This window comes from Etheostoma spectabile, unplaced genomic scaffold, assembly GCF_008692095.1.
Source record: "Etheostoma spectabile isolate EspeVRDwgs_2016 unplaced genomic scaffold, UIUC_Espe_1.0 scaffold00002084, whole genome shotgun sequence".
Lineage (NCBI taxonomy): Eukaryota > Metazoa > Chordata > Actinopteri > Perciformes > Percidae > Etheostoma > Etheostoma spectabile.
The window spans coordinates 37566-109654 of record NW_022602849.1 but is presented as its reverse complement, the minus strand read 5'-3'; the positions used below and the strand labels follow the sequence as shown (position 1 = coordinate 109654).

The 72089-nt window shown below is 41.3% G+C and overlaps 1 protein-coding gene and 8 non-coding genes across 9 annotated transcripts; 2 read left to right on the top strand and 7 right to left on the bottom strand.

Annotated features, from left to right (window-relative positions):
• Nucleotides 1–8335: 8335 nt before the first annotated feature.
• Nucleotides 8336–8407, bottom strand: trnaa-cgc (transfer RNA alanine (anticodon CGC)). The gene has a single exon. It is a non-coding gene; the product is annotated as a tRNA-Ala (tRNA).
• Nucleotides 8408–11411: 3004 nt separating this feature from the next.
• trnak-cuu (transfer RNA lysine (anticodon CUU)) lies at nucleotides 11412–11484 on the bottom strand. Its single transcript has one exon. It is a non-coding gene; the product is annotated as a tRNA-Lys (tRNA).
• A 4924-nt stretch (nucleotides 11485–16408) lies between these two features.
• On the bottom strand, nucleotides 16409–16481 carry trnav-uac (transfer RNA valine (anticodon UAC)). Its single transcript has one exon. It is a non-coding gene; the product is annotated as a tRNA-Val (tRNA).
• Nucleotides 16482–17625: 1144 nt separating this feature from the next.
• On the bottom strand, nucleotides 17626–17698 carry trnav-aac (transfer RNA valine (anticodon AAC)). The gene has a single exon. It is a non-coding gene; the product is annotated as a tRNA-Val (tRNA).
• A 4587-nt stretch (nucleotides 17699–22285) lies between these two features.
• trnay-gua (transfer RNA tyrosine (anticodon GUA)) lies at nucleotides 22286–22373 on the bottom strand. Its single transcript is given in 2 exon segments — nucleotides 22286–22321; nucleotides 22337–22373. It is a non-coding gene; the product is annotated as a tRNA-Tyr (tRNA).
• Nucleotides 22374–51667: 29294 nt separating this feature from the next.
• trnay-gua (transfer RNA tyrosine (anticodon GUA)) lies at nucleotides 51668–51755 on the bottom strand. Its single transcript is given in 2 exon segments — nucleotides 51668–51703; nucleotides 51719–51755. It is a non-coding gene; the product is annotated as a tRNA-Tyr (tRNA).
• Nucleotides 51756–54872: 3117 nt separating this feature from the next.
• Nucleotides 54873–54954, top strand: trnas-uga (transfer RNA serine (anticodon UGA)). The gene has a single exon. It is a non-coding gene; the product is annotated as a tRNA-Ser (tRNA).
• A 1780-nt stretch (nucleotides 54955–56734) lies between these two features.
• LOC116675626 (U5 spliceosomal RNA) lies at nucleotides 56735–56850 on the top strand. Its single transcript, XR_004328498.1, has one exon. It is a non-coding gene; the product is annotated as a U5 spliceosomal RNA (small nuclear RNA).
• Nucleotides 56851–57313: 463 nt separating this feature from the next.
• On the bottom strand, nucleotides 57314–60425 carry LOC116675624 (uncharacterized). Its single transcript, XM_032507287.1, has 2 exons — nucleotides 59235–60425; nucleotides 57314–57326 (listed from the first exon to the last, which is right to left on the bottom strand). Exons 1-2 carry the CDS (start codon nucleotides 60204–60206, stop codon nucleotides 57321–57323), a joined length of 978 nt encoding a protein of 325 aa, XP_032363178.1. The 5' UTR covers nucleotides 60207–60425; the 3' UTR covers nucleotides 57314–57320.
• Between the last annotated feature and the right edge of the window lie 11664 nt (nucleotides 60426–72089).

Genomic DNA, 72089 nt, shown 5'->3' with positions numbered 1-72089 from the left:
TCATGTTGTGTTTTGCACATGCATTTTCAATTCAATTCAATTCAATTTTATTTATAGTATCAATTCATAACAAGAGTTATCTCGAGACATCTGTACAGATAGAGTAGTCTAGACCACACTCCCAGAATTTACAAGGACCCAACAGTTCTAGTAGTTTCCCCCAGAGCAAGCAACAGTGCGACAGTGGCGAGGAAAAACTTCCTTTAGGCAGAAACCTCGGACAGCCCCAGGCCTCTTGGTAGCGGTGTCTGACGGGTTGGGGTTAGAATAAAGAGTGGACATAACAAAAATAGAAAAAAAAAAAGAAAAACTAGTAATTTGTAGCAGTTCTTTGTAGTAGTTCATGGCATAGAAGGACACTGTGCGGCATTACAAGGCACAGCAGACGTAGCTGGGCACCGCAGAGCATAGCAGATGAACCTGGCATCGCAGAACGTACTAACCGTACCCAAAAGCTAATTCTTACAGTTCTATGGGTTAAGGTCACAGTAATATGACAGATTATGTAAAGAAAACGCATATCACAGAGTTCCCATAGTGTAGTAGTTTATACGTCTGCTTTCACACACAGAGGTCTGGGTTTCAAGCCCCAGTGGAACCAACGTATGGTTTGAAGTGAAAAATGTCCGCTTACCACCTTTTACCTGCTTTAAAAAGGTGCTCTAAAGACGTTTTGTCTCTTCTCTGAAAGACGTCTTAAGTTCTGATTTAACAACAGTGAAACCACTATTTACCTTTGTGGAGTGGTTGAATGGTGTTTACTGTGAGAATGGTTGATGGCTGTTCCAACTTGGCGTTGGGCACTCCAAGAACCATAATGACTGTCAGAACTGAAGCTTGGTTGAAGCTGCTCCAAAGACTTTCGTCTCCTATCTGAAAGACGTCTTCATGTCTTTTGCATTGGTTTGACTTTTCAGAACCTGAGCTAAATCCATTATTTATACAGTATGGTTCAGATCACATTTATACACCAGTCATGTTAAGGATAGCCATGTCACAGAGTCACATATGATTTATACCATAGCAGTGCAATCATTTTGCCAGGTTTGATTTCTAGCCACCACAGTTGCATTTACAGGTTTGAAGCCATATACAACATTAACACATAAACGGCAGGAAGGATAAATCCACCAAATTAGGTCAAAATAATCAGCACAAGGCCTTGTTTTACCGACCATGAGGCAGCGCAATATGATCACAACACAATGATACAATACTCCATTGGTGCATTACGGTAACGTACCTGACTCATTTTCCGTTTCCTGTGCCTTTGTGTTGTTTGCGTGTTGGTAGCTCTGCTGCTCACGACATACCAGTTCAGGTTGTTAGATTTGCTATTACAGCGGCTAACTGCAGGCTGCCAACTCTCACGCATTGGCCGTGACACACGCATTTGACTGGTTTCACACGCGCACACGCCACACACCCCCAATTTCTCACGCTGAAGTGTCAGCCCAGTTGGTCAATTTTATGAAAGATGAGTTTATCTATGTTTTTACCTGTTGGCCCTTGTGATAGACTATTTGTGCTTTCAGAGACTGTGAGGGGGTTCAAGAGCGCTCCCTGTCTGTGAATTTTCAAATTGTCGCAAATGAGAACATTTTTTTCACGAGCCATCCCAGGTGCATTTCACCGGCTTCAGGTATGAGCCTGAGGATCACAGACCCGACCGGCGCTTCAGGTATGACTCTGATTATCACAGACCATCCGTCGCTTCGTGACCACTCTCTCTGTAACAATAAGGTGAGCAGCGCGGCTGGTAGCGTAGCACCTTCAGTTCATGTAGTGGACTCGCTCTGCTGTGGGCATGACGCGTTGCATCCATGCGTAGACCTCCGATAAAGAGCACGTACGGACACCTCTAAACTCGTCAGACCCAGAGACCCAAATGGGCCTCTGAGTCTGTCAGACGGTCTGAATGAGATCCACCATATCAGCGGAGCAATGACATGCACAGCAGACTATATTACACCATAATAGCCTACTACACTATATTACAACTCTCCACATCTCGGACAACAGAGATGGGAGGAGTTATAATTTGAATGTGCACAAAGTTGTAAATATGAGCAGAAATCTGGTGAAACACATCTGAGCTATACTATATACTATAATATCTATATATCTATATCTATATATATATATATATAAATACGATACTGCAACGTTGGGCCACTATTGTGCATCTCTAACCTCTGTGCATCTCTAAATGTAACTGTAATAATTAATTTGATGTTTTTTTAAAATGAACAAATAGTCTTTATTCACAAAAAAGTAAAAAACAGTAAGTGGGGCCAGAGGATGACAGCCAAACATTACTGAACATTGGCACAAAGGTTAAAGGATTAGAATTTATGTAACTCAGTGGTTCTCATTCTTTAGAATTTCAGTGGTCTTAGTTGATCCCTCAACATTAATTTAACTTTGGGTCCCTGGTCCCTACACCTGGGACCCCTGGACCTGTTCACCACAGACCCAATCTTCTCAGCTGTTGCTGACATATGCTACTGTCTCTTCATGTGGTTCATTATGTTTGGCACATTGTCTGGGTCAGTTCTTATATCATAAGAAGTTAATAATGTAAATGCTGAATGCCCTAAAACCTGTTGATACTACAACAATGCAAAGGTTCTTAACCTACAGTTTTGCACATATCATGTAAGACTTGATTTCTCCATTTTTTCTGCAAAAAACTCTCAAGAAAGTGCCATTTAATGGTTTATTTTTCAAATTTTTTTTCCCTGGGGGGGCTACCCCCAGACCCCCTAGGGAGAGCTTTATCCCCCCACATATAACAAATCCCAATTTAAACCCTAAAGGATAAGACCCAAAGAAATTGCTTTGTACGTGGCAAAATATGGGTTGGCCCCCCAAATCTCACTCCAAGGTTTGGGAAAAGTTGGCAGCCCTGTAACTGTCCGCTAAACACTTATTCTTATAGCAGTTCTGCCTAAGCACTCACATATCTTCTCATTTTTTTTAGCGACTTTTGTTAAATAACAGCTGTTTTAACGCTTGGTAGCTAACACTACCATACTTTAGCTTAGCTGCTAACGACTTTAGCCTAGCAGTTAGTTATGTCGGCCCCCTCTCCGACTTTCTCCTGCTCGATGTGTGAGATGTTTAGTTACTCCTCTGCATTCTTTAGCGGTGATGGCGTGTGTAACAAGTGTAGTTTATTTTTGGACGTGGAGGCGAGGCTTAGTAAGTTAGAAGTCCGGATCCGCACCATGACAGATCAGTCGTCAGTTACTGTAGCTAACCCCCCCCCCGGTAGTCGGCACGGGCCGGCCTGAGTTAGCCTCTGGTAGCCGTTCCTCGCGAACTCCGGAGCAGCCAGGACATAGTGCGTGGGTTACTGTGCGAGGACGAGGAAGAGACAGTCGTAAGCTTTCCAAGACGTCGGACCGCCACCAGCCTGTTAGCGTTTCTAACAGGTTTTCCCCACTCAGCAACCCCCCCGCTGAGAAACCAACTCTGGTTATCGGCAGCTCCATTCTGAGAAACGTGAAGTTAGCGAAGCCGCGGCCGTAGTTAAGTGCATCCCGGGGGCTAGAGCGGGCGACGTTGAGTCTTATCTGAAACTGCTGGCTAAGGATAAACGTAAATACAGCAAGATTGTTATTCACGTTGGCGTTAATGACTCCCGTTACGGCAATCGGAGGTTACTAAGATTAATGTTGAATCGGTGTGTACATACGCAAAGTCAATGTCGGACACCGTAGTTTTCTCTGGACCCCTGCCAAATCTCACCAGCGATGACATGTATAGCCGCATGTCGTCATTTCGCCGCTGGCTATCGAGGTGGTGTCCAGATAATGATGTGGGCTTTGTGGATCACTGGCAGTCTTTCTGGGAGACTGGTCTGATTCGGAGAGACGGCATTCATCCCACTTGGGCTGGAGCAGCTCTCATTTCTAGAAACATTGACAAGTTTATTGGTGGACCTAATCCTTGACAATCCATAGTTGGGACCAGGAGGCAGAGTCCCAGTCTAACACACTTCTCTGCTCCTTTATTCCAGGTGTTACCTAGTAAAAATCCCATAGTGACGGTGTCTGCCCCCCGACCATTAAAATTATTTAAATCAAAGGTAAACAGAAGAGGAGCAGTGCATGAAAACCTCATAAAAATTAAAACCACAAGTGCAATAGTTCAAAAGAATAGGAGAATTAAATGTGGACTCTTAAACATCAGATCTCTCTCTTCTAAAGGTGTACTAGTAAATGAATTGATATCAGATTCTAATATTGATTTATTTTGTCTTACTGAAACCTGGCTGGGTAATGGAGAATATGTTAGTCTAAATGAGTCCACCCCCCCCAGTCATATTAATACTCACATTCCTCGAGGCACAGGCCGAGGAGGTGGAGTTGCAGCTATCTTTGATTCTAGTCTACTAATTAGCTCTAAACCTAAACTAAATTATAACTCATTTGAAAGTCTTGTTCTTAGTCTTTCACACCCAAGTTGGAAATCAATGCAACCAGTTCTATTTGTTATAGTGTACCGAGCACCTGGTCCATACTCTGAATTTTTATCCGAATTTGCAGAGTTTCTATCGAACTTAGTGCTAAAAACGGACAAAGTTATTATTGTAGGGGATTTTAATATTCATGTGGACGATGAGAATGATAGCCTTAGCACTGCGTTTATCTCTCTATTAGATTCTATTGGCTTCTCTCAAAGTGTACATAAACCGACTCACCGTTTTAACCACACCCTCGATCTTGTTCTGGTGTATGGTGTTGAAATTGAACATTTAATAGTGTTCCCACAGAATCCCTTCCTATCTGACCACTGTTTGATAACTTTTGAGTTTATACTGCTGAACTACACGCCGTTAGGCAAAACCTCCTATACAAGATGTCTATCTGATAGTGCTGTAGCTAAATTTAAGGATGCGATTCCGTTAGCATTTAATTCATTACCAAGTCCCAAAGTAACGGAGGACTCCTATGCTATTAGTCCCTCCCAAATCGATCATTTTGTTGATAGTGCAGCAGGCTCGCTACGAATGACTCTAGACTCTGTTGCCCCTCTAAAAAAGAAGATAATAAAACAAAGAAGGTTAGCTCCATGGTATAACACTGAAACTCGCAAATTAAAGCAAATATTGCGGAAACTTGAGAAGATCTGGCGCTCCACCAAACTGGAAAATTCTCGTTTAACCTGGCAAGATAGTCTTAAAATGTATAGGAAGGCCCTCCGTAATGCCAGAGCAGCGTACTACTCGTCATTGATAGAGGAAAATAGGAACAACCCCAGGTTTCTTTTCAGTACTGTAGCCAGGCTAACAGAAGGTCACACCTCTACTGAGCCAAGTATTCCCATAGCTCTTAGTAGTAACGACTTTATGAGGTTCTTCAATGATAAAATTATAACTATTAGAAGCAAAATTCACCAAGACCTGCCTTTAACTGGCTTATCTCTAAACTCAGGAACCTTAGAAACAGCTGTAAAACCAGATACATGTTTTGACTGCTTTGCTTCACTTGATCTTTATCAATTTAATTCAATTATTTCTTCATCTAAGCCATCAACCTGCCTCTTAGATCCCATCCCGACTAGGCTACTTAAAGAAGTTTTACCATTAGTCAACACTTCGCTACTGAATATAACCAATTTGTCTTTATTAACAGGCTATGTACCACAGTACTTTAAAGTAGCTGTAATTAAACCTTTTCTGAAAAAGCCAAACCTTGATCCAGATGTTTTAGCCAACTATAGACCTATATCCAACCTTCCATTTCTCTCTAAGATTCTTGAGAAAGCAGTCGCCAAACAGCTGTGCGACTTTCTGCATAGCAACAGCTTATTTGAGGATTTTCAGTCAGGATTTAGAGTTCATCATAGCACAGAGACAGCACTTGTGAAAATTACTAATGACCTCCTAATTGCTTCAGACAAAGGACTTATCTCTGTACTTGTGTTATTAGATCTTAGCGCTGCATTTGATACCATTGACCATTATATCTTATTACAGAGATTGGAACATTTAATTGGCATTAAAGGGACTGCTCTAAGCTGGTTTAAGTCTTATTTATCAGATCGATCTCAGTTTGTTCATGTTAACGATGAATCCTCTGTGCACGCCAAGGTTAGTCATGGAGTCCCACAAGGATCTGTGCTCGGTCCAATCCTGTTCACTTTATATATGCTTCCTTTAGGCAGTATTATTAGGAAACACTCCATAAACTTTCATTGTTATGCAGATGATACTCAATTATATCTATCAATCAAGCCGGATGAAACTAATCAGTTAGCTAAACTTCAAACGTGCCTTCAGGATATTAAAACCTGGATGACCTGTAATTTTCTAATGTTAAACTCAGATAAAACTGAAGTTATTGCTCTCGGACCCAAGCACCTCCGTGACGCACTATCCAAAGATATAGTTACTCTGGATGGCATCACCCTGGCCTCCAGCACCACTGTGAAGAATCTTGGAGTCATCTTTGATCAGGACATGTCCTTTAATTCCCACTTAAAGCAAATTTCAAGGATCGCCTTTTTTCACCTACGTAATATTGCAAAAATCAGGAATATCCTGTCTAAAAATGATGCAGAAAAATTAGTCCATGCATTTGTTACTTCTAGGTTGGATTACTGCAATTCTTTACTATCAGGCTGCTCGAAAAAATCCATAAAGACTCTACAGCTGATCCAGAATGCTGCGGCACGTGTTCTGACGGGAACCAGGAAAAGAGATCACGTTTCTCCTGTTTTAGCTTCTCTGCATTGGCTTCCTGTAAAATTTAGAATAGAATTTAAAATCCTTCTTCTCACCTACAAAGCTCTTTATGGTCAGGCTCCATCTTATCTTAAAGAGCTTATAGTACCTTACAACCCTAGGAGAGCACTACGCTCCCAGAATGCAGGGTTACTGGTGGTTCCTAGAGTCTCTAAAAGTAGAACGGGAGCCAGAGCGTTCAGCTATCAGGCTCCTCTCCTGTGGAACCAGGTTCCAGTTTGGGTCCGGGAGGCAGACACCGTCTCCACATTTAAGAGTAGGCTTAAGACTTTCCTTTTTGATAAAGCTTATAGTTAGGGCATAGAATCGAATATTGTTAGGGAGTAGTAGTTAGTCACATAGTTTTCAGATTTATCTATCATATAATATAACTAAAGGGAGACTTGGCATACAGCCCGATCCGGTTGGGGAGAGTTTCTAGCCCGACCGGGCTGGAGCTCTCTTTACCTTGTCTCTCTTGGTTTTGTTGTAATAATAGTTTTAGACAGCTTGGGACTTATTTTGATACACTAGTTAGGGCATAGAATCGAATATTGTTAGGGAGTAGTAGTTAGTCACATAGTTTTCAGATTTATCTATCATATAATCAAGAATATAATAGAACTAAAGGGAGACTTGGCATACAGCCCGATCCGGTTGGGGAGAGTTCTGGCCCGGCCGGGCTGGAGCTCTCTTTACCTTGTCTCTCTTGGTTTTGCTGTAATAATTTTAGACAGCTGGGGACTTATTTTGATACACTGAGCTCCTCTCTCCTCTATCTTTCCATCTTTTTCATTTATGTGCATCCATGTCCCAGAAATGCTTGTTACTAACCTAGCTCTGGGGAGTCATTCCCCGGAGTCCTTATGTTCTTTTTTCCCCAGCATGTTCCCTTGGATCAGAGAGGCTCCGAAATCAGGGTAGCAGCTGTCGCCATGGTCCCGCTACACGTTCTGTGATGCCATGTTCAACTGCTACACTGCTACGTCCTGCTACGTCCTGCTACGTCCTGCTGTGCCTTGTAATGCCGCACAGCGTCCTGCTATGCCATGAACTACTACAAAGAACTGCTACAAACTACTAATTTTTTCTATTTTTGTTATTGCCACTCTTCATTCTAACCCCAACCGGCCCGTCAGACACCACCTACCAAGAGCCTGGGTCTGACCGAGGTTTCTGCCTAAAAGGAAGTTTTTCCTCGCCACTGTCGCACTGTTGCTTGCTCTGGAGGAAACTACTAGAACTGTTGGGTCCTTGTAAATTCTGGAGTGTGGTATATCTGTAAAGTGTCTTGAGATAACTCTTGTTATGAATTGATACTATAAATAAAATTGAATTGAAATTGAATTGTATAAATCATAGATAAACAGTAACATCACTCAAAGAAAGGTACTGCAATGGCTGGGAGACAAAACCAACTGCGTGGAAGGTAGCTACACTGACCACCATCACTGGGAAATGCACTGCAAATCATGCAACACATCTGGTCATTGAGACTGATTTCTGCATTAACTGCCAGAAACGCAAGGAGGTTACTACAACCCACTATATCATGCTATTCAAGCTTGTTCAAATCCTTCTCAATGAGACAGTAACACTTGTTGGAGATACCGGGAATTGAACCCGGGGCCTCATACATGCGAAGCATGCGCTCTACCACTGAGCTACATCCCTGACACTTTTCAGATTTCAAACATGTTTGTCAGTAGTCTTTTTCTCTGCTGTGGTTGTGTGTGTGTTGGTCCTCTTGTGACGCACACCCGCCGCCATCACAGTCACGGTGGTGGTTGTCGTCGTTGTGTTCGTCGCGGGCCTCTTGTGGGTTTTCTCCTTTTTGTACCTTGGCTTCAGCGGAGACATTGCGAGCGGCACCGCCGCTCACGAGAATCCGATGCAGCTTCAACTCCAGAGTCAAACGACGGGCCATGCTGCAGCTGCTCCCCCGGCTGTGCCGAGCCACGTGCAACAAGTGCACAGAACCGAAACAAGATGACGTGAAAAAAAATGACAACAACAAGAAGACAAATGTGTCTAAAGTGTATATTGTGTGTGTGTGTGTGTGTGTATGTAATAAAAATAATTAGTGGACTGATGTCAAGCCTTTAGTTTTCTTTTTTAACCTCCCTTTCCACTCGCCTTTGCCTTTCCTGTTTTTACTACAACTACAAGCCACTGGCCAGAATCCCAGGGACTCAAAGGCAGGACGATGCGAGGGTAGCAGAACTAATACGACCGATTGAGTGTACCACCAATGTCAAGGGTCCCTGTGACCTGAAGGACAATGCCACGGGTCCCTGGGAACCGAAGGACAATGTCGCGGGTCCTAGGGACCCAAAGGACAAGGCCACGGATCCACGTGACCCAAAACGACAATGTCACGCGTCCCAAGGACCCATAAGGCCATTGCCACGGGTCCCTGGAACCCGAAGGACAACGTCAAGGGTCCCCAGGGACTCAAAGGCAGGACAATGCGAGGGTAGCAGAACTAATACGACCGATTGAGTGTACCACGGGTCCCTGGGACCCAAAGGACAATGTCAAGGGTCCCTGTGACCTGAAGGACAATGCCACAGGTCCCAAGGACCCATAAGGCCAATGCCACAGGTCCCTTGAAGCCGAAGGACAACGTCAAGGGTCCCCGGGACCCAAAGGACAATGCCACGGGTCCTTGGGACCCGCAAGGCCAATGCCATGGGTCCTATGGACCCGAAGGACAACGTCAAGGGTCTCCGGGACCCGAAGGACAACGTCAAGCGTCCTATGGACATGAAGGACAATGTCAAGGGTCCTATGGACCCGAAGGACAACGTAAGGGTCCCCGGGACCCGAAGGACAATGCCATGGGTCTTTGGGACCCGCAAGGCCAATGCCACGGGTCCTATGGACCCGAAGGACAACGTCACGGGTCCTATGGACCCGAAGGACAATGTCAAGGGTCCCCGGGACCCGCAAGGCCAATGCCACGGGTCCCTGGAACCCAAAGGACAACGTCAAGAGTCCCCGGGACCCAAAGGACAATGACACAGATCCTTGGGACCCAAAGGACAACTTCATGGGTCCCCAAACGACCCATGGGACCCAAACGACAACGTCATGGGTCCCCGGGACCCGTAGGAAAACGTCAAGGGTACCTGGGACCCGAAAAGGAACGTCAAGGGTCCCCAGGACCCAAACGACAGCGTTGTGGGTCCCAGGGACCCAAAGGACCACGTCAAGGGTCCCCGGGACCCAAAGGACAATGCTCTGGCTACCTGGAACCCAAAGTACAACGCCACGGGTCCCCGGGGACCCAAAGGACAACACTATGGGTAAAACTGCATGGATCTCCAAGACCCGAAGGACAACAGAAGGGTTAAGAAGTGCCTGGCTAGCTCAGTCGGAAGAGCATGAGACTCTTAATCTCAGGGTTGTGGGTTTCGAGCGCCACGTTGGGCGGTTGTGTTTTAGAGAGTGTGAATGCCTGAGTTCTGCACCGTATCCGATGGCTGTATTGGGGTGGATCGGCAGTCAATCGCAAGATTAGCAGTTCTATCCCAGTGTAAAAATCCCTGAAATTTACCAGACTAAAATGTGCCTGCATTCTACAATTATGGCTTGTGCTGCCCCCTGTTCCTCAGATCAAACTAAAGTCTGGTGACAATCCATGTTCAAATTCTAAAACTTCAACTTATTGTTCTAGAACTGCAACTTAACATTCCAGAACTGCAGCTTAACATTCTAGAACTACAATGTAACATTTTAGAACTGCAATTAACATTTTAGGACCGCAACTCTTAAAATCCTACAACTTCAACCTATTGTTCCAGAACTGCAACTTAATATTCCAGAACTGCAGGTTTACATTCTTGAACTTTGAACTAACATTCTAGATTGACAGCTTAACATTCTAGAAATTAAACCTAACATTCTAAAACTACAACACAACACTAACATTCTAGAACTGCAACTTACCATTCTAGAACTAAAATGAAACCTTTTAGAACTGTAAGTAACATTTTGGGACCGCAACTTACAAATATTCTAAAACTTCAACCTTTTGTTCTTGAATTGTAACTTTACATTTTATAATGGCAGCTTAACATTCTAGAACTACAACATAACATTGTTGAACTGTAAGTAACATTGTAGGACCATGACTCCTAAAATTCTAAAACTACAACCTATTGTTCTACAACTGCAACTTAACATTCCAGAACTGCAGCTTAACATTCTTGAATTTAAACCTAACATTCTAGAACTGAATATTAACATTCTAGAACTCAAACCTAACATTCTAGAAATTAAACTTAACATTCTAGAACTACAACATAGCATTGTAAATCTGTAAGTAACATTTTAGGACCATAACTCTTAATATTCAAAAACTACATCTTATTGTTCTAGAACTGCAACTTAACATTCCAGAACTGCAGTTAAACATTCTAGAACTTCAACCTAACATTCTAGAACTGCAGCTTACCATTCTAGAACTACAATGTAACCTTTTAGGACTTTGAGCAACCTTTTGGGAACGCAATTTGTAAAAATTCTAAAACTTCAACCTATTGTTCTTTCTATTCTTTCAGGGATTTTTATACTGGGATGGAACTGCTAATCTTGCTATTGACAGCCAATCCACCCCAATACAGCCATCTGATACTGTGCAGAACTCAGGCATTCCCACTCTCTAAAACACCACCGCCTAACGTGGGGCTCGAACCCACGACCCTGAGATTAAGAGTCTCATGCTCTACCGACTGAGCTAGCCAGGCACTTCTGAAGTTTTGAGTTGCAGTCCAAAAATTTTACGTAAAAGTTCTGAAATGTTACAGTTCTAGAATGTTACTCTGCAGTTCTTTTTATAAATTGCGTTCCCAAAAGGTTGCTCATAGTCCTAAAAGGTTACATTGTAGTTCTACAATGGTAAGCTGCAGTTCTAGAATGTTAGGTTTAAGTTCAAGAATGTTAAGCTGCAGTTCTGGAAGGTTAAGTTGCAGTTGTAAAACAATAGGTTGTAGTTTTAGAATATTAAGAGTTATGGTCCTAAAATGTTACTTACAGTTCTACAATGTTATAGTTCTAGAACCCAACATGGGCTCAAACCCACGGCCCTAAAATTAAGAGTCTCATGCTCTACCGACTGAGCTAGCCAGGCACTTTTTAACCCCTGAGTTGTCCTTTGGGTCCTGGGGACCCGTGCAGTTTTACCCATAGGGTTGTCTTTCGGGTCCCGGGGACCCTTGACGTTGTCCTTCAGGTTCCAGGGACCCATGGCATTGGCCTTATGGGTTCTTGGGACCTGTGGCATTGTCCTTCGGGTCCCGGGGACCCTTGACGTTGTCCGTCGGGTTCCAGGGACCCGTGGCATTGGCCTTATGGGTCCTTGGGACCCGTGGCATTGTCCTTCGGGTCCCGGGGACCCTTGACGTTGTCCTTTGGGTCCTAGGGACCCGTGGCATTGTCCTTTCGGGTCACGTGGACCTGTGGCGTTGTCCTTTTGGGTCACAGGGACACGTGGCGTTGTCCTTCGGGTTCAAGTCCCTTCATGGTTAGATATTTCTGTCTACATCCAGAAACAGAATGGTAGCATCTTGGTTTGGACTCTCTAGCTCTGCTTTCCATGTCTTTTTTGCAAGGCCAAAAACATATGCAGTCCCTACAAACCATACACAACCAGGTAGCCCATCCAAAACTCTCCCAATAGTGCTTGATTTCGCGTGGTTTGTTTTTCGGAATTTTTTCTTTTTAAACAGTTAAAAAGCAGGCCGGTTAGCTAAGATTGTTTGAGTGTGGTGCTAAAAATGCTAAGCACCGGCAGACACTTTAGGAGTTCTAAAATCGCCAAACCCTAAGCCCAAGGTCACCTATATCCACCTTTTGTATGCACAAATCGGCCATTAACGCAAAACAAGTCTCAATCTCTATAGCTCTGCTTCCCATGTATTTTGTAGCAAGGCCCAAAACACAGTTGTAAGGTTGTCTGCTCAGCAAGTGCAAATATGAGTCACAGGTAACTGATGTGCCTAGCATTCAATCTATTTCCTTCAACAAAAGCTAACTGGCCACCTAATTAGTCTGCCTTTTTTACAAATGTTACCTCGCTCCTGAATTTCAGATAAACCATGGCAATTCAGATTTGGAAATATTACTTTATTTTTTGCAGCCATGTGGACTGATGGACAAGGCGTCTGACTTTGGATCAAAAGATTAAGGGTTCAAGTCCCTTCGTGGTTAGAAACTCCTGTCTACCTCCAGAAACAGAATGGTAGCATCTTGGTTTGGACTCCATAGCTCTGCTTTCCATGTCTTTTTTGCAAGGCCAAAAATATATGCAGTCCCTACAAACCATACACAACCAGGTAGCCCATCCAAAACTGGCCTAATTTTTTCAAACACTTAAAAAGCAGGCCAGTTATCTCAGATGGTTTGAGTGTGGTGCTATTAATGCTAAGCACCGGCAGACACTTTAGGGGTAATAAAATCACCAAACCCTACACTCAAGATCATCTGTTTCCACCTTTTGTTTGCACAAATAGGATATTTATGCAAGTGAAGAAGTTCTTGTATCTCAAAGGCATATGAGGTTGCATACAGATGGAGAGAAGGAGGAGGAGAGAGGTACCTAGTGCATCATGGGAAGTCCCCCGGCAGTCTAGGCCTATAGCAGCACAACTAAGGGATGGTTCAGGACTCACCCAAGCCAGCCCTACCTATAGGATTTATCAAAGAGGAAAGTCTTAAGGCTACTCTTACATGTGGAGATGGTGTCTGCCTCCTTAACCCAAACTGGAACCTGGTTCCACAGGAGAGGAACGCTCTGGCTCCCATTCTACTTTTGGAAAACTTTTCCCACATCCTCTGAATGCTTAGCTAACTAAATGACTTAAGTTGGCCAATAATTGTTGCTTTTTCATCTTCGTTGTGATTGTTGTGCGACTTCAATATCATATCATATCAATATTATGTGGATATTATGAAAGAAACTGTCAAGCAAACACTTGCAACACTTTTAAAGGTTCCATGGTGTAATGGTTAGCACTTTGGACTCTGAATACAGCGATCTGAGTGCAAATCTCGGTGGAATGTGTTTTTAAGCCACAGTATAAGTGAAAAAAATCAACCTTTCAACTTTCCACATTTAGTTTAAAGTAAGCTTACAGGTTTAATGTCCTTGGCCATTTAGACTGTAAACAGTACATTGGTGGGGGCATGTTGAGGAGTCACCTGGTTGTGAATGTAACTTGAAGAAGCTCCACATTTGACAGTATTGACTGGAAGTGATAGGCTTTGAGTTACATGGGGGATACACACTTTGCATTCAGTCACCATAAAAATTAGGTATCACTGAAATTTGAACTTGTGTTGCTGCAGTCAGAGTATACAGTGTTCATCCTGAATGGGTCAGTATAGTGCATCAGAATTGCTTGTTGAATGGTCTATTAGCTTTGGAACCCCCCTTTCCCCACAGCTTTCAATTGTTAGATATGGGTGGGGGAGTGGGCACTGTGTCCAACCCTTTCTGTGTAAAAAAAAACAACTAAAGTAGTCTCTTGGATGAGAGACAAAACTTCTGCAGAGGACCTTTTTACCAAGTCCTGTTGCCCTTCAAGGTTCAAGGAGTCTTTATTATCCCCAGGGGGCAATTTGTTGTGCAGCACCATGTAAAATAAATAACACAAAGGTTATACAAGACAACAGCCATACATCTAGAAATAAAATAAATACGTACTACACGGAAGTCCATACCTCACATTGACTTATTAAAAAAGCCTATAGCAGCAGGGACAAAAGAGGTTTTGTGTCTGTTTATCCTTGTCCAGACGGCAACAAGATGAAGCAGATGTTCAGGGGGTGACTAGGGTCTGCCAGGACTTATTGGGCCTTCTTGAGGGACCTTGTCTCATAGACAGACTTTAAGTCAGTCAGAGGGTTGTGAGAATTCTCGCCACGCACCTTAACTATACATTGCAGCCTGTTCTTGTTTTTAAGCGTTGGGGCAACGTTATTAAAAACTGACAGCTCCTCACTAAAATCATAAATATTAAAACAATTATAAAAAGTGTTGTCATTTGAGAGGGCAAGGTGTGACATGCCATTGAGGCGGATCAGACACTTCTTAGGTTGCATCCCCATCGTTGTTTTCACACCCTCCCATGCAGGACGTGAGTGGCCTGTGCTCAGCATGTTCTCAGCTTTGTCCTTATTATTAAGTTTTGTAAGCTTAAGTTCCTTTTTAGCTTGTTTTTGAAGTACTCTGTATTGAGTCATGTTACCTTGGTTGAAGCTAATATTTCGTTGATTAATTATGCTTTTGAGAGATTTGGAGACCCATGGTATATTATTTGGACATAAGGAGATGGATTTACGAGGGATGACTAAGTCCTCACAGAAGGTTATGTATGCAGAAACAGTCTCTTTGAGCTCATCAAGGTCCTTACTAGGGATGAGCGAGTACAGCATTATCTGTATCTGTATCTGTATCTGTTTACCACATGAATTATCTGTATCCGGATCCGTACTCGGACTGGGCGGGGCCTAAACCGGAAGTGGTCAGATTTAACCAGGAAGTGGGTCGGGTTCTCTTGAAATGTGCGGGGCTTTAACCGGTATGTTATTTAAGCATGCAATTGATATGAGTTGATCAAAAATTGTTATATTTATTGCTGATTTGAAAACTATTTACATGACAGCATCGAGCTTCAGATCAATGGTGTTGTCATGGTAACAAACAAACTATATACAGAACGTTTTGCAACAATGAATACAACACATGCGGTTGCAATTATGAAGTAAAATGTAATGAACAAGAGTTTTCATACTCAATATAACTTTCTTTTTTTAACTTTTTATTTTTTTATGATCAGTGTGATTTTTTTTTTTTTGGTTCTTTTTTATTTTTTTATTTCCACACCAGGTATGTGTGTGTGTGTGTGTGTGTGTGTGTGTGTGTGTGTGTGTGTGTGTGTGTGAGTGTGTGTGTGTGTGAGTAAGAGAGAGACACAGAGAGAGGGGGGGGGGGGGGGGGGGGGGGGCAGCTGACAGTAAAAAAAAAAAATCTCCGATGGCAGAGACGTACTGGAGTCGCATTTAAAACAAGCAGCATGAAAAATTGGTTCAAAATGCCATCCTAGTTCTTTGCTCAGATTGGCTGCCAGTTTCCCTGCTGCGGTGGCCCAGCCCCACTGTGGCATCCTGATCATCATCACCAGCCAGGAACTGATCCGATTCATCCTCAGATTCCTCACCAGCATGCAGTGACCTGATGATGGTGCAGGGCCATCCAGGAGGGGGATGCCCTCAGAGATGGAGGCGCTGGGTTTTGAGGGCGCCCGTGTGACCTCCTCAAAAGGACTAGGAACAGTGAGCATGTCTGATGCTAACCCCCACTCATTTGGATAGATGATTGTAGAATCTTTACCCATGTTAGAATGCCAAGCCCTGCGCTGCTCCACCAGCCGCTGGAGCATGTAGAAAGTATTGTTCCACCTTGTTTTTTCATCTGTTATGAGCGTGTGCTGGGGGAGGTTCTACTGTGTTTGGAGCTCATGTAATCTGTTGCTGGCTTTGCTTGAGCAATGAACATATGATCCTGGCTTTGGAGAGAAGGGATGATTAGTGATGAAATCATAATTAATGGTGATTAATGATGATACAATGAATAGAAAGTTGATTAGTTCTTACTTTAAAGCATAAGTCTGGTTCCACTAGGGATTGAACCCAGGACCTTCTGCGTGTAAAGCAGACATGATAACTACTACACTATGGAACCTCTGACGTACTGTCATCTTTAACATAATCGGAACAATACAGTAAAAATAATGGCTGGCGGTGAGGTTCTGAAAAGACATGGGCTTTTATTTCATTGTTTGCATTCAATTCTTTCTAAAGACTTTTTAAATGACAATTGCCAGGTGGTACCAAATACATAGTTCTTACTTTAACCTCTGTAATACTGTTATTTTTAACATAATCAGAACCATACTGTAAATAAAATGGATGGAGGTCAGGTTCTAAGAAGTGAAACTAATGCAAGAGCACTGAAGAAGTCTTTCAGGTAGACAAAAGGCTCGTTCGAGATGAGCCAGTTCTGCGCAGAATCGATCACCGGCGGTCGGCGCCCGTTGCATGCCGGTTAGATTGATCCCGACTTGATCCCGACTTGCTCTGACGTCATGCACACGTGGGCAACGGAAATCTCACGAGAGCAAGGCGGCCGCAGTTCTGAGACGCAGGCGGCGCAGTTGCTTTTCACCGACTGCAAGAGCCAGGCGGACCCAGAGCATGCTGGGAAACGCCGGCTTCTCAGCTGATTTAACACCTGATTGGTTTACAACATGATGACGTTTTATGTAAACTTTTTTATCGTTTTTGAATCGGAGGGATTTTAATTGCTATTTGTCTGATTTAAAGACTTATTCTGTCCAGAACACATGTTGAGGCTGATAGAGACGTTTAGAAGTCAGAGAGACTAAATCTGATCAGATCACGTATCATCTACAGTGTGTTGTTCATTAAAATCAGCAACAGATCGCATGTAGAGCGCTTGGCCAGCTACTCTGTCATAATTAAAACAACTGGAGACTGTGTACAAGCTGATATGTGGGTCTGATTATATTTTATTAAATCGGAATTGCACCACAGTGTTTTTGTCACTTCCTGTCCAGCCTGAAGGCGGCTGGAATCGGCTGGAAACTGTCCGACTTCACCGCAGCTTTCTGTCACCGCCCCCCGCTGCTGCCGCCTGCTCTCATCCACTTTACAGGCGAGGCGCAGTTCATCTCGAACAAGCCTAATATGTCTTTGGAACATGTTTTTTTTGATTGTCGAGTATAGTTCACTCCAATTTTTAAGACTTTTCAAGGGACGCCTGCCAGGTGATAACAGGACATAGTTCTTACTTTAAACCTTAAATTTGGTTCCACTGGGGATTGAACCCAGGACCTTCTGCGTGTTAAGCAGATGTAATAACTACTACACTACGGAACCTCTGTGATATGGCTTTTCTTTACATAACCTGCATATAAATGTGACCTGAACCATAGACTGTAGAATTAGCTGTACTGTAGCTCCGGTTCTGAAAAGTGAAAACATGCAACGGTGAACGAAGTGAAGTGAGGTTTCTTTTCAGCACTGTATCCAGGCTGACGGATGGTCACAGCTCTATTGAGCCAAGTATTCCCATAGCTCTTAGTAGTAACGACTTTATGAGATTCGTCAATGATAAAATTACAACTATTAGGAGCAAAATTCACCAAGACCTGCCTTTAACTGGCACTGACTTTTCTCTAAAGTCAGGAACCTTAGAAACATCAGTGAAACCAGATACGTGTTTAGACTGCTTTGCTTCACTTGATATTTATCAATTTAATTCAATTATTTCTTCATCTAAACCATCAACCTGCCTCTTAGATCCCATCCCGACTATGCTACTTAAAGAAGTTTGACAATTTGTCAACACTTCTCTACTAGATATAACCAATCTGTCTTTATTAACAGGCTATGTACCACAGTACTTTAAAGTAGCTGTAATTAAACCTCTTCTGAAAAAGCCAAACCTTGATCCAGATGTTTAGCCAACTATAGACCTATATCCAACCTTCCATTTCTTTTTAAGATTCTTGAGAAAGCAGTCGCCAAACAGCTTTGTGACTTTCTGCAGAGCAACAGCTTATTTGAGGATTTTCAGTCAGGATTTAGAGTTCATCATAGCACAGAGACAGCACTTGTGAAAATTACTAATGACCTCCTAATTGCATCAGACACAGGACTTATCTCTGTATTGGTGTTATTAGATCTTAGTGCTGCATTTGATACCATCGACCATCTTATCTTATTATAGAGATTGGAACATTTAATTGGCATTAAAGGAACTGCCCTAAGCTGGTTTAAGTCTTATTTATCAAATCGATCTCAATTTGTGGTCCAAGATTGTTGAGCTCAAACGGCTCACACATTATGATTGCAGCCTTCACAGGAAGAAACAATTAGTCAGAAAGAAATAGCAACATTATAATTAGCCTGCCCTGCAGGAAAGCACACCAGCTTACAAATTACCACATTGTCTAGCTAGCAACTAGGTATTTACACTGTTTTTAAAGAGCACTTTGCGGTTTTGTTTTACTTCGGTTGCTAAGCAACCCAGCGGCGGTATCATGTAGTAAATACCTTTAACTGTCTATGGCAAATACAGATGTTTCATAAAAACAGTAAAAACATGCAGGGCTATAACATAACCTTATGTCTGCACTAAATAACCAAAACAGTGGCATTAAGATGGAATTTTTTAAGTGTGTAAAGTCCTGACCATTCCTGACCGTGAATTTAACCTGGGCCCGCGCGGTGAGAGCGCTGAATCCTAACCACTTGACCATCAGGGAGTCACATGTATCAAGTTAATCTTTGGAGATGTGAGTTTCGTTTTCACTTACTGGAATGACACATATTGTTTTAGGAGAGGAATGGCGCCTGGCTAGAGCTTCAGAAGGCAGGCCATGACAGATTACACATCTGTCACATAGTCAGTTTAGTCTTAAATACCAAGTCTCTTGCTGTCCTTGACTAGTCGGCCACCCCTGCTTTGCATCGCTCCACGTAAGTAGAAAGCAATCTATTATGCACCTTTGCATTGCACTAAAATGTCAAAATTTTGACCTGAATCCAAAATGACATTATTTGACACTCACATACATTGCTTTTCAGGTAGAAAATGTTGGTTAGGGGTTTAGTTACTGCTTGAAAAAATGAAAAGAATTGTTATTGAGATGGAGGCAGATGAAGTGTTTATGACCCATCCAATGATGACAAAGGATACTCCACTGTCGGGGGTCTGCTTTAAAGGAAATGGTACTCTTTAAAAGTGTTGGGGTTCTAGTGTTAAACAATGAGGAAGAATCTGACTAATCTAAATCAACCAAAACAAGTCCAGGAACTTACTCTTTCAAATGTTACACCTGAATATGTCAAGTCCTGACCATTCCCTGACCGGGAATTGAACCAGGCCGCGGCGCTGAGATCGCCAAATCCTAGCCACTAGACCATCAGGGAGTCACATCACCAGATTTATTTTTGTAGATGTGATTTCCTTTGTGTTTAATTTAGCATCTTTCTCTCTTTTCTCTCATTTCCTCTTTTTTCCTTCTTTTTTCTTCCTTTCCTCTTTTTCCTTCTTCCTCCCTTTCCCCTTTTTCGTCTTCTTCCCCCCATGAGATTATTGCTCCCCAGCTTTGACGCAATGGATAACGTGTCTGACTACAGATCAGAAGATTATAGGTTGACTCCTGGCTAGCTCGTAGTGCTCTTTAGCAACAAATCCCTTCTTTGTCATTTCCAACTTTACCCCCCCCCCCCCGGACAAACTCTACAAAAATGTACATCTATAAACAGCCAAATGATGAGTAATTATTGTTTCAAATGTGTGTAAATTCATCTAAGCCACTAAGTGTCAGTCAACTACAGCAATAATCAAGCTCTTGTTGATGGTTTTCTGTTTTTGCTTGCTAATCATTTTTCCTTGAAAATAAATGTGTCCCTGAAGACAGAATCAGCCGTGCTAGATAAACCATCCATGAAATTTTCAATTCTTAGTCAACAATCAGGGAAAGCGGGAAAATATCAGTAGAGTTGATATTCAGAGTTCCCACTATGCTTTCACCACAACAAGGCCCTACTGCCACCAAGTGGCCATGATCGTATAGTGGTTATTACTCTGCGTTGTGGCTGCAGCAACCCCGGTTCCAATCCGGGTCACGGCAACTTTGTAAAGCTAGTTCTCTGTTATGCCTCCAAATTGTTCCATCCTCCGCTTCATTTTACATTGATAGAAACTGCAAAGCAGGGGGGGCCAACTAGTCAAGGAACAGCAAGAGACTTGGTATTTAAGACTACAAACTGACTATGTGACAGATGTGTAATCTGTCATGTCCTTCCTTCTGAAGCTCTAGCCAGGCGCCATTCCTCGCTTAAAACAATATGAGTCATTCCAGGAAGTGAAAAGGAAACTCACATCTACAAAGATAAATTTCATAGACGTGACTCCCTGATGGTCTAGTGGCTAGGATTCGGCGCTCTCACTGCTGCGGCCTTGGTTCAATTCCTGGTCAGGGAATAGTCTGGACTTGAAGGATTCAGGTGTAAGATTTGAAAGAATAAGTTCCTGGACTTGTTTTTGGTTCATTTAGATTTGTCAAATTCTTCCTCATTAGTTTAACGTTAGAACCCCAACACTTTTAAAGAGTACCATTTCCTTTAAATCAGACCCCCGACAGCGGATGTATCCTTTTGTCATCATTGATGGGTCATAAACACTTCATCTGCCTCTATCTCAATAACAATTCTTTTCGTTTTTTTCAAGCAGTAACTTGTGACGGAAAATTACATTTAACCAATGATTTTCATATCAATTGTTCATAATAAGATCTCCAATGCCTCTCAGAATATATAACTTCTGTATCTTTCCTCAGTGTCTTCTCCTTGTAGGAGACAACTGGATTTGTTATGACTTTGCATTTTCCCACCAAGGACAAAATGGCCTAAAGTCTGACAGAAACAGTTGTCTAAAGCTGTGTTTATCATAGCAGGTCCCAGGTCAAGACCATAGCCTATCCAAGAGACAAGATGTCCTTATTCAGCTAAGATACAATGACCGGTCAGGAAACTTGGACACACAAGGGGCAGATTCAGAAATACGTAAGAGCTCCAACCGTCTGCCTGAGGTCCACTAATTGTGTAACTGGTTTCCAAACAAGGGTTGGTTTTCCTCTGGGGGCATTGGATATAAAGAAGTGTATTACTGAATGTATTCAAACAGAACTGTTTGTGACTCTGTAACTCTGTTCATTGTGAAAGCTGTTCTTGTCATCAAATTGTTTTCTTGAGAAAACAATTAAACCTTTTCACCAAATACCAAACCTGTAATTCAGTTTGCAGCCTGTCTTTATTTTGTTTCAACAAGGTCTCTTCTCCAATCCAAAATTCCTCCTTCGCTGTAACAAGAAACATCCACAACAAACTTGGCGTTGTCGGCAGGATTTCAAGGAGGGATCAGATCGGGACTCCACCGGTGACTGATGACGGTGCACTCCAAGGAACTGATGGTCACCTGCCTCTAAACCTCGCCAAACATCTTTGAGAGAGAGGGTCAGAAACCACGGAGGGCTTGCTGATTCAACTCTGAAATCCAAAGACAAGGAAGCAATTTCAAACAGCGGGGGTAAGTTAAAGTTTCAATTCTGTCAGATAAATTATTTAAATTGGACATTGAGACGGTTTGTGAGACAAATATTGACTGTGTTTTAACTGAGGGATTCGGTGAAAGTTATCTTTTGTTTTGTACAAAACAGGTGAAAAGAGAAGCTAGTTTTTTTCCCAATTCTTTTGGTCACACTTGGCTCTATTTCACAACTTTTGTCTGTAATTCTCTATTCTGTCGGGGCTTAACTCTATCTCCCCCACCTCTTCTTTTTTTTCTTGTTATGTATGACAAGAAGTATTATGCTTTTGGGTCGTCTGTCCATCTCTACATCAAAATCATTTATTCTTTATGGATCCCTGAAGGGAAACTCTGGAAAAGAGCACTCCTTCGAGCTGGAGTTGAACCAGCGACCTAAGGATTTCAGCGTTATACCTCTACAGTCCTCCACTCTACCAACTGAGCTATCGAAGGGCATCCATCTAGATGAATGCACTTCCCATTGTTGTGAATGTGAAAACACAGGACCCCCTGGAGGGAATTTCTGAATCATCAGGGGCTGTAGCTCAGTGATAGAGCGCACTTTCAGTCTCAATGCCCAGATGTATTACAAGATTTGAAGTGAACTTTATATAGCACAGTGATGGTGGTATAGTGGTGAGCATAGCTGCCTTCCAAGCAGTTGACCTGGGTTCGATCCCCAGCCATCGCAGTAGCTTTCTTTGAGTTGTGTTACTTGCTTTTTTTACAAGAAGTCAGCAGAAAGGTTACTTGCCCAACCTGGTTTGATAAAATCTCTTTGAGCTGCATGATTATGGCCAAAATGATAACGACAATTACTATCAATATGGAGATCACGATTAATTATCACAACTATTTGTTGATTTTCTACTCCAAAGCGCTGAAGGTTTCATCAAACGTTGAACCTCAGGTTAACAAGGAACAATCTCAGCAAGGTGATTAATTGATGATTCTAGTTACTTCACCAAGTTCAGCCCAAATGATACAGCTGTAAGACATCACATTGGTTGTCTTCCAGTAACGTAAATGAAAAATGGCAGTGGTGGGATTGAACCCACGCCTCCAGAGAGACTGGAGCCTTAATCCAGCGCCTTAGACCAATCGACCACATTACCTGCAAGCAAATGGCATCTTTGATGGCGGCAAAGGCCACTGATTTGCAAAGTGTATAGCTGTAAATCTGCTCCTTAAAAACAATAACAGGTCCGGGACTCCTTTCCCTCTTTTCTCTTTTGGCTTCTTCATCACTCTTCTTTGCGCTCGTTCCCACTTGGACCTCCACAGGAAATAAAAGATGGCTCGTTCCAGGTCACAAATCACTTAAAAAAAGAGCTGATGAGTAATCAAAGCTAAAATCACTGCCTTTTTTAAAACACCAATGTGAATAGTCAACATGTGAGCAATCAGGAAGGTCACATAAAAGATAGCTGTTGGAACCTTGGTCCTTCTCCAACCTTCCCTCAAAATGTGAATCACAGATTTTCCAGCCCTGGGCAGGTTAAGGAGAGCAGAGTGGCGCAGCGGAAGCATGCTGAGCCCATAACCCAGAGAACGATGGATCCAAACTCTCCTCTGTTAATTGCTATGAATTCTTTCTACTTTTTTCTGAGATAGACTTAGACTTATCTTTATTAATGCTTTTGGGAAGACTCCCGCAAGGATATTTTAATATCACTGAATAAAAGAAGAAACCTGGGTAAAACATGTAATGTTAATGTTGTGTATGGCTTAAAAACCTGTAAATGAAACTGCAGTGGCTGGAAATCAAACCTGGACCCTGCACTGCTATGGTATGAATCATAGTCAAAAAGTAACACACCTGTTCCCTTTCTGCTGGAAAATACAACGTTCACTGCAAATCTTGTAAGACAGAGTTAAAATAAATGATAAGAAAGACATTGGTGGAGACTGGTTTCTTCCAGTACCTATGAGATAACACAATATTGTTTATGAAGGCACATCTGCGATTTGGTATACTGTGACGTGTCATTGGTTTGCTACCACTCTTGAAGAATGCCTCTCGTTGTCGGCAGGATTCGAATATGCATTCAAACATTTAATTCCTATTTTTAGTGAACTTCAGCACCACTGTATGCATGTATACTTGCATCCATTTTCAAAATGTAGGCCAAGTATGTACAGCAGAAAGCCCCATTTTATGGACACACAGCAGACCTACAATGAAAGTGTAATTGCACTGCTATGAAAATAGTAAGAACCTTCTTCATCACAAACCTGATGGTGCAGTACTTGATCCACATGGATCCACTTGCTGTCCCTCTGGCTGTTCCTCTCTCTGTCCATTTATGTTTTCTTCCTCCTCACTCTCTTCTTCATCCTCCTCACCCTCTTCTTCATCCTCCTCACCCTTGTGAATATCCTCTCTGTGTCAGAGCCCTCCCTTTCATCACACGCCCTCTCTCCAAACTCCCAGAACTCCTCTGGCTCTCCCTCTTCCTGCTCTTCAGTCCCTTGATTTGTTTCTCTCACTGCTGTTTTTCTCACTTTTTGTTTACTAGGGCGCTATATCGCTTCCTCGTTTCATGATAAATATTAGAAGAAGATAAAACGTAGGAGTATGCATTACATTTCCCTCCCTACTCAACACGGGCATAAAGCCTGTCAATTACTTTACACAAATGTAGCTATTTGTTATTGCAATGCAACAGCAAAGACTAATGAAGTTACGTGTTAACATCCAGAGATGCCAAAAGTACTCACTTCCCGTACTCAAGTAGAAGTAGACTTAATTGTGTTAACAAATACTCTGGTAAAAGTAGAAGTACTGATTTAACTTCTTTACTCAAATACAAGTAACAAAGTACAGGCTTGGAAATTTACTTAAAGTATGAAAGTAAAAGTAGCCTTGCTGATGTTACTAGAGAGCATAAAAGTAAAAGTAGCCTTATGAATGACAAAGCTCCCTGGACCAGACATATGTTACTAGAGAGCACACTGAGAAACTACAGTGGACATGGAGAAAAGACTCTTTATTCTTTATTCTTTATTTGCCATTGCCTACATTTTAAATGGCCGTCTGCCAATAGGCCTAAAACATATATAAACATATAGCCTATTTATATTGACAGAGACTGGGACTCCAGGTTAATAAGATTCTGACCGAGTAGAAAGATATGAATTGAGTTATTTTGTGAGAAGTCTGTGTATGTTCCCATCCAATTAGATTCAATTTGGTATTGATGACCAAAAATAATAACTAACTCCAGTGAAATTATTTGAAACTTAATGAGGACTAGATTAGGATTAAAAAGATGTAAAGCTGATTCTGGTTTCCAACCTGGTCCCAGGTGTGTCTGTTAACACACAGAAGGAGACAACTTCTCTCTGTTGATGCTTCATTACAATCAAGCATCAGTATAAAGATGGGAGGGGGGGGGGGGCAGCTCTGCTATGGCTGTGTGTGTGGTAATAAAAGAAATAAATAACAATGTAAAGGCTACCGTACATAATGATGTTGATACAAATCTCAGCTGATTATCCTTCGGGCAGCTAGTCTCTTTTTCTTTTCTCTCATTTTTTTTCCATGGGGTGTGCGCGCCCGCTCGCGGTGTGAGGCGCGTGTCCGCGCTATTCTCCGCTATTCCCAATCACTCCTGATACACGACCTTTAGTACAAAACTAAAGTAACGAGCCAATTTTGTAAAATGTAAGCAGTAGAAAATACTGATATTCGTTTTAAAATGCAAGGAGTACAAGTAAAAAGTCGCCAAAAAATAAATAGTAAAAAATCAACTTGAGTACAGTAATGAAGTGTTTGCACTTCGTTATCGAAGTATTTGTACTTTGTTACTTCCCATCTCTGATGACAGTAAAGATTAATATGTACAGGGTTTGTACAAGCGCTATATAAATACATTACATTTATATGGTTTGCATAACTGCACCTTCTGATAGACATAAGGCCACTTGGGTTATCTTTGGGCTGCTCTATGGTCTCCTGCAGAAGGATAAACCCTAGAGTTGGCTCACTCCAGATTATTTAAGCATCAAACGTCCCTGGGTGGACTTGAACCACCATCCTCTCAGCTAATAGCCGACTACGCTGACCTATTGCGCCACAGAGACTACGCCTCCCTGATGTTTTATGAGAGGGAGCTCGATCTTTAAGCCACAAGCATTTGCTTTATGGCTTTTTGAGGTTGAGCTGCACATGTATGCTTATCAGGCTATTTTCCTGTTACTCAGAAATTGGGGAAGCTGACTCATGCTGAAATGTAGAAGCTGGACGTGCATTGTATTGTTCTTAAATGTCAATTGAATTCTGACTTTGAATTCAAATATTTAGCATCCAAAAACATTCACATGAACTCGCAGATCAATTAATGAGATTTTGGGGGTCAAAGGTTCAATGTCAAGGTGACTGTGTCCTCATGTCTGTCCATCCGATTCTTGTGAATGCAATATCTCTGAACGCCTAGAGGGAAGCACTTTAAATTTGGCATACATAACCTCTTGGAGTCGCCGATAAACTGATTTTGACCTTGGAGGTCAAAGGTCAAGGTTACTGTTTCATTATGTCTCCAGAACTGTATATGTATTTCTCCTGAACTGGTGAACTTGGGTGATGTAAAGCCCCGGTGGCCTAATGGATAAGGTACTGGCCTCCTAAACCAGGGATTGTAGGTTTGAGTCCCTTCTGGGGTGTTTTCAGCAGAGTGGTGCAGCGGAAGTGGGATGGCCATAACCCAGAGGTTGATGGCTTGAAACTATCCTCTGATAATCCTATTTTGCTGGTGACACAATGGTAGACACTCTGAAAGGGTGATGCAACAAGAGATGATGACCCTCACCCTGATTTCCATGGTGAGATGAGTCATGATATAACTGCTGGAAAAGTTGTTGACAGCCCATGAAAAGTGGCAAGTCATGTTCGCCACAAAATAAATAGTAAAGTAAAATATCTAAAAAAACTACTTGAGTTCAGTAACAAAGTATTTGTACTTCGTTAATTCCCATGATCAGTATTGCAAATTAGACTTCATTTTAAGAGCATGTCCCACATTATGAGTTGAAAATATTGAAATTTTTGAGTGAATTACTCCCTAATTTTAAGATGAAAAATATTGAAATATTTTGAGTTAATTACTCCCTAATTTTAAGGTGTAAAATATTGACATTTTTGAGTGAATTACTCCCTAATTATAAGTTGAGGAATATCAATATTATAAGATAAAATTAAAATAATTTAAGGCAACTGTAAATCTAATTTTTATTTTACGTATACTTAAAAAATTTAATAACATCACTTAAATATGTTTGTGTAATCTGTTACAAAATAATTTTGGAGTTCTGTGAACTTATTAGGGTTTACAGAGCAGAATATGTGGGTGTGGGACGCCCGGGTAGCTCAGTTGGTGCATGTCATTCCCTCTCTCTCTTCCCTTACATGTCTTCAGCTGTTCTATATAAATAAAGACCCAAAATGGACAAAAAAGAATCTTAAAAAAAAAAAATGTATAGGTATGGTCCCCTACCATGCCACAGTTTCTCCAGCAAATGTTGGGAGCATTGCAACATTGATTAATGGTTAATATATTTGAAAGTTTTTCATTTAATTTTCTTTCATTATATTCAATCTAGTACTCTTCTTATTAAAGCAACCTTCTTTATAGCAACTGTGCCTCTTAGACATCTCATGGTATTCAATACATTCATCTTCAGTGTTACTGATATGAATTATAACCCCGGGCATTTTATCAAACCAAGATCCCCAAAATGTAAAAGTTGTCTCCCCTTGTAATCTTTATTACACAACTTCAGACAAACATCATTGACTGGCACAGGAACCAGTTCTCTTGGTGACTGGAGTGATGGCAGCTGTTTGGGTCTTTGTTGTTTGTGCGCTGACTGTTGGATTGATTGATTGATTGATTGATTGATATATTTATTTCGAACATGCAAGAGAAAGTGTATACAAATAAAATAATAATAAAAAGAAATAAAACAAAAAAATTGGAGAGAAACATAACAAACAAAGTATCCTTCTTTAACTCTATTACATGTGCGAAAAGGAGTAGGAAGAAGTAAAACTTATGTACTCCTACCCCTTTAATTCTTGCATTGCTTTACAATATTTATAATTATGTTGCTATATATATATATATACACATACCTACACAAATACATACACACACACACATGTACATATACACACAATTACACATACATACATATATACATACATACATAGCCACATACATATACACATACACACACACACACACACATATACATATATATACATATATATATATATATATACACATATACATACACACACATATATATACATATATACACACACACATACATACATACATACATATACACACACACACACCTACCCTCATATATATATATAAATAAATAAACAAAACAAAAAACACAAACAAAACTTTCTACAGTGCTTCTTTATACTTTCTAAAACTAATTTCTTTGTACATTTTTTTGAAAAGGAATATGTTTGGGCATTGCTTTAGGTTCTCATTTAGTTTGTTCCACAATTTAACTCCGCGCATTGATAAACATAATCTTTTCCTTGATGTTCTACATCTATTAATCTTAAAATTTCCTCTTCCCCTTAAATCGTACCCTCCCTCCCTTTCAGTGAACATCTTTTGAATATTCCCAGGCAATAGGCTATTTCTTGCTTTGAACATGAATACTGCAGTTTGATATTTAATTAAATCATGATATTTTAGCAATTTAGACATTAGAAATAATGAATTAGTATGATCCCGAAATCCGGCGTTGTGAATGATTCTTATTGCTCTTTTTTGCATAATGACTAGTGGCTGTAGTGAGTGTTGATAAGTGTTTCCCCAAACCTCTACACAGTAATTAAAATAAGGTAACAGTAGTGAGCAGTATAGGATGTGAAGTGATTTGGGTTCCAGAATGTGCTTAGCTCTTGCTAGGACTGAAATACTTCTGGACAGTTTGGTTTTGATGTGTTTTATGTGAGGCTTCCAGCAAATCTTGTCATCTATGATCACTCCTAGGAATTTATTTTCATATACTCTTTCTATGCTAACCCCCTCTATCTGTATCTCTGCCTGATGCTTTGACTTACAGTTTCCAAATACCATGAATTTAGTTTTACTCAAATTTATTGATAACCTGTTTATGTCAAACCATTGTTTAATTTTCTTGAATTCTAAAGTGATTAACTCCAAGAGTTGCTGTAAGTTGTCCCTGATCCAAATATGTTTGTATCATCTGCAAATAATACAAAATTCAATACTTGAGATACTTTACAAATATCATTGATATATAATAGAAATAACTTTGGTCCCAACACTGACCCCTGGGGGACACCACAAGCAACGCCCAGACATTCAGACAAATAATCTCCCATCTTCACAAATTGTTGTCTGTCTCTCAGATAACTACTTATCCAGTCTAGAGCTACCCCCTGATCCCGATTCGTTCCAGTTTACTGATTAATATTTCGTGATTTATTGTATCAAATGCTTTTTTTAGATCAATGAAAACCCAACTGCATATTTCTTTTTATCTGTGGAGTTTGTGATTTCTTCAATGAGTTCTGTTAGTGCTAGTGAGGTTGATCTATTCTTTCTGAATCCATATTGGCTGTCAGTGAGTAGTTTATTTTTATCAATAAATTTCTCTAATCTGTTGTTAAATAATTTTTCTAAAATTTGAAAATTGTGACAGTAGAGAGACAGGCCTGTAGTTTGTGAAGTGGTGTTTATTTCCAGTTTTGTATAGAGGAATGACTTTTGCTATTTTCATTTTTGTTGGAAATTTACCGGTTAAAAATGATAAATTGCAGATGTTCGTTAGGGGTTTGGCGATCCCCTCTATTACTTTTTGTATAATTTTATATCTATTCCATCGTGATCCATGGATGGTTTGTTTTTGCATTCTTTAACAATATCAATTATTTCTTTTTCATCTACTGCTGTCAGAAATATTGAACTGGGATTTCTTTCTATTATCTTCTTATATGTACTTCTAAAGACTGTGGAAACCGGGATTTGTTCAGCTAAGTTTGGTCCCACATTTGCAAAAAATGTATTGAAGTTATTAACCACATCCTCCATGTTATTAATATTTTTATCATTATCGATGAAGTAATGGGGATAAGTATAAGTAGACTGTCTATTATTATTTTAATAATATTATTTAAAATGTTCCACATACCTTTAATATTGTTTTTATTATTATCTAATAGTTTTGTATAGTATTCTTTTTTACAAGATCTCATAATATTAGTTAACTTATTCTTATATTTCTTATATTATTTTCTGTCTCTATGGTTCTGTGTTTTATAAATTCTCTATAAAGTGTATTTTTCTTTTTACAGGCGTTTTGTAATCCCTTGGAAATCCACGGTCTATCATTTAGTTTTTGTTTTCTGCTATATATTTTCGTTGGACAATTTTTATCATATAATAATTAAATATTCTTAGGAATTCTTCATATACTTTGTCAACATCTTTTTCCTTATCAATAAACTCCCAGTCTTGTGCTAGCAGATCAACTTTTAATGCCTCCATTGTTTCCTCTGTCCTAACCCTTTTGGAGATTGGTTTATTAACATGTCTGTTCAGAGTGTAGTTGCTGTCATAAACTGTAAAAATTGGTAGGTGGTCACTGATATCATTTATTAGTAATCCACTCACTGTATTGTTGTGTAAGATATTTGTAAATATATTGTCTATTAGTGTTGCACAGTGAGAAGTAATTCGGCTGGGTCTGGTAATTTTGGGATAGAGGCCTAACAAAGGTTGTTACATTTCTTCTGTTTGAAGCTTGTATTCAAATATGTAGTGGAGTACAGCAAATTTAAAGAGTATGGTAAATTATTAAATTACTGAAATGAACTTTAGCTGGAACAAGTTGATATGTGGCGTCAAACAGCAGAAACATTTGATTAACAGCAGTTGCACTGTCCTCAGGCTTGAGTTTGCCAGTTGGCGGCACATATGAAAGACATGATGATGAGCTGCAGAGGAGAATGATTAGAGGTAAGAACGTTCGTGACAAACCAAGTAAATGCAGCACATGAACACAACTGCTGTGTTAGCTCGTTACAGTTTCTGTAATGTTGTAAAAAAAACTCAAATGGCCTAATTACCAATGAAGTGTTTTGGGGATATCGAGTCTTAAAAGGAAGTGCTTTGCGTTTTAATAAAACAAAATTAAAAGACTTGTAAATTCTTTACAGTGTCAAAGTCAAGGGTAGTTGGAACTTAACAATTTCTACAGATCTTTCAGCACAACTGGAAACCTGACGTTGGGCTATCCGCCAGCCAACCAGACGTCCCTTAAATCATTGATTAGAGGCTGGTAAAAAATCTCCCCGTTGAGAAATGGAACCCTATGTGTCCTTAAAAATGTTTTTTTTTTGTGTCAACATGGCTCTGTATCTTTTAAGTACATACGTGGCCTACATTTTCAAATGCATGCAGGTATACATGCACACAGTGGTATGCATGCGTTTATGAACCTATGCTGAAGTTGACTAAAAAGAGGAATTAAAAAAATATCCTCTTGGAAATTGATCTTAATGCCTTAAATTAATATAAAGGAAAAATCTCGACCTTTCAGGACACCAACTTTGTTGTCCAGTGATGGTGGTATAGTGGTGAGCATAGCTGCCTTCCAAGCAGTTGACCTGGGTTTGACTCACAGCCGTCACAGTAGTTTTCGTTGTGTGGTTACTTGCTTCATTTGTCAAGAAGTAACCAGAAAGGTTGCATTCCCAACCTGATTTAATAAAACATTAATCTCTTTAATGGTACAAATAAGTAAGTATATCAATCAAGCTGCCTCCATGAGGATCCACAGACACAGGCAGCGCACTACGATTTGCACTTTGCCTGGCAACTACTTCTAACCAATTAAAATGTATGAACATTTTTGCAAACAGGTATAGCACTGCTTTTCAGGTTGTCATGGCCGAGTGGTTAAGGCAAGGGACTAGAAATCCATTTGGGGTCTCCCTGCGCAGGTTAGAATCCTGCCGACAACGTGAGGCATTAAGATTGGTAGTAAACCAAATCGCAGAGGTTTCTTCATGAACAATATTGTGTTCTCTCATAGGTGGAAGCCACCAATGTATTTCTCAGCATTTCTTTTGTCTGTGTTACAAGATTTGGAGTGAACGTTGTATTGTCCAGCAGAAAGGCAACATATGTTACTTTTCGACTATAATTTATTTTGTAACAGTGCAAGCATTTTGCCCAGGTTTGATTTCCAGCCACCACAGTTGCATTTACAGGTTTTGAAGCCATATACAACATTAAACACAGAAACGGCAGGAAGGATAAATCCACCAAATTAGGTCACAAATAATCAGCACAAGGCCTTGTTTAATTTCTTTTATTTTGTATTTAATTGTTCCACATTGCAAAACATTTGAAACAATTCAACCAATGTTATTTTACAAGTCAGATGAATAAACTAGCTGTTTGCTTTTTATTTTCTGATTTTGTATGACATCATCAGGGTCTTTACTTTCAGTCTGAACAGACCTCGACAGATTTAAAACCACATTCAGTCACAGAAAATATAAAATGTCAGACAAAACCCGGTGCTAGTACGGCACCGGTGCCTTAACACCCGGTATCTATCGGACCGAATAGTAACGGGGATTTTGGGGACTCATTTCGGTGCTACTGAAACACCAGCGCTGCCTCTTTCCACCTAGTGGTTGTTTTTGTCGTTTAGCAGCAATTTACTGGAGAAATATGTTATTACATATATTTTTAACATTTAATTTGGACCATATAGCAATAAACAAGCTGTTCTTAAATTTTGCTGACTGTCTTTTTGTGCTCATTTCTTTTTTTTAACATATACATTTAAAAAAAATATATTTAAAAGGATAGGTTCAGGCACCGATTTTGGTGCCTAAATGGTAAAGGGTTCTGAGGAAAGGCAGAAAACAGTCCAGCTGATCCACAATAACATATATGCTGCTCAGAAGATAAAGTTACTGCTGGTCAGCCTTCAATGTGGAGAGAAGATCCGAATATAACAACACAGCTATCAGGACATGAGGAGGAGGAAACAGCTTGGCTCTGAAACATGTTCACAACGAGGCAGAGTGAATGCGCTGGTGTCTATTAAGGCTACCACTCTGAGAAAAGGTTTTCCCACATTGTTCACACCAGTACGGCTTCTCTCCAGTGTGAATGCGCTGGTGTTTTTTAAGGTGACTACTATTAGAAAAGGTTTTCCCACATTGTTCACAGCTGTACGGCTTCTCTCCAGTGTGAATGCGCTGGTGAGCTCTAAGGTTACCACTCTGAGAAAAGGTTTTCCCACATTGTTCACACCAGTACGGCTTCTCTCCAGTGTGAATGCGCTGGTGTTTTTAAGGTGACTACTATTAGAAAAGGTTTCCCCACATTGTTCACACCAGTACGGCTTCTCTCCTGTGTGAATTTGTTGATGTTTTTTTAGGGAACCCTGTACTGTGAAAGCTGCCCCACATTGTTCACAGCTGTAAGGTTTCTCTCCAGTGTGAATGCGTTGATGTGTTTTTAGGGCACTCTGTTGTGTGAAAGCCGCCCCACATTGATCACAGCTGTACGGTTTCTCTCCAGTGTGAGCTCTCTGATGAATCTTTAAATATCCTGATGTGAAGGATTTGTCACAGTGCTGACAGCGGTGACGTTTGACTCCTCTTCCTCTCCGTTTCTATCAACAGACAGAAAAACCAAGAGAGTGAGTTAGTGAGGTGCCATGCTGTAGAGCTCTATCTTAAACTAGAAACAACATTTACAGCATGTCTATGGAATATTGTTTGACAGATGAATTACCTTTAATTATATGCCAACATCACTATTATGGAGTTGCAGCATGGGAAATGTAACACCCAGTGTTTGTTAGTTTGTGGTAAATAAACTACTTTTGATCAATTTATGTGTGGCCTCCATTTTGTTGCCAGCATTTAGCCAGCCGGTAACACATGGGGGATAATCCGGGATTTTTAGTGCTGGGAAAGTTGTAAATGTAACATTTTCCCACCGATTCTTTACCTTTCACTGGTATCTGTCAGTTATGGCCCATATTTAATCTATATACTGTATACATAAGTATTTAACCTCTTTAGAAACACTTTTCTCACCTAAATGTTTACCCCCCAAAAAGTGATGCACTTCCCACATCCTTCTGCCCTCTGGGATGACCCTGAGGTCATTGGAAAATTAACACTCAGGTTGTTGTTTCTAGTGGCATTGTGACACTAGGCCTTACTGACACAGAGCTAAAGAGATTAGAATAGAGAATTTCTATTTACGTCCAAGTAAATCATCTGAAAAATTAATAAAAAACACTACTGTAAGCATATTACATGGGCTATATCCAAAAATAGTACCGTAGCCACATGTCTAAACTTAGAACAGAAAAAATCCAGAAAAATATTACTCATTAAATGGATTTTATATAAATTTATTTATACAGATATGTCTGTGCGTTTTTTCCTATTTCCAAAAAAGCCAAAAAAGTGCAAAATACAAAACACAAAAACACATCCACATCACTCACACACATACCTGAAATAACTACATACATAAATGTATAGGATTAAGTAATTATAAATTGATGAAATGGTGAAATGACATAAGGCGGCCATATTTTTGCTTTGACACCGCTGGCGCCATCACAGGGTTAATATTTTCTGGTCATGTTTGGTATCAATCAACTCGTCTTCTTATTGGCTACACAGGGAGCCCGGTTTCATAACCTCTACTTCTAACTGGAAGGAAAAACCGTCAATCCTTCCCACGTGGGCCCAATGGGGACTGTGGAACTTGATAGGCTTGTCTCAGGGACAGCTCGGGTTAGACTGAAGCGATTGGCTGGGAACAAAGTGAAATCTGCAGAAGCCAGAGAGTCTGGTGGTGTACGGAGTGACTTTGTAGCGCGCCGAGGGAATAAGATACAAGTTGTCAAAACCCAGAAATTATGATCTATCTAGATTTCTCCACGTCGAAACTTGGCTAGAAACTACAAGATTGTGAGGGGACCAGCTCATTTTGGATTACAAAGCTTGGATATTCTAATACCTTGGAGAGTTGGCGATGTAGGGAAAAAAAGTTTTTGGCGATCTTTCACCGCTGTGATTAAAGACACGAGAAGACAGGTTGGAAAACACTCAACTTAGACTCAAATCTTTCTGTGTTTCCTTACTTCATAACATGATTATAACCGCTGTGAGTCACCTTATTGCTTGTGTGTGGGCTTGATGGAGTCATGAAACTTTAAACTTTCAAATGATGTGCTGCTTGTGCGTGTTTATGAAGATGTAATGCTTGCAACAACGTGGGAAACAACCAAAGGACACATTGACTGGCCAAAGGAGAAATGGAGTAACATTCTGGGGACTGATGAGAGGGAAACTGTTCTTTTTGGGTCTAGGAACCGCAGACAGTTTGTCCTCCGACCCCCCTGCACTGAAATCAAGCCCCAGTCCACTGTGAAGACAGTAAAGCATGGTGGTTATGGGATGTTTCTCATACTGTGGTGTTGGGCCTGTTTATCACATACCAGGGATCATGGATCAGTTTCAATACATCAGAATACTTGAAGAGGTCATGTTGCCTTATGCTGAAGAGGAAATGCCTTTGAAACGGGTCTTTCAACAAGACAAGGACCCAAACACACCAGGAAGGAGCAAAGTCTTGGTTCCAGATGAACCAGATGGATGTTATGGAGGGGCCAGCCCAACCCCCGGACCTCAATCCCAGAGAACACTTGTAGGTTGACATCATAAATGCTGTTTCTGAGGCCAAACCCAGTAATGCAGAGGAATTATGGGATGTAGTTCAATGGTCCTTGGCTGGAATACCTGTTCACAGGTGACTCCATGCAACACAGATATGAAGCAGTTCTCAGAAATAATGGTTATGCAACTAAATATTAGTGCAGGGATTCAAACCCTGACACATTTTTCAGTTTAAATAGTCCACATTTGAGTTTGTAAAGAAAAATGCAAATACTGCTAATATTCCTCTTTTTTTAACACAAACTTGATCCATGTTGGTCATGTTTTGATTTGGAAATGAATGGGCAGTGTTCCCAATGCATTGGTATTATGGAATTAAAAGCTATTCGAAGGATTTTGAGCATTATTCACTTCTTTAAAAACACAGCTGTTATTATGAACACAACTGTATGTAAAGGTTTTACATACAAAGATGTAATGATTGGTCGAAAGGGGGGTGGCCTCATACAGCCCCCCCCCCCCAAAAAAATTACATGCATCTCCATTGATCTGCATTTGTATATCAACAGACAGAGTGAGTGAGTTAGTAAGGCGCCATGGTGGAGCGAGCTAAGTAAAACCAGAAGCATCGTTCACAGCATGTCTGTGTCTAAGTTCCCCTGCTGCATTACCATGGTTACGCTCTCTGTGTGTTAATAAAGTTTGGATTGATATATCCAGGTTCCAGTTTGGGTTCAGGAGGCAGACACCGTCTCCACATTTAAAAGTAGGCTTAAGACTTTCCTCTTTGATAAAGTTTATAGTTAGGGCTGGCTCAGGAGAGTCCTGAACCATCCCTTAGTTACGCTGCTATAGGCCTAGACTTTTGGGGGACTTCCCATGATGCATTAAGCACCTCTCTCCTCCTTCTCTCCATCTGTATGCAACCTCATCCCATTAATGCATGTTACTAACTCTGTAACAACTCTTTCCTGGAGTCTTGTGTTTTCTCGCCCCTCTCCTCTCTCTTCCTGCAGGGGTTTCTGGCGCTGGATCTGTGGTTGGAGTCACCTGCTGCCTCCATGTTCCTGCTCTACACCCTCTGCTAAAATTCTTCATGTCTGTCTGTCTGTCTGTCTGTCTGTCTGTCTGTCTGTCTGTCTGTCTTTCTCCCAACCGGTCGAGGCAGATGCCCCCCCACCCTGAGCCATGGTTCTGCTCGAGGTTTCTGCTTCTTAAAGGAAGTGTGTCCTTGCCTCTGTCACCTAGTGCTTTCTCTTGGTGGGAATTGTTGGGTTTCTGTTAATAACATCCCAGAGTCCGGTCTAGACCGGGGGCCTGTTGCACAAAAGTAGAATAAAGATATCCAGGATAAGAAAAAGAGCAGCTTGACTTAGTGTGATCTGCTCATCGCGGCTTAATCGGTTGCACGTTTGTCGAGCCAGGACGAACAGGTGAAGCTATGTCCAGCCAGGTGGAGATAGCTGGGATAAGTGCACGTTCACAGCTTTTCTTAAATAGACCATGGTATCGATCACAGATTTACTGATGCAGAAATGAGAATACGCATGCGCCATATGTTTCACCCAATGAGCAGCAGCTTCTAATGGAAAGTAACGAGGAGGGGAAGAATATAATATGTAAAGTAACGAGGAGGGAAGAATATAATATGCAGGAAGGGAAATACGGCTCTTATCAAACAGAGAGAAAAAGCCCAACATAGCGGGCCCGACTGAATGTGTAAGGATGTAAAAATATCTCCTTAGCCTATAGTCACTCCACATTTTTCCAAAGTTGTAGGCTGTGTGCCTAAATGTGCTGGTTTTACTGTAAAGTGTCTTTGAGTAGCCTACCATGTAAAGCACTACATACAGTGAGGAAAATAAGTATTTGAACACCCTGTTATTTTGCAAGTTCTCCCACTTAGAAATCATGGAGGGGTCTGAAATTGTCATCGTAGGTGCATGTCCACTGTGAGAGACATAATAGAAAAAAAATGTATTTGCATAATACAGCTGCAAAAAGTATTTGAGCACCTGTCTATCAGCTACAATTCTGACCCTCAAAGACCGGTTAGTCTGCCTTCAAAATGTCCACCTCCACTCCATTTATTATCCTAAATTAGATGCACCTGTTTGAGGTCGTTAGCTGCATAAAGACATCTGTCCACCCCATACAATCAGTAAGAATCCAACTACTAACATGGCCAAGACCAAAGAGCTGTCCAAAGACACTAGAGACTAAATTTTCCACCTCCACAAGGCTGGAAAGGACTACGGGGACATGTCCAAGCAGCTTGGTGAAAAAAGGTCCACTGTTGGAGTAATCATTAGAAAATGAAAGAAGCTAAACATGACTGTCAGTCTCCCTCGGACTGGGGCTCCATTCAAGATCTCACCTCGTGGGTTTCAATGATCCTAAGAAATGTGAGAAATCAGCCCAGAACTACACGGGAGGAGCTGGTCAATGACCTGAAAAGAGCTGGGACCACCGTTTCCAAGGTTACTGTTGGTAATACACCAAGACGTCATGGTTTGAAATCATGCATGGCACGGAAGGTTCCCCTGCTTAAACCAGCACATGTCAAGGCCCGTCTTAAGTCTGCCAACGACCATTTGGATGATCCAGAGGAGTCAAGAGAGAAGGTCGTGTGGTCAGATGAGACCAAAATAGAACTTTTTGGTCATAATTCCACTAACTGTGTTTGGAGGAAGAAGAATGATAAGTACCATCCCAAGAACACCATCCCTACTGTGAAGCATGGGGGGGGGTAGCATCATGCTTTGGGGGTGTTTTTCTGGGACAGGGCGACTGCACTGTATTAAGGAGAGGATGACCGGGGCCATGTATTGCGAGATTTTGGGAAACAACCTCCTTCCCTCAGTTAGAACATTGAAGATGGGTCGAGGCTGGGTCTTCCAACATGACAATGACCCGAAGCACACAGCCAGGAGAACCAAGGGGGGGCTCTGGAAGAAGCAGATCAAGGTTCTGGCGCGGCCCAGCCGCTCTCCAGACCTAAACCCAAAAGAGAATCTTTGGAGGGAGCTCAAACTCTGTGTTTCTCAGCGACAGCCCAGAAACCTGACTGATCTAGAGAAGATCTGTGTGGAAGAGTGGGCCAAAATCCCTTCTGCAGTGTGTTCAAACCTGGTGAAAAACTACAGGAAACGTTTGACCTCTGTAATTGCAAACAAAGGATACTGTACCAAATATTAACATTGATTTTCTCAGGTGTTCAAATACTTATTTGCAGCTGTATCATACAAATAAATAGTTAAAAAATCATACATTATGATTTCTGGATTTTTATTTTTGATTATGTCTCTCACAGTGGACATGCACCTACGATGACAATTTCAGACCCTCCATGATTTCTAAGTGGGAGAACTTGCAAAATAGCAGGGCGTTCAACTACTTGTTTTCCTCACTGTAAATACAATGTATTATTATTTAGCCTTTGCCTTAAAAGTCAGCAGAGAGAATTATGTTCCTGGGGAAATGGACCCTAAGGACTCTGCATCATTTCTGTCTTTCCCCTTGTTTTTGCGCGTTCACGCAGGACCTAGTGGTGTCCCAATACGTTTTGTGATAGAGGGCTACGGGGTGCATGGCCCTAGAAACCATAGACAGTGAAAGACAAAATCTAGGGAGAACGCGAGCATACTTGAAACCGAGGGGTAGGATATACATGGTGCAACAGGCAACAATGGCTGCCGCATCGACCAGAGAGACGCATAAATGTAAGTATTTTCGGCTTAAATCATTGATTTAAATTGATTTAAAAATTACGACAGTCTTGTTTTATGGTATAGTCCTTTACATATATACTTGCAACCATGATCCTAACTGAAACTTTTTTTAAATCGCTAGCTTGCAATGCTAACGTTAATCGATAACGCTAATCGCTAACGTTGATTAGCACAACAGTCCCACATTTCTCTGCCTTGAATGGACTGTATACATTGCATAGACTGTATATATATATATATATTATATATATATATATATATATATATATATATATTTTTTTTTTTTTATTAACAGTCTATGATACATTGCTACGTGCTTTACATATACCGTCCTGTATCACACAGGAGGACACAGCAGCTGATCCACTTTGGGGCTGAAAACGAGCAGAAGTTTCCTAAATCATGTGTTCATGTTGTACCCATTCATTATTGCATTGGTACTGTATTATTGTAATCATGATATTCTGGCCATGGGTTCCATCTCTGGCCAAGGTACAGCAGCTCCGTCTCCCACGCTGTTACTCTACCAACTGAAGTTAATTGCATTCAATAACTTCTTCTGTGTTCTTCGCCGTGGCGACCGCGACAGTTACCCGCGGAAACACTGGTACAAATACAGGTTTGGCCCTCATGCTTAACAATATACAGCTGTGTTAATAACAAAACTGTGGACAAATGTCAGAAGCGTGGACCGGCGCTGTTTGATCGTGGGAAGCCAAAATCGGCATCGCGATTAAAATTTGATTAATTGTGCAGCACTACCTCTTTCCTTCACTCACCTCCTCCTCCCTGACACCTTTCCTCTTGCCCTCCTTCTTCTTCTCCTCCGTCTCCTTGTGTTTCTGCATGTACTCGGCAATAAGGTCCAGGTCCAGGTTGTCTTGTGGCTCCCATGTGTTCTCCTCACTGGAAAGGTGTGCAGACAGAAGAACATCTCCTCACACTTTGTTTTTAGACAATTCATTCTCACCCTAATTATCATTCCTTTTATTCCTTTTTTCTATTGCCATCTTGTAAGGTTATTTGTGGGTCTGCAACATAGTGTCAAAATACCAAACCTTCAACTTTGAGGGCATGATACCATGCTGACATTTATTTGCAATATGTAAATATATATTATATATCTCAGGACCAAGAACACCAAGCATTAATATTCTAGACTCATACTTACTCTGAGAACCCCTTCCATTTCAGTAGAAACTCTACTCTTCCCTTCACCACTCTGCGGTCAAAACCTTCTCCACCACATATTCCTCTTCTTCCTCCTTCACTGCTGCTGCAGGCTCCTCCACCTCCTCCTCCTTCACTGCTGCAGGTTCCTCCTCCTCTTCCTCCTTCACTGCTGCAGGCTGCTCCTCCTCCTCTTCCTCCTTCACTGCTGTAAGCTCCTCCTCTTCCTCCTCCTTTCCTGCTTCGGTCGCCAGCTTGACGTCTGCCCCAAGGGGGTTGTTTCAAATCGAGTAACCGGGGTAACAAATGAATTTTCTTGATTGGGGTTCACTACTTAACTCTCATTAGAGAAACCCTGGAAAGCAGAATCATGGAGTCAGTGAGTGAGAGAACGAACCGCCGTCCTCCTCTCTAAATCTCTGTCTGTTTATTACAAATTCTCCCAAACACAAAAGCATAAAACAGTCCTCAACAACAACATTCCCCTCGTGGAAACACGTTTTACTTCAATTTAAGGACCGTAACACCATTTTCTTTACTCCCCAAAATCTTCCACACTCAAATTCCCAGAAATAGTCTTGTCCTTACCAAAATAAATATCACCTTTACTGTACCGTTTCAATGATAATATATATCTCTTCTTTCTACCTCCAAAACTCCTCCATTATACTAATGTCATCATGGAAATCATAAACCCTTTTTGGCTGGAAATAAATATTCAAACAACTTCAGAGTCAAAACATGAACCATCATACACCTGGGGATAATAGTTCAACTTATAATACATTCCTTTTCTAGTACTCTGTAGAACTTTTAGGAGGAACTCCCTTTAAGAGTTAATCAACATTTTAACATCAACAATCCTGTCAGGATACATTAAAAACCACGAAATAACTCATTACCAGGGAATGGAAGCAACAGCACCCAGAATCACACACACAACCCTACGTTAGTAGCAATAATTAGCCTGTGCCTATGTTAATGTTAACTAGCATGTTAGTTAGCAGTAATTAGCCTGTGTCTATGTTAATGTTAACTAGCATGTTAGTTAGCAGTAATTAACCTGTGCTTATGTTAATGTTAACTAGCATGTTAGTTAGCAGTAATTAGACTGTGTCTATGTTAATGTTAACTAGCATGTTAGTTAGCAGTAATTAGACTGTGTCTATGTTAATGTTAACTAGCATGTTAGTTAGCAGTAATTAGACTGTGTCTATGTTAATGTTAACTAGCATGTTAGTTAGCAGTAATTAGCCTGTGCCTATGTTATCACCTAACATATACCTACCTCTCCGTCTCTGCTGATTGGGAATGATTGAGATTTGTCTTGCACAGCTACCAGAAGACTTACAGCTTTCAGACAGGTTGCTCACGTCACATCTACGTCTTCAAGCTCAGTTGGAGGCTGCGCAGTAACGCTCAGCATCACCGGGAAAGAGCTTCTAATAGACTTCACTGGTCTCCGTCCAGAGCAACGGGACCTGTTGGTCCACTTCTTTAACTGTCTATGATCCCACCCCGATACACACCTGTTAGCTAGCCGCTAGCTCTATTGTTTACGAAACCCGTTTCCCGCGGTTACAAACGCGGCTCTGTAGCTCGCATTTACACATCATAAACTCCATAACTAACCCACCACAGCTTCAGTACACCAGACACACGTCAGAGGGAAACCGTCGTTTGTCATTTTTACCGAGTACCAACCTGGAAAGCAGAATTACGGCATCAGTGAGTGAGAAAACAAACCGCCCTCCTCGTTTCCAAAGAGGAGGAAAGTGTCCGTCACCTGGGTACCGTGGTGTACCGATACCTGCACATTGGTTCCGCTTTCTTTGTTTCCCCGATACGTTAATATTGCTTACCAATAAAATTTGAAATTCATACGCTACGCTGGTTATTATGTTATCCCTTAAGGGTGTATCACACATTCAAGCTGAAATAAATGTGGCGATATGCAGCTCTATACACGCTAAAAGTAGTGATTATTTACATGGAGTCTGGTGGAGATATGCTGCTCTATACACGCTAAAAGTAGTGATTATTTACATGGAGTCTGGTGGAGATATGCTGCTCTATACACACTAAAAGTAGTGATTATTTACATAGAGTCTGGTGGAGATATGCTGCTCTGTACACACTAAAAGTAGTGATTATTTACATGAAGTCTGGTGGAGATATGCTGCTCTATACACGCTGAAAGTAGTGATTACTTACATGGAGTCTGGTGGAGATATGCTGCTCTATACACACTAAAAGTAGTGATTATTTACATAGAGTCTGGTGGAGATATGCTGCTCTGTACACACTAAAGTAGTGATTACTTACATGGAGTCTGGTGGAGATATGCTGCTCTATACACGCTGAAAGTAGTGATTACTTACATGGAGTCTGGTGGGTTTGATGATGGTGATTTCGGGGGTGATTCATGTTAAACTAAAAGGATCTTACTCTTTAACTAAAGGTCTATCTCTGTAGGGATCCATACCATAATATTATTAGAATAATAATCTGAGTCTGTCAGAGACAACAACTGAACCTTTAGTGAACTTTACCTTTTAATTAGGAGTTGAAACACAGACACATCCTTGGGTTCAACATGGGGGGGGGGGGGACACACACTTCATTTTCTGCAACAATTTGTGTCTTTTCTGCAGTAATTTATGGTGCAAATGTCTTTATGTATGTAAAGGAAATATAATAGCCTAGTTATTTTGAGTAGGCTGCACTGATGTACATAGTTTTTTATCATGGGGGGATGTATCAGTCCCAGTAAAGAGAGACAACTGATGAATGAAATCATGATATGATCAAATGAACAAATGGTGAAACATATAGATTTTATTAAAAGCATTTAGAAACATTAGACTATATGATGATTATTTATAGAAACATTTGTTTACCACATTTTAAATATTTTACAATATGATTGAAAGTATAAAGGACATAATAGTGACCAATAAGAGTTGATTATTTTTTAGATGTGACATATCATGAAGTGTTTTAGTCAAACAGTTCAAATGTTGATAACCAGAGATGAAATCAGATGAATGTTGTTGTGTTTGAGTCTCAGATCTGCTTCACAGTGCAGTGTGTGTGTGATGGTGAACAGACTGAACTTTGATTTCAGCAGCTGGTCTTCAGTCAGTGTTTCTGTCCACAGGAGAGACTCTCAGTCCTGCAGAGGACACAGAGACACTGAGGAACCAGGCCAGAACCCAAACCCAGGATAGAGAGGCTGAGTGAATGTGGTGTTGAAGGTGTGGAGGTGGATCAGTGAGTCAGAGGAGACTGTGTAGAAGGACAGAGAGCCAGCAGGAACGTCCACATACACTGCTACTCTGTTAGAGACAGAGCAGGAAGTGAGGTCTGTTTTTCTGTTATTGTGCCAGACAGAGTAACCACCATCAGACCAGTTCAGAGTCCAGGAATGATCATTAAATCCAAACACACAGTCTTCACTGCCTCCTTTCCTTCTGATTCCTCTGTAACTCACTGATATCTCAACCCTTCCTTTCCTCTCAACCTCCCAGTAACAGCGACCAGTCAGACCATCTCTACACAGCAGCTGAGCCCAGCGGTCAAATCTGTCTGGATGATCAGGATATGACTGATCCTCCTTCACATTTGTTACCTTCCTGTTGTTGTCAGACAGTTTGAGGTCTCTGTGTACTGAGTTTCATCAGATGATGGACCTCTACTATCTGTCCACTAGATGGAGCTAACTGACCATCTAATGAGCTAAAGATCAGCAACTTGTACAGCAGCAGGTATCTCTCCAAGTGGCCTCCGTGTCACATATTACTTTGATACTTTAAGTACATTTAGCATTTACATTTTTTTTTTACACTGCTTGTTTTTGTGTAACATTTACCTTTACATGCTCCTCTCCCTCCCTCTTGGGTGAGGATAATATCTCCAAATTAAAACAATAAAATCATCTTTCTCCTGACTGCAGCTCGCAAAATCAACACAGCAAAAGAAGCGGCGTTAGAAATTAATTTAATATCTACTCAAATTTGTCGACGGGTCTCTGGAGCACTTGCAGCGTCCCACCTGTGTGACCTCATGTTGCAGTGGATTGTGGGATACGCTTCCTGCTGGAAGCTGCACTTTATATTCTAGCTTAAAGAAATAAAGGGATGCATGGGATTACCCATAGACTGTATTTATATATTGATAATATTATTAACATTAATGGTTTATGGGATTATCCCCACATGGCTCGGGCTGATGTGGCTCGGGAAAGGGAAGTTTGGGGTCCCCTACTGGAGCTGCTGCCCCCGCGACCCGATACCGGATAAAGCGGATGAAGATGGATGGATGGATGGATGGGATTATCCCCTTTCTGGTCATTATATCCAAACAAACAGTCATCACTGTATCCTTTCCTTCTGATTCCTCTGTAACTCACTGATATATTAACCTCTCCTCTCCTCTCGACCTCCCAGTAACAGCGACCAGTCAGACCATCTCTACACAGCAGCTGAGGCCAGTAGTTAAATCTGTCTGGATGATCAGGATATGACTGATACTCCTCCACACGTCTCACCTTCCTGTTGTTGTCAGACAGTTTGAGTTCTCTGTGTACTGTGTTTGTGTCCAGTTCCAGTTCACAGACATCTGATGGAGAGAACAAGACACAATACAGCTGCAGGTTATCATCTGATCATTTATTAACAACTATACTGACAATAACTTGATATTCAGCTGTGAGTGATGTTTAACAATCCAGTTCTACCAACATGAAGAGTTCCTGAACAGGAGAGTCAACTTGTCAACAATGTCCAGCTTCTTGTCCTCGTGTTGACCCGATGAGGACAGCTGATGATCCAAATCTAGAAACATCAACTGAATAAAGTCTCACTAATAAAACTGTCCCATCTTCTTCTACTGCAGCACAAAGCAGCTCTGAACCATCTGCTTTCTAAAACTGCTATTAGCTGATGTTCAGTTATAGAAAAACCAGTTTATGGATGAAAAATGAGGATTTATGGTATATTTGTGTCTGTGTTGTATATCTGATACCAGGTCTCCCATCAGGGAGGAACTGGAAGATAAATATACCTCAACTCACTTTATTCACCTTTTAAACATATCTTTGGGACATTAATTATGCTGTGTTGTGTTCATGGACTGTACGTTTTTCCAAGGCTTATTCCTTAAAAACATCCAGAGAAGAAAACTACCAAACTCATTCCTCTTTCTCACAGGCCTCTGGCTCAACAATGACCTTTCCTGAGGTCTTAATTTTTAAATAAAAAGGCAGCTTTATCAAAGATTTTTCTAAGGGTGCCCACAGGGCTTCCTCGATCTCCTACACTGCGTCCCCCTCCTCCAGCGAGAGCTGCAGGTAGCCCGGCTTACCAAACTCAGGGGCTCCCAGAGCGCTGACCACAGCCGTGGAGACCGTGTCCTGGACGGAGGAAATCAACATTTCTTAGCACGGATTTCAAGTTCATGTAATCACAATGTTTGAAATAAAACATCCATCCTCTGGAGGAGTCCATCAAAGTTAATAAACAATTGTGTTGCCTAAAAATCTAAACTGCACTGGTGATTGACAATAGTTTTCTGTTTTTGTTATTTTCTTCTTGAGTGCAATGCCTCAGAATTTTAATATTCTTAAATTTACTGAACTCATGCACTGTAATCTTTCAGAGAGGAGATATCCAACACTCCTCCCTTTATTGAAATATTCTCCTTTATTACAGTTTTTCTCAATTGTTTACACACAAATTTTGGTACTTGAGACACAATGACCACAACATGTAACTCAGTCACCAACCCCCTAAACCAATTCTGCCAAACTACAAGCACAATTCCTGCTCTACACTCAGACTGCAGTTCTAAAACACACTTTTTTCAAAACACTACACACAATTCACTGCCTTTGGCACAATTTTCATGAAGAAAATCTCTTGTCTTCACAAGGAACACACTGCCTTTCAAATATGCACACTGACCCATCACAAGGGCAAACACCCGTCACACAGCTTTACAGTTAGCAATCAGAGCTTTAGCATCAAACGGCAAAAGGTGAGCGCTTCTGTTTTGGAGGAATGGATGCCAACATTGGAAACAGAGTCAGAGCCAGAGTAGTGAGAGTAGTAGGAGGAGGTAGATGAGGAAGAGGAAGAGAAAGGCCAAGGACTGTAATCTCTGCAAAGAGTACAGCCAAAATGTGAGCAGGTACATTGTAGCATCCATCGTCCCGAATTTCCGAAATGAGAATAGGTAAGAAATCTACTCTTACTAGAATATTGCAGTACTGCACAGTATTCCTATTTTGTATTCCTTCACAGTATTTACAGTATTTTACTATTTGTTTGGCAGAACAACACAAGGTGGTCGGGACCGTCTTCTGTCTCTTTGACAGGAAACTGAACTCATGAATATGGTCTTAGAAAATAATGCCATACACAACACTACGGTAAATACAAAGAAAAACAATGACATATTTCAAAATTTTGATAGGTTAAGCTCATCAACACTGGACCGTGTCTTGTGCAGAAATCATCTCAGGATGAAGCCGGTCTACAGGGTGCCATTAGAACGCAGTTCAGAAAGAGTCAAAGAATTGCAATATTACTAACAAACAAATTATATTTGGGACAACGGAAGTTTCCACCGGGCTGCTCTGGTTCATCACTGGTTCACTGCCCCCCCCACCAGGCTTTTAGTTGTTTATCTCCCTCCATATTCTCCATTCCTCAATCCTATTGAGGATTTTTTTCTGCCTGGAGATAGAAAGTGTTTGACCGAAATCCACAAATGCGTTTACCTCTTCTCCAAGCTATGGAGGACGCGTGTGGACATATAGCAGCTGATGCTCTTCATGGCTGGAATCGCCATGGCGATATTTCCCCCACTGCTTGGCCCGGGAAAACACTGCTTGTGATGTGGATGAGGTGCTGAGGCCAGACCGCATCAGAAGAGAGGATGGAGCATAGTAGTTTTTTTTTGTTTTTTTACTGTAACTGTGTACAGTAAATTCTTCTGGTGTTTTGTATGTGTAACTTTGTGTTGGTTGGGAATGGGATGTACACTGTGTACATGGTTTTTGTGGGACAAATACAATATATTTGTTGTTTGTGTATTTGTGTTTTCTGAGTATAAAATCAAATATTTTATAACACACTTATGTATGTACTGTCTTTAGTGTAACACTTAACAAAAAAACAGCCTAATTCATTATAATGAATGGAGAAGAAGTGTTTTCCAGTCATCGTAGTGTTTTACATTAAGCACATCAGTGTTCAACTGGTTCTTATGAATGTCTGTTCATATGATGGTTTGTGTGTGTCATTTGAAAACAAAATACCATTTTGAGAAGAAATAACGTTGTTTTGAATGTATAGTTTAATTTTGCAGGAGAATTGAGGGGTTTTGCCCATTGTGTGTGTGTTTTTTGATTTGTGTTTAGTGTTCTGAGAATATGAGGCATTCTTTCAGAAAATGTGTGTAAACAATTGAGAAAAACTGTAAGATTGAAGACCAAATTGTTAGTTTTTACGAAATTTTCCCAACCATCGAAAGTGTTTTCATAGCCTGGTTGGCACAGTAGGCAGTGCGTCAGTCTCATAATCTGAAGGTCGTGAGTTCAACCCTCACACGGGGCAGGAGTTTTAAAAACAAACCAACCCAACTGATGCTGAAAATACAGTGACTTTCAGGTGGTTGAATACTGGCACATGCACATGAATGGAAGTTGTGATTCTGTGGTTATTTCTGAGATTGAGACAACGAAAGGCATTCTTTAAGGGTGCTAGCAAACCAATGACTCATCACAGTATAAAAAAACACAGATGTGCCTTCATTAACAATATTGTGTTATCTCATAGGTACAGGAAGCCACACGTCTCCATGAATGTATCTCTTAACATTTATTTTCAGTCTGAGTTACAAGATTTGCAGTGAACGTTGTATTGTCCAGCAGAAAGGCAACAGGTGTGTTACTTTTTGACTATGATTTATACCATAGCAGTGCAATCATTTTGCCCAGGTTTGATTTCCAGCCACCACAGTTGCATTTACAGGTTTAGAAGCCATATACAACATTAACATTACATGTTTTACCCAGGTTTCTTCTTTTATTCAGTGATATTTCAATTTCCTTGCGGGAGTCATCCCAAAAGGATTAATAAAGATAAGTCTATGTCTATCTCGAAAAAAGTAAAAAAAATCTGAAAATCTTCAGGGGATGTAGCTCAGTGGTAGAGCTCATGCTTTACATGTATGAGGACCTGGCATCTCCAGCAGGTATTATGGTAGAGTCTTTAAAAGAGCTGCAACAGATATTACCTCCTGTGGTAATCTGACTGGTAAGGTTATAGAACGTAGTGGTAGACTAAGACCTCTTGTTACACAAACTAAGCGGTCAGCTCTGTCTTTTATACCTCAGACTATCAGACAGCAAAACAAGCACTTTAAATGTACATTTTTTACAGTTTCTATTTTACCGTATTTATGTACTTGCACTGTAGTATATTTGTTGTATTATACTCTGGTTTTTATGGGTGTTACGGCGGGTATGAGCACTGTAGTTTCCATTTTTATGGACGAAATAAACTTAACATGTCATTAAGTTTACTCTACAGCAGGTGGAGACATTTCACGTCAGACACTTGCAGCAACAGACACTTTGTTAGACATCAACAGACTGGAAATAGACCTAAGTTGGCCAGTGATTGTTGCTTTTTCATCTTTGTTGTTATTTTTGTGTGCCTTTAATGTCACACATGTGGATATTATGAAATAAACTGCATAAAAAACCTTTTAGGAAGTGTAAAGGCTCCGTGGTGTAATGGTTAGCACTCTGGACTCTGATCCAGCAATCTGAGTTCAAATCTCAGTAGAACCTGGTTTTTAAGCCACAGCACCGGTGAAAAAGATCAACTTTTCACATCTAGTTAAAGTAAGCTAACAGGGTTATTGTCCTTGGTAATTTAGACTGTAAACAATACGTTGGTGGGGTCATGTTGAGGAGTCACCTGGTCGTTAATGTAATCGGAAGGAGCTCCAAATTTGACAGTATTGACTGGAAGTGATAGGCTTTGAGTTACATGGGGGATACACACTTTGCATTCAGTCTCGTAATCACTATAAAAATTAGGTATCACTGAAATTTGAACTTGAGTTGCTGCAGTCAGAGTAAACAGTGCTCATCCTGAATGGGCCAGTATAGTGCATCAGAACTGCTTGTTGAATGGTCTATTAGCTTTGGAACCCCCCTTCCCCACAGCTTTCAATTGTCAGATATGGGTGGGGGAGTGGGCACTGTGTCCAACCTTTTCTGTGTAAAAAAAAACACTAAAGAAGTCTCTTGGATTAAAGACAAAACCTCTGCGGAGAACCTTTTACCAAATCCAGGTGCCCTTGGCATAGTTCTGATCTTTTGGGGTTTAGCATGGATCAGGAACCAACACATCTGGACTCAATGTGGGCATTGTACGACAATATTTGTCACATTTAGACCATGAAGACAGTTATCAGTTTATTTCCCATCTGGCAGGTGTAATTGTGGACACAGTTGGACATTTTGAAGATAATTGCACAATATTGACCCAATTGTCAGTCTATTTCCCATCTGACAATCAGAAAGGGTGATGCAACAAGAAATTACCAGTCCAAACCATCGTGGTAAGCCTCACTGGGTGTCCAAACTAAAATGATAAGAGGCAACTTGGTAGACTCCTTACTGATGTTTAAATCTGTACTCACAATGCCCTATTTTTAAACAACAGCCAATCACAAGTGTTACATGTGAATAATCATTGTGTGATTAATCAGGAAGCTCACATAAAAGATAGTTGCAAGGTCTACTAAATGTTTAACTTTACAACCTGTAAACTGTTTGAACCTTGGTCCTTCCTTCAAAATGTGAATTGAAGATATTCCAGTCCCAGGATATGTTAAGCAGAGCAGAGTGGCGCAGCGGAAGCGTGCTGGGCCCATAACCCAGAGGTCGATGGATCAAAACCATCCTCTGCTAATTGCTATCTAGTCTACCACTACATTCTATAATCCTACCAGTCAGATTACAACAGGTAATCAACCATATCTGTTGCAGCTCTTTTAAAGACTCTACCATAATACCTGCTGGAGATGCCAGGTCCTCATACATGTAAAGCATGAGCTCTACCACTGAGCTACATCTCCTGAAGATTTTCAGATTTGTATATATTTTTAGAGATAGACATAGACTTATCTTTATTAATCCTTTTGGGATGACTCCCGCAAGGAAATTGAAATATCACTGAAAAGAAGAAACCTGGGTAAAACATGTAATGTTAATGTTGTATATGGCTTCAAAACCTGTAAATGCAACTGCGATGGCTGGAAATCAAACCTGGGAAAAATGATTGCACTGCTATGGTATAAATCATAGTCGAAAAGTAACACATCTGTTGCCTTTCTGCTGGACAATACAACGTTCAGTGCAAACGTGGTAACACAGACTGAAGCAATTCTGGGACATGGATGCACACAAATGGAAAGATAAAGGAGAGAGGAGCTCAGTGTGTCAAAGGAAGTCCCCCGGCAGTCTAAAACTATCACAGTGTAATTAAGAAAGACCGGGTAAAGAGAGGAGCCTGGTTGGGCTAGAACTCTCCCCTGCTGGATTGAGCTGTACTGCACCGCCTTCCTCTAGTTTTATATTGTATTATGTTTACTCTTAAATGTGATGACGGTGTCTGCGTAAACTTAAGTACACAAGGTCAGACCAGACGTGAGAATTTTTGCAGCCTACGCTCACGTTCAAATTGATAAATGCTGAACTTTGGGTGGGAATCGGCGTACGCCCGTCCTACACCTGTTTTAGCACATTTCATAAATGAGGGCCCATGTCAACACAATAAAGATTTCTTGAAGAAAGGTTTGTCTTTTATAGTTCTAGTTTTTTTCCAATTCTTCTGGTCACACTTACTCTCTCTGATTGCACTATTTCACATCTTTTGTCTGTAGTTCTCTATTCTGTCAGGGCTTAACTCTATGTCCCCCACCTCTTTTTTATTCTTGTTATGTCTTGGCAAGAAGCAATATGCTTTTGGGTCATCCGTCCATCTCTACATCCGAATCAGAAATTCTTTATTGATCCGCAACATAAATCTGGAAAAAAATGCTCCTTCGAGCCGGATTTGAACCAGCGACCTAAGGATTTCAATTTTATGCCTCTACAGTCCTCCGCTCTACCAACTGAGCTATCGAAGGGAGATAACGAATACCTAAGCATTTCTTGATTTTTCTCTACAGAAAACAATTAAACTTTCACCGGAGACTAAACTTTGATTCAGTTTGCAGCCTTCAGTCTTTATTCTATATACAGAGTCTTAATTCCAGCCAAATTCCTCCCTTGCTGTAACAAGAAACTTCTACTACAGTTTGGCGTCACAAACAGGATTTCAAGGAGGAATCAGAAAGGGACTCCACCGGTGACTGATGAGGGCGTGCATCCAGGGATCTGATGATCACCTGCCTCTAAACCTCGCCAAACATCTGTGAGAGAGAGAGGGTCAGAAAGCTCCCCTGATTCCACTCTGAAATCCAAACGACAAGGAAGCAATTTCAAACAGCGGGGTAAGTTAAAGTTTCAATTCTGTTGGATAAATGATTTAAATTGGACATTGAGACGGTTTGTGAGACAAATATTGACTGTGATTTAACTGAGGGATTCGGTGAAAGTTATCTTTTGTTTTGTAAAACTTTGGGTTGTGTATGTTGTCAATGTCAAGGTGACTGCGTCTTCATGTCTGTGCATCCGATTCTTGTGAATGCAATATCTCTGAACCTCTAGAGGGAATCACTTTTTTTTTGGTATACATAACCACTTGGAGTCGCGGATGAACTGATTTCGATTTTGGAAGTCAAAGGTCAAGGTTACTGTTTCATCACATCTCCAGAACTGTACATGTATTTCTCCTGAACTGGTGTAATTGGTTATTGTAAAGCCCCAGTGGCCTAATGGATAAGGTACTGGCCTCCTAAGCCAGGGAGTGTAGGTTCAAGTACTGTCTTGGGTGATTTTCAAAGTGGCAGCGTGGCTCAGCGGAAGCGTGCTGGGCTCTTACCCCAGAGGTCGATGGATCAAAACCATCCTCTGCTAATCTCCTTTGCTGGTGACACAATGGTAGACAATCAGAAAGGGTGATGCAACAAGAAATTATGACCCTCAACCTGATTTCTATGGTGAGATAAATCATAATGTAACTGCTGTAATTGTTGACAGCACCGTGAAAAGTAATGTTCTTGAGGAAAATCATGTTCTGGCAGTTTATTTTGACAAATCGACATCCACTACCCTCAAGTCATGCTGTCTTTCCAGTGACGTGATTGGTAAGTGGTTGGGCTGTATACAGGTTTTAATCATATCCATCGGTTTAAAGATACTCACAAAACGCTGTACTTGCAATCGCGTTTCTCGCGCACATTCATGTCCTCTTAAATACAAAGAACTGCTAAATTCTTTATTCCCAATATCAACTCTCGGACATTAGTTCCAAATGAAAGCAATTGTTGTCAGAAGTGGGATTTGAACCCACGCCTCCAGAGGAGGCTGCGACCTGAACGCAGCGCCTTAGACCGCTCAGCCATCCTCACTGATTCAACAAGTTTTCAATAAGACCTGTTTAAAAGATTATGATTTAGTAAATTAAACATGTCATGATATAGTTTCTCAGTCATCCATGTCATAGTTAACAAGGGAAGGTTTCTCAACTGTCAGTCCAAATATTTGGGCGTTCATGGAGACATGGAAGAAAGTCACCAGGGTGGCAATGTGTTTGACAATGGCAATACATTGCACGGGATGTGAAAGCAATGTGCAATACAGGCCAAATCCTATGGTGGGAATCAAGATCTACCAATGTTTCTGTCAACAATGTCCACCTGAATCCAGAAATGTCCCAGCCAGATGGGAAATAGACTGACAATTGGGTCAATATTGTGCAATTATCTTCAAAATGTCCAACTGTGTCCACAATTACACCTGCCAAATGGGAAATAAACTAATAACTGTCTTCATGGTCTAAATGTGTCAAATATTGTCGTACATTGCCCACATTGAGTCCAGATGTGTTGGTTCCTGATCCATGCTATTACCCCAAAAGATCAGAACTATGCCAAGGGCACCTGGATTTGGTAAAAGGTTCTCCGCAGAGGTTTTGTCTTTAATCCAAGAGACTTCTTTAGTGTTTTTTTTTACACAGAAAGGGTTGGACACAGTGCCCACTCCCCCACCCATATCTGACAATTGAAAGCTGTGGGGAAAGGGGGGTTCCAAAGCTAATAGACCATTCAACAAGCAATTCTGATGCACTATCCTGGCCCATTCAGGATGAACACTGTATACTCTGACTGCAGCAACACAAGTTCAAATTTCAGTGATACCTAATTTTTATGGTGATTACGAGACTGAATGCAAAGTGTGTATCCCCCATGTAACTCAAAGCCTATCACTTCCAGTCAATACTGTCAAATTTGGAGCTCCGTCTGATTACATTAACAACCAGGTGACTCCTCAACATGCCCCCACCAACATACTGTGTACAGTCTAAATGGCCAAGGATATTAAACCTGTAAGATTACTTTAAACTAGATGTGGAAAGTTAAAAGGTTGATCTTTTTCACCTGTGCTGTGGCTTAAAAACCAGGTTCCACCGAGATTTGAACTCAGATCGCTGGATTCAGAGTCCAGAGTGCTAACCATTACACCATGAAACCTTCGAAAGTCTTGTGAGGGTTTGCTAGGCAGTTTCTTTCATAATAGCCACATGTGTGATAGTAAAGGCACACAACAATCACAACAATTAAAATATCACGCCCCAATATATTCTCAGTTTTGAGTCCTTGCCCCTACTATTTACGACATGGCCAGACGTAATCCGGCTAAGAAGCAGCACTTTCAGAGGAGGAGATTGAAACCCTCACATCTCAGTTTAATTTGCAGTAAAGTATACGCCTACATGTAAAGTGTACCCATATTTAAATAAACACGGGAGCAAAGTTTATGCAGTGTTTTTTAATTTTACTCGTGTTTTTTTCGTGAGTCAGAGTCAGGCCACAGCTGTAAGGGAATCACACAAATGGAAAGATAAAGGAGAGAGGAGCTCAGAGTGTCAAAGGAAGTTAGATGTTCATTTCTTCAATGTTTATTTTCATATACTGCACTGTAACTTTTATTCTTGTGTTTCATCTATTTTTATTTTTTAACTCTTTTTTTGCAAAGCACTTTGAATTGCCCTGTTGTTGAAAGGTGCTATACTAATAAAGCTGCCTTGCCTTGAATAGGTTATCAATATTAGTGCAAATCAGTATTGCACTGTTTTTCAGGTTGTCGTGGCCGAGTGGTTAAGGTGATGGACTTGAAATCCATTGGGGTCTCCCCTCGCAGGTTCAAATCCTGCCATTAATGAAAGCCGTAATTCAATTGTGGTCACACATCCCATTATGGCAGATGTGCCTTCATGGACAATCTTGTAATATCTCATAGGTACTGGAAGCCACCAATGCATCTCTGAACATTTATTTTCAGTCTCAATAACCAGATGTGTTGCAAGATTTGCAGTGGCCATTGTATTGTCCAGCGATGGTGGTATAGTGGTGAGCTTAGCTGCCTTCCAAGCAGTTGAAATGGCTATGATTCCCAGCCAGTAACTTTCTTTGAGTGACGTTATTTGCTTTATTTGTCAAGAAGTAACCAGAAAGGTTACTCTCCCAACCCGGTTATTTAATCCATTAGAATAAGGGAGCATAACAATCAATCAAGCTGCCTCCATGAGGATCCCCAGACATAGACATGTTCCACCCCCTGCAATTAAGCCTGTCTCTTCAGCTTCTGGGCATCACCTCCTCTTCAGCTGGAGAGTTCGCATCTGCATTTGTGAGTTCACAGTTAGCAAAGCTCACATAAAGCAAAATGCTTGTGGCATAAAGATCGATCCTTCTGCAGAAGACCATAGAGCAGCCCAAAGATAACCCAAGTGGCCGTACCTCTATTAGAAGGTGCAGTTCTGCAAACCATGTAAATATATATGTATTTTTTTTTAATAATTATATTTATTGGTTTTCAACGTTTTGACAAACAAACAAATACAATACAAGACAAGAACAAGAGAACAATCCAGCTCTTAAAGTTACATACCTATATACGAGCATATGCGTACACATACACACATATACATACCTACCAAAGAGAAAAAAGAAAAAAAAAAAAAAAAAGACAGCAATGGAACCATGTAAATATTAATCTTTACGGTCATTGGTATGCAGGTCACTTGATGTAATACAAGCAAATACATAAGGCCCCACCCAACACTCTAGTGATATGTTGCATGCAACTGTATGTCAATGATCAAGCTTGTTGCTGTGACCAAGTCCTTAAAATGGTGCTTTCTGCTGGAAACGTTTCAATACAGCAGAAAGGCAACAGGTGTGTTACTTTTCGACTATGATTTATATCGTAGCAGTGCAAGCATTTTTCCCAGGTTTGATTTCCAGCCACCGCAGTTGCATTAACAGGTTTTGAAGCCATATACAACATTAACATTACATGTACATATTTTACAGTTTTTATTGTACCATATTTTTGTATAGTAATGTTGTATGGTATTTTTTTTGTTTCAGTTGCTCCAGCTTTTATGTGTGTTATTGTTAGTGTGTTACTGTCATTTCCATTTTTATGGGTTAAATAAACTTGACATGCCATTGAAGGTGTACCTTTCAGACACATGCTTTGTTAAACATCAACAGTCTTGTTACAGACTTAATGCTGACACAACTACCAATTAGCAGAGGATGGTTTCAATCCATCGACCTCTGACTTACGGGCCTAGTACGCTTTCGCTGCGCCACTCTGCTCTGGTGCTCTGGCTAATGGAAAATCTCTGATTCACATTTCATGGGAAGGACCAAGGTTCCAACAGCTTACGGGTTGCAAAATTAAACATTTGGTAGATCTTGCAGCTATCTTTTATGTGAGCTTCCTGATTACTCACACATTGATTATTCACATGTAACACTTGTGATTGGCTGGTGTTTTAAAAAAGGGCATTGTGAGTACAGATATAAACATCAGTAAGGAGTCTACAAAGTTGCCTCTTATCATTTTAGTTTGGACACCCAGTGAGGCTTACCACGATGGTTTGGACTGGGTCCACTAGGGTTTTCTGCTGCTCTCGATCAGACGGCTGTACTCACTCTGGTTTCTCTTCATAATACACAAGACTTTTGCCTTTTACTAAAGACTTCCTTGGAGGAGAACGCTGATGAGTTGAAACTATTTTTGGTGGGCTTTGCTGTTTGGCCGAGCCCTTTGTACTAGCTTTTGCTTACCTTTGCTTTTACTCATCAGCTCTGTTTTTATCCCACCCAGAAAAGGGATTTTAGACCCGGAACGAGCCATCTTTTATTTCCTGTAGAGGTCCAAATTATTTCTTGAAAATGGTTCTTTGAGTACAGGTAAACTTAGAATGCTAAAACCGGATTTAGAAGAAAACATATTTAGAAGAAAAGATAATAATTGATGTGAAAATCATCGGTTAAATGTAATTTACCATTACAAGTTACTGTTTGAAAAAATGAAAATAATTGTTATTGAGATAGAGGCAGATGAAGTGTTTATGACCCATTAATGATGACAAAAGGATACATCCGCTGTCGGGGGTCTGCTTTAAAGGAAACGGTACTCTTTAAAAGTGTTGGGGTTCTAGCGATAAACTAATGAGGAAGAATTTGACAAATCAACCAAAAACCTAGTCCAGGAACTTAGTCTTTCAAATGTTACACCTGAATCTGTTAAGTCCTGACCATTCCCTGACCGGGAATTGAACCCAAGCCGCAGCCGTGAGACCACTGAATCCTAGCCACTAGACCATCAGGGAGTCACATCTATCACGTTTATCTTTGTAGATGTGAGTTTCCTCTTCACTCACTGGAATGACTCATATTGTTTTAGGCGAGGAATAGCGCCTGGCTAGAGCTTCAGAAGGCAGGACATGACAGATTACACATCTGTCACATAGTCAGTTAGTATTCTTAAATACCAAGTCTCTTGCTGTTCCTTGACTAGTTAGCCATATTGTTGGCTATATTGTTTTAGGCGAGGAATGGCGCCTGGCTAGAGCTTTAGAAGGCAGTGGTGGAAAATGCAAAACTGCCTGTTTCAATTTTTATTACATGGTAATATTACAATAACAGAGGTGCAGAGATTACCTGGAAATGCTTCTGGTATTTTCCAGGTAATCTCTTCACCTCTGTTATTCTAAAATTCCCATGAAATATGTATTGTCCTGCACGCACGTAACGCTGTGCAATCTGACCAGCAGCTAAACACCTTCCACTATCAAGCACTGGCAACCGGGATCATTGTAACACGTTTATTTGAGTAACAAAGGGTGAAACTGGGATAAAACACAATGACCAGTTACTTAGATCTTAATGAGTCACAGATATTAAACAAAGATAATTGTAAAAACAATATAACTACACAAAATTGTAATGCGGTGGTATATACAGTAGGCTAGTGTTACACCACTCAGACGGAGACGCTGATAGTAGTGTATAAAAGTTCAGTTTATTCCTTCACAGTAGGATTGTTCACACAGCGAGTTCGAGTTCACTACCGCGGACACACACCAAACGTGTCTCTCCTTTACTACACGGCCTCAACTTCTCTGCCAAAAGTGTCTTCTTCTTACCATGTATTACAGTAAGGTTGAACCACAAACCACTACACAGCTAGCCCCCTACTGGCAGGATGAAGAACTGCATAATTTATAATAGAACTACATACTTCAATGCATTACTTAACAGAATGCAGCTAAATTATGTGTTGTCTGTAAACCAAACAAAATACTTTCGATAAGGTTCATTCCAGGTGCTACATTCCTCCCCTGCAAAATAAATGTTATCCTTAACATTAGCATAAACTTCTTTTGTCACATGGCAAATGAAAACATTGCAAACATTGTATTGGCAAAACCTTTCTTTTGAAAGTAAGAAACAAGTAAATAATATTAGTGCGTTCCACAGGTTTGACCCTTATAATATCTCCCCATTGTCCACCATGTGATGTAATCACATTCCACTCATAAATGACGTCATTAAGCATTTTAAACTTCAGTATAGTTTACCTCCAAATAGTTGTGACAATAGTGCAATTGCATGTGTTTTCTTCTACACAAAACCATTTCTGTTCCTTCAATATCTTCTCCAAAGACTTCTAATTTTTATAGTCTGAAAACATAACATAACATAAGTTTTACTGTTTCAATGCCAATGTTTACTTAACCAAAAATTTGGACTCTTATGTCACACCTAAACCAATACTTAGCTTCTGGAATATTAGCCACTTTATATTACCATCAGAAATTCAATCAGTAAAGTATTAACAATATAGGATCACAGTCATTAACTGGACTTAGCTTTTTTTTCTAATACTCTTTCTCAGATGATACACTTAATTGCAGTCAGTATTCAGTTCACAAGCAATTCTACAGTGTTCACCTTTTTTTTTTTTCTTCTACAACAGTCCATGTTCAACCCACAAGCAGTCCTTTAGTAGTAGCCTATAGCAATGAGTGGAGGATAACCCAGCTGGGGTCCCCACATCTGTAGAGGTGGCCAAGGCATACAGTATTGTCCATATCCTGGGGCCAGTGCATTGACATAGAGTGGGTTAGTGCAAAGCCCCACCACACGATGCGTTGGATGACCTAACGAGTCATACGTCAGTGTTTCTCTGGGTCGTCTCTCTCTCTGTGAACGACGTGGTTGCATGTCAGTAAGTTCTGACTCCTGGTTGACAGGACAGTCTGCAGCTGAAACTGTATGTGACACCTCTTCGGTACTACCTATGTCCCTTTCTGTAGTGTCCTGGGCCACTAGCACGGGGGCAGGAGTTTCAACCCTGACCTCCTCTGTTTCAGCCTCAGCTTCCGGCTGAATTATTTCAGGAGCATTTTGAGGTGCAACATTTTGCTCTCCAGGCTTGTGGTGATGGTGTCTCAGTCTATTAGCCCAGTAGCATTCATCATCACTTGAAGTCTCCAAATCCTCTGAAGTATCTTTTGTTTTACTTTCCCTGTGTCTCTTTGCTTTTTGAATATGCAGATTCTTTCCAGTTTTTTTAGCTGGTTCCTGCTGTGGTAATGCATCACAGGGCATTAACATGTTACGATGGAGGATTCTGCTATTCCCTGTGCCATTTTCAGCCTTGACTTCATAAACTGGGCTGTCTCTGCCCTTTTGAGAAACCACAATATGTATTTGCTTTTCCCAATATGAGCGCAATTTCCCAGGCCCTCCTCGTTCCGACATGTTTCTAACAAGGACTCTGTCACCTGGAGAAAGCATTGCACTTTGTCTCTTTTGATCATAGTATGTTTTTCCTCTTGCTGTAGTCTTTTTGATAGTTTTGGATGCAATGTCATATGCTTCTTTCATTTGTTGCTGCCATTTTTTTGCATATTCCTCATAGGAGTTACATCCTTCCTCCTCATTTATCCCAAATATTACATCAATTGGCAAGCGTGGCTTTCTACCAAACAGCAGATAGAAAGGGGAATAACCTGTTGCTTCACTGGTCGTACAATTGTAAGCGTGTACAACTTTGCTCACATAGTCACTCCAATTTCCCTTTTTCTCCTCATCCAAGGTCCGCAGCATAGATAACAATGTACGATTAAATCTTTCAGCTGGGTTCCCTTGTGGGTGGTAAGGAGTTGTTTTAGAGTTTGCAATGCCCGTGTATTTCTGTAGTTGTCTGAATAAACGGTTCTCAAATTCTCTGCCTTGATCATGATGAATTTTAGCAGGGAATCCATATTTCAGGGCAAAATCGTTGAAAATCTTATCTGCTGCTGTTTTGCCTGATTTGTTACGGGTTGGGTATGCTTGAGCAAACTTGGTAAAGTTGTCAATAATTACCAAAATATACTCATACCCTCCCCTGCTTTTTTCAAGGTGAAGATAGTCAATAGAGATGATCTCAAATGGTGCTGTAGCAGGTATGTGACACATGGGAGCTCGGGTATGGACTGCAGGTTTCTTTTGATAGTTACATTTACACACCTTTGCAATAAAAAACTCAATGTCCTTCTGCATCCCAGGCCAATAAAACCTCTGTCTAGCCAGGTGCAAAACCCGTTCCACCCCCAGGTGACCCATTTCGCAATGGAGATATTTGTAAACCAACTCTTTGTACACTTCCGGAAGCACAATTTGACTACATGTTGCCGTTTTGCGTTTTAACAAACCCTCTTGAGAGACATACAATCTTTTCCACTCATGGAACAGTCGTTTACCTTTCATCTTGTCTGGTTTCTCCCCAGACTTTTTCAGCTGGATTACATAAGAAATGGCGGTGTCTTGCAGCTGCGCCTTCAGTAGCTCTTGCTGTGTTATCTTTATGTCTGACTGGGCATCTGCAGCTATTTCTTGCACATATGGGCTGCAGGTCACTGCTGAGATCCAGTCCACATCATGTTCTTTCTGATTTTCGACTGCATTGAATATTGTACCAAGCACCTCAGGGCCACACTGCTCCGTGCATTCACTCATTAATGCCTCCATACTCACATGTGCCCGGGACAGAAAGTCTGCGTCCGTGTTCACTTTCCCGGACGGTACTTTAACGTCAAGTTAAAATCAGCCAGCTCGGACACCCAGCGATGTCCTGTTGCGTTTAGTTTGGCTGTGCTCAGGACATAAGTAACAGGGTTATTGTCACTGTATACAGTTACAGAGGGAGCATAAAACAAATAGTCTCTAAACCTGTCTGTAACTGCCCACTTGAGTGCTAAAAACTCCAGTTCCCCGAATGTAATCTGTAATTTTTCTCTGCTGGTGTCAATGTCCGTGAGCCATAGCCAATGACTCTCAGTTTGCCTTCCTGTCTCTGGTAAAGGACTGCTCCCAGTCCCTCCTCTGAAGCGTCAACATGCAAAATATATGGATCCTCAAATCTGGGATACGCCATTACAGGTGGGTTAGTCAAGACATCAACAAGATAGTTCAATGCTTTTGGTGTGTGTCAGTCCACTCTATTTTCTGATTTGGGGGGGCTTGTCCTGTCCTCGCTGGGCGACATGTGGACTTAGACTGAGTATTTTGGGTTATGTCTGATGAGAGCAGGTCATACAGGCATTTTGCATGACGGGAAAAATCCTGCACGTAGCTCCTATAGTAACCCAGGAACCCTAGGAGTTTCCGGAGTTCTCTGATGTTAGTAGGTGGTTTTGTTTTAAGCGCTTGTACTGCAGCTACCTCTTTATTGTCCATCCTGTAGCCATCAGCTGAGATCACTTTTCCCAGATAACGCACCTCATTTTTAAACAGGTCACATTTATCCGGCCTCAGCTTGACTCCCCAGGCTTGTTGACGTTTTAAGACTGATCTCATGTCTTCAACATGCTGAGAGAATGTTTTGCTGTACACCAAGACATCGTCTAAATAAGGAATACATATCTTGTCTCTGAGTCCTTCAAGGCTTTCTTCCATACTGCGTTGGAAGGCTGACGGTGCATTAGTTAGGCCAAATGGAATCCGGTTCCATTCATACAGACCCATGGGGTTGTGAAGGCTGTGAATTTCCTAGAGTCCTCGCTAATGTTTCCCTGGTGGTAAGCTTTGCCTTGGTCCAGCACGCTGAACCAAGCATTTCCACCCAGACCATCAAGTATCTCCTGGATGCGTGGTATAGGGTGCCTGTCTGGGATTGTCTTTTTATTAAGCCCTCTGTAATCAATACATAGTCTTAGGCTTCCATCCCGTTTCCTCACGCAAACCACTGGAGATGCATATGGGGAAGTGGATTTGCGTATAAACCCCTTTTTTAACAAGTCCTGTATGTGGGTTTTTACCTCCTCATACAATGGTCGTGGTATGGCATTATATGTTTTAGCTACTGGGGCATTATCGCTGAGCACAATGTCCATTTGTAAGTTTTAATAAAACCAACTTCATCTTTGTCCCTCGCAAATGCACTTGACTCTTCTCTAAGCATTTGTTTAACAACCATTTGTTGTTCACTGGTCAAGTGGTCTAAGTTGACAGGAGGATCCCACTGTTGGTTTTTTTTATCTCTCTGTGACTTTTCCATGGTATAATTATGTTGGACTGGGGCATTATCAATAACTACTGAATTAACATGGTGCTCCTCTGGGTATACCGGATAGCAGTTTGTTATTCTCTGTATGCTCCCTATCATAATTTTACCAGGCATCGAGATGTCATGCTGTGTCGCATTTCTGACATAGATGTTGACTTTACGTGAGGAGCAGGAAATATTTACCAGCTGGCAAGTGATTTCTAATCCCTCTTCCAAAGAAAGATTCTCTTCAGGTTCAAAGAGCATCTCAGTGTTTACTTTGAGATCCGTTGTTACAGGGCAGCTAATACACTTGACTTGTCCCTTGGGACTACAATGGACACGCGTCCGGTTCTGACTGGGTAAGAAGCATTGTCACTGGTAGCTCCCTGGATCAGATTTAATAGTGCCTCTGCCTTTCCTGAACCTAGTCTTAGTGACTGTCTGAGCAAAGTTACTTTTTCCTTGTGCTGCACCTGGGCTTTCTCCTCTCTCATTATTTCAACAATGGCATTGAACCCTATTATTGGTCTTTGTACTACGTCCCTGCTCACAAGCACCGGAACTATTACCTCATCAGTTTCTGATGTTTGACCCTTTGGGTCACACAGATTGAGACTAACCTCAACCCAGCCCTGAAAGGGAATCTTTGAGCCGTTGGCTGCTCTTAAATCCAGAATTTGCTCACTGTCTAACAAGTCACTGATTGGGTGGATTGTTGCATCAGGTAAGTTTTGGGACTTCCATGCCTCACTCATGACTGATACTTGTGCCCCTGTGTCCCACAAACCTAGCGTCTTAACCTTATTCATTTTACACCAGACCAGACACTTCCGGCCTACCAGCTGTGCTACTCGTTTGTATTTTGTACCAGCATTCTCTGAATGAGAGGATTGATCTTTCTGCTTTTCATTTGACATTGAAGAGATAACATGTTGTGGGGTGGGCAGTTTTTGTCTTTTTCGTTTCCTTTCAAGCGAATGTATAGCATCTATCGGTGGGTTCAGCTTTGAGTGTTTATCTTCTTGGGACATTGCTATTGAGGTTATGGCGTGTCCCCCAGTCACAACCTCCGCCAGTTTCCCGTCAGTTTTTGTCCCTCCCTACTCTACACCCTTTTGCCCAATGTGTGTCACTGCCACATTTAAAACAATGGTTGCAGTTTTTGTTGTCCTGCTGACATGCTACACACTGTCTTTTTGGTCTCCTAGGAGCATTCACAGGTAAGTTGCCTCTGTTTATGTCGCCCGCTTGTCTCTCGTGCTGGACAGTTTTTAACAGTGATGCCACCTGGCCTGTAAGCTCCCTGATTGCTGTGTTGTTCTCCTCCATTTTTGTAAATAGGGGTTTTCTTTAGTCGGTTTGTTAGGTTTAGCTGCAAGCACAGTTGTTGGAAAGACACTTTCATCTTCACTCCTCTCTACTGTGTTCAGATTTGCCCGATGAGCGTTTTTGTTGGTGGCTTTAATCTTTTGGATCCTCTCATTTTCATTATATTGCGCAACCTGCATCTTTTGTAACAGCAGCTCATCATTACTTTCCTCATCCCGCAGATACATTCTCATTTCTGCTCTTATGTTGTCGTTTGACAAGCCTGTCATGATGGACTGTGAACACTGGCTTTGGACTAGCTCTTTGTTATATTTCAGGCCAGACTGGGCACGCTCAGATGCAAACAGTACCTTTTGGCGCAGATCCAGCACTCGGACCAGAAAATCTAGTGGTGTTTCCCCAGGTCCCTGTACAGCTTTTGTCAATTGTTGGTACAATACAGTTGCATCCTTTTCTGCATAGTGAGCTCTGAGTATTTGTCTAAGGATATCAAGCGTAAGGTTCTTTTTCCCCTCCAGATAACTCCTCAGTTTCAATCCAGGCCTCACAGCACAAATAACTGCCTCCACAATTTCAAATTCAGGATAGCATTTCCTTAGCCCACTTTCAATCTGATGTTCCAAGCTACTAAAGCTAAGAGTGTCCTTTGAGGTTGACTCACCTACATATCCATTTATTTTGAAGTCCTTTCTGAACCCCCTTGAAGGAGCATAGAAGCTGTTACTCATGGACTCTCTGCCTCCGCGTTGAGTCGCATTGTGCCCCGCTGTCCCCAGAACTCCTTGCTCCAGCAACGACGGAAACGGTGTGCCTTTTCCTCGTGGTTGTTCCGATGCGGGCTGTGGTGAGTGAGCTGTTTCCACGCCGTCCGCATACATGGACACCGCTGCTGTTTCACCGCCGTCGGCCGCTCCCGCGTACCCGTAGCCGGTCACGTTCATCGGGTTGTCCCGGAGTGTGTCGAGCAGGTCGTTCAGTTGCAAAAGCACAGACATACCTTCGTCCTCCTTCTCTAGGAGCTCAACGCGCTCACAAAAGTTTATGACGTGCTTAACCAGTGCACGACGAGTTTTACCTGTAACGTCTGGTAAGTTTTCACCCGCAATGTTACAGTTCTCACAAACTCGATGTAATTCTTTCACGGTTAATCCAATCAACTTTTCTTCAATTTCCAAAAGAAAGTCTTCACGGTGTTCCGACATCTTGCTGTTCGTGTTAGTGACTCGATACACTTTTTTCCTTTACAAAAAACAATAAAACGGCTCGGTGTCGTCCTAGCTAGACTGTAACTGTTAGCTCTGGAAGCTAAGCTACCTCGTGTCCCTTGCTCACACACACCGGTGTTTTACCGTGTTTTTCTTCGCTGCAGAGTAATCCTCATCTTGATAGGAATCCCAGCGGTGCCTCCAAATTGTTACACCACTCAGACGGAGACGCTGATAGTAGTGTATAAAAGTTCAGTTTATTCCTTCACAGTAGGATTGTTCACACAGCAAGTTCGAGTTCACTACCGCGGACACACACCAAACGTGTCTCTCCTTTACTACACGGCCTCAACTTCTCTGCCAAAAGTGTCTTCTTCTTACCATGTATTACAGTAAGGTTGAACCACAAACCACTACACAGCTAGCCCCCTACTGGCAGGATGAAGAACTGCATAATTTATAATAGAACTACATACTTCAATGCATTACTTAACAGAATGCAGCTAAATTATGTGTTGTCTGTAAACCAAACAAAATACTTTCGATAAGGTTCATTCCAGGTGCTACATTCCTCCCCTGCAAAATAAATGTTATCCTTAACATTAGCATAAACTTCTTTTGTCACATGGCAAATGAAAACATTGCAAACATTGTATTGGCAAAACCTTTCTTTTGAAAGTAAGAAACAAGTAAATAATATTAGTGCGTTCCACAGGTTTGACCCTTATAATATCTCCCCATTGTCCACCATGTGATGTAATCACATTCCACTCATAAATGACGTCATTAAGCATTTTAAACTTCAGTATAGTTTACCTCCAAATAGTTGTGACAATAGTGCAATTGCATGTGTTTTCTTCTACACAAAACCATTTCTGTTCCTTCAATATCTTCTCCAAAGACTTCTAATTTTTATAGTCTGAAAACATAACATAACATAAGTTTTACTGTTTCAATGCCAATGTTTACTTAACCAAAAATTTGGACTCTTATGTCACACCTAAACCAATACTTAGCTTCTGGAATATTAGCCACTTTATATTACCATCAGAAATTCAATCAGTAAAGTATTAACAATATAGGATCACAGTCATTAACTGGACTTAGCTTTTTTTTCTAATACTCTTTCTCAGATGATACACTTAATTGCAGTCAGTATTCAGTTCACAAGCAATTCTACAGTGTTCACCTTTTTTTTTTTCTTCTACAACAGTCCATGTTCAACCCACAAGCAGTCCTTTAGTAGTAGCCTATAGCAATGAGTGGAGGATAACCCAGCTGGGGTCCCCACATCTGTAGAGGTGGCCAAGGCATACAGTATTGTCCATATCCTGGGGCCAGTGCATTGACATAGAGTGGGTTAGTGCAAAGCCCCACCACACGATGCGTTGGATGACCTAACGAGTCATACGTCAGTGTTTCTCTGGGTCGTCTCTCTCTCTGTGAACGACGTGGTTGCATGTCAGTAAGTTCTGACTCCTGGTTGACAGGACAGTCTGCAGCTGAAACTGTATGTGACACCTCTTCGGTACTACCTATGTCCCTTTCTGTAGTGTCCTGGGCCACTAGCACGGGGGCAGGAGTTTCAACCCTGACCTCCTCTGTTTCAGCCTCAGCTTCCGGCTGAATTATTTCAGGAGCATTTTGAGGTGCAACATTTTGCTCTCCAGGCTTGTGGTGATGGTGTCTCAGTCTATTAGCCCAGTAGCATTCATCATCACTTGAAGTCTCCAAATCCTCTGAAGTATCTTTTGTTTTACTTTCCCTGTGTCTCTTTGCTTTTTGAATATGCAGATTCTTTCCAGTTTTTTTAGCTGGTTCCTGCTGTGGTAATGCATCACAGGGCATTAACATGTTACGATGGAGGATTCTGCTATTCCCTGTGCCATTTTCAGCCTTGACTTCATAAACTGGGCTGTCTCTGCCCTTTTGAGAAACCACAATATGTATTTGCTTTTCCCAATATGAGCGCAATTTCCCAGGCCCTCCTCGTTCCGACATGTTTCTAACAAGGACTCTGTCACCTGGAGAAAGCATTGCACTTTGTCTCTTTTGATCATAGTATGTTTTTCTCTTGCTGTAGTCTTTTTGATAGTTTTGGATGCAATGTCATATGCTTCTTTCATTTGTTGCTGCCATTTTTTTGCATATTCCTCATAGGAGTTACATCCTTCCTCCTCATTTATCCCAAATATTACATCAATTGGCAAGCGTGGCTTTCTACCAAACAGCAGATAGAAAGGGGAATAACCTGTTGCTTCACTGGTCGTACAATTGTAAGCGTGTACAACTTTGCTCACATAGTCACTCCAATTTCCCTTTTTCTCCTCATCCAAGGTCCGCAGCATAGATAACAATGTACGATTAAATCTTTCAGCTGGGTTCCCTTGTGGGTGGTAAGGAGTTGTTTTAGAGTTTGCAATGCCCGTGTATTTCTGTAGTTGTCTGAATAAACGGTTCTCAAATTCTCTGCCTTGATCATGATGAATTTTAGCAGGGAATCCATATTTCAGGGCAAAATCGTTGAAAATCTTATCTGCTGCTGTTTTGCCTGATTTGTTACGGGTTGGGTATGCTTGAGCAAACTTGGTAAAGTTGTCAATAATTACCAAAATATACTCATACCCTCCCCTGCTTTTTTCAAGGTGAAGATAGTCAATAGAGATGATCTCAAATGGTGCTGTAGCAGGTATGTGACACATGGGAGCTCGGGTATGGACTGCAGGTTTCTTTTGATAGTTACATTTACACACCTTTGCAATAAAAAACTCAATGTCCTTCTGCATCCCAGGCCAATAAAACCTCTGTCTAGCCAGGTGCAAAACCCGTTCCACCCCAGGTGACCCATTTCGCAATGGAGATATTTGTAAACCAACTCTTTGTACACTTCCGGAAGCACAATTTGACTACATGTTGCCGTTTTGCGTTTTAACAAACCCTCTTGAGAGACATACAATCTTTTCCACTCATGGAACAGTCGTTTACCTTTCATCTTGTCTGGTTTCTCCCCAGACTTTTTCAGCTGGATTACATAAGAAATGGCGGTGTCTTGCAGCTGCGCCTTCAGTAGCTCTTGCTGTGTTATCTTTATGTCTGACTGGGCATCTGCAGCTATTTCTTGCACATATGGGCTGCAGGTCACTGCTGAGATCCAGTCCACATCATGTTCTTTCTGATTTTCGACTGCATTGAATATTGTACCAAGCACCTCAGGGCCACACTGCTCCGTGCATTCACTCATTAATGCCTCCATACTCACATGTGCCCGGGACAGAAAGTCTGCGTCCGTGTTCACTTCCCCGGACGGTACTTTAACGTCAAGTTAAAATCAGCCAGCTCGGACACCCAGCGATGTCCTGTTGCGTTTAGTTTGGCTGTGCTCAGGACATAAGTAACAGGGTTATTGTCACTGTATACAGTTACAGAGGGAGCATAAAACAAATAGTCTCTAAACCTGTCTGTAACTGCCCACTTGAGTGCTAAAAACTCCAGTTTCCCCGAATGTAATCTGTAATTTTTCTCTGCTGGTGTCAATGTCCGTGAGCCATAGCCAATGACTCTCAGTTTGCCTTCCTGTCTCTGGTAAAGGACTGCTCCCAGTCCCTCCTCTGAAGCGTCAACATGCAAAATATATGGATCCTCAAATCTGGGATACGCCATTACAGGTGGGTTAGTCAAGACATCAACAAGATAGTTCAATGCTTTTTGGTGTGTGTCAGTCCACTCTATTTTCTGATTTGGGGGGGCTTGTCCTGTCCTCGCTGGGCGACATGTGGACTTAGACTGAGTATTTTGGGTTATGTCTGATGAGAGCAGGTCATACAGGCATTTTGCATGACGGGAAAAATCCTGCACGTAGCTCCTATAGTAACCCAGGAACCCTAGGAGTTTCCGGAGTTCTCTGATGTTAGTAGGTGGTTTTGTTTTAAGCGCTTGTACTGCAGCTACCTCTTTATTGTCCATCCTGTAGCCATCAGCTGAGATCACTTTTCCCAGATAACGCACCTCATTTTTAAACAGGTCACATTTATCCGGCCTCAGCTTGACTCCCCAGGCTTGTTGACGTTTTAAGACTGATCTCATGTCTTCAACATGCTGAGAGAATGTTTGCTGTACACCAAGACATCGTCTAAATAAGGAATACATATCTTGTCTCTGAGTCCTTCAAGGCTTTCTTCCATACTGCGTTGGAAGGCTGACGGTGCATTAGTTAGGCCAAATGGAATCCGGTTCCATTCATACAGACCCCATGGGGTTGTGAAGGCTGTGAATTTCCTAGAGTCCTCGCTAATGTTTCCCTGGTGGTAAGCTTTGCCTTGGTCCAGCACGCTGAACCAAGCATTTCCACCCAGACCATCAAGTATCTCCTGGATGCGTGGTATAGGGTGCCTGTCTGGGATTGTCTTTTTATTAAGCCCTCTGTAATCAATACATAGTCTTAGGCTTCCATCCCGTTTCCTCACGCAAACCACTGGAGATGCATATGGGGAAGTGGATTTGCGTATAAACCCCTTTTTTAACAAGTCCTGTATGTGGGTTTTTACCTCCTCATACAATGGTCGTGGTATGGCATTATATGTTTTAGCTACTGGGGCATTATCGCTGAGCACAATGTCCATTTGTAAGTTTTAATAAAACCAACTTCATCTTTGTCCCTCGCAAATGCACTTGACTCTTCTCTAAGCATTTGTTTAACACCATTTGTTGTTCACTGGTCAAGTGGTCTAAGTTGACAGGAGGATCCCACTGTTGGTTTTTTTTATCTCTCTGTGACTTTTCCATGGTATAATTATGTTGGACTGGGGCATTATCAATAACTACTGAATTAACATGGTGCTCCTCTGGGTATACCGGATAGCAGTTTGTTATTTCTGTATGCTCCCTATCATAATTTTACCAGGCATCGAGATGTCATGCTGTGTCGCATTTCTGACATAGATGTTGACTTTACGTGAGGAGCAGGAAATATTTACCAGCTGGCAAGTGATTTCTAATCCCTCTTCCAAAGAAAGATTCTCTTCAGGTTCAAAGAGCATCTCAGTGTTACTTTGAGATCCGGTGTTACAGGGCAGCTAATACACTTGACTTGTCCCCTTGGACTACAATGGACACGCGTCCGGTTCTGACTGGGTAAGAAGCATTGTCACTGGTAGCTCCCTGGATCAGATTTAATAGTGCCTCTGCCTTTCCTGAACCTAGTCTTAGTGACTGTCTGAGCAAAGTTACTTTTTCTTGTGCTGCACCTGGGCTTTCTCCTCTCTCATTATTTCAACAATGGCATGAACCCTTATTGGTCTTTGTACTACGTCCTGCTCACAAGCACCGGAACTATTACCTCATCAGTTCTGATGTTGACCCTTTGGGTCACACAGATTGAGACTAACCTCAACCCAGCCCTGAAAGGGAATCTTGAGCCGTTGGCTGCTCTTAAATCCAGAATTGCTCACTGTCTAACAAGTCACTGATTGGGTGGATTGTGCATCAGGTAAGTTTTGGGACTTCCATGCCTCACTCATGACTGATACTTGTGCCCTGGCCCACAAACCTAGCGTCTTAACCTATTCATTTTACACCAGACCAGACACTTCGGCCTACCAGCTGTGCTACTCGTTTGTATTTTGTACCAGCATTCTCTGAATGAGAGGATTGATCTTTTGCTTTTCATTTGACATTGAAGAGATAACATGTTGGGGGTGGGCAGTTTTGTCTTTTTCGTTTCCTTTCAAGCGAATGTATAGCATCTATCGGTGGGTTCAGCTTTGAGTGTTTATCTTCTTGGGACATTGCTATTGAGGTTATGGCGTGTCCCCCAGTCACAACCTCCGCCAGTTTCCCGTCAGTTTTTGTCCCTCCCTACTTACACCCTTTTGCCCAATGTGTGTCACTGCCACATTTAAAACAATGGTTGCAGTTTTTTGTTGTCCTGCTGACATGCTACACACTGTCTTTTTGGTCTCCTAGGAGCATTCACAGGAAGTTGCCTCTGTTTATGTCGCCGCTGTCTCTCGTGCTGGACAGTTTTTAACAGTGATGCCACCTGGCCTGTAAGCTCCCTGATTGCTGTGTTGTTCTCTCCATTTTGTAAATAGGGGTTTCTTTAGTCGGGTTGTTAGGTTTAGCTGCAAGCACAGTTGTTGGAAAGACACTTTCATCTTCACTCCTCTCTACTGTGTTCAGATTTGCCCGATGAGCGTTTTTTGTTGGTGGCTTTAATCTTTGGATCCTCTCATTTCATTATATTGCGCAACCTGCATCTTTTGTAACAGCAGTCATCATTACTTTCCTCATCCCGCAGATACATCTCATTTGCTCTTATGTTGTCGTTTGACAAGCTGTCATGATGGACTGTGAACACTGGCTTTGGACTAGCTCTTTGTTATATTTCAGGCCAGACTGGGCACGCTCAGATGCAAACAGTACCTTTTGGCGCAGATCCAGCACTCGGACCAGAAAATCTAGTGGTGTTTCCCAGGTCCTGTACAGCTTTTGTCAATTGGGGGGGCTTACAGTTGCATCCTTTTCTGCATAGTGAGCTCTGAGTATTAGACTGAGTATTTGGGTATGTCTGATGAGAGCAGGTCATACAGGCATTTTGCATGACGGGAAAAATCCTGCACGTAGCTCATAGTAACCCAGGAACCCTAGGAGTTTCCGGAGTTTCTGATGTTAGTAGGTGTTTTGTTTTAAGCGTTGTACTGCAGCTACCTCTTTATTGTCCTCTGTAGCCATCAGCTGAGATCACTTTTCCCAGATAACGCACCTCATTTTTAACAGGTCACATTTATCCGCCTCAGCTTGAGCTCTGACCCCAGGCTTGTTGACGTTTTAAGACTGATCTCATGTCTCAACATGCTGAGAGAATGTTTTACTGTACACCAAGACATCGTCTAAATAAGGAATACATATCTTGTCTCTGTCCTTCAA

Coding starts and splice junctions, on each gene's coding strand:
- LOC116675624 (XM_032507287.1), bottom strand. CDS start 60,206: ATGCTGCGGACCTTGGATGAGGAGAAAAAGGGAAATTGGAGTGACTAT.